Below are 71,643 nucleotides of genomic sequence, written 5' to 3' on the forward strand. Positions count from 1 at the left end.
CCAGACCCTGCTCCAGCTGCCAGACATCTTTCCTGCCTTGGAGAACCCAAACCAGGCCCCAGTGACCTGGATAATTCATGTCCTTGCTGTCCTGGTCACACAGCCCTGGCCTCTTGTTCCCATGTCAGGATCTGGGGTGGATCCTGTGGAACATCCTTTGGTGGAGGCTGTGGCTCCAGGTGGGCCAGGGGGATACCAGGGGAAACAGACCCTGCTGGGCATGAGCTGCTCTGGACTTTGGGGGTAAACTGTGAGGGGGGGCTGGGGCAGAGTGACCAACTCAGTGACCTCACACAGCCCTGCTGGGATGTCACAGCCTTCTCTGTGATGTCACAACCCATTACTATTGTCATACATATAGTTGTGTCTGATGTCACTACCAACTCTCTGATGTCATAGTCCGCTCTGTGATGTCAGACCTCTGCCCTGTGATGTCACAGAGACAGTCTATGATGCTGTAGTTGCTCGATGACCTCACATAACCCACTCTGTGATGTCGTAGCCCCCTCTGTGACCTCATGTTACCAGATGATAAATTGTCTCCACCAGGTGAGCACACACAATGCTGGTTCTCTAAAACCCCAGGCCTATGGAAACCACACAATGCCCATTGTGTGAGAAGGGGAACTGAAATTCACCAGCCTCAGTGTCCTGCCAGCTCAGCCAGGCTGACTGGAACATTGGGGTCCAGGAGCACCAGGGACCACCAGAGAGACCCCCAGGACGGGAGAATGCATGGGTAAAGGGGAGGGGAAATATGTTAATGAATTTGGGGAAATGATTATCATATGTGTGTTTAGTCCAGGACAATCAATGAATATGTATGCAAAATACAGAATATAAACAGGAGCTTTCCTGTACTCAGCATGCACAGCTTTGGGAGGAGCTATTCCCTGTGCATGCAGCCAAATAAAGAATGCTGCCTCTTAATGCTACATTGGGGTTATGGAGTTTTATTATTTTGCTAAATTTTTGGTAACAGTCCCACTCCCAAGGAAAGCTCTGTCTCCTTCTGTTCACAAAGAGAAGGGCTGGTGAGAGATATGGTGGTTGAAAGCTGCCAGAGGCAAAGTCACCGTGAAATAACAGAGTTTCCAATATTCTATGAAAGAAAGAGGGGCTGCAACAAAACTTCAACACTGGAATCTGGAGGGCAGATGTTGGCTTATTCAGGGTGCAGATTTGGAGAGTACCAAATCAGATACTGACTTTTTAAGGGAAACAGTCCTTAAAAACAAAGGTGTCCAGGAATGATGGTGTTGCCTTCTAGATCAAGGCAGGCGACCTGGTTCTGAGGTACAGCTCGACAGCTCTCTCTCTAGGGCCGTTCGGGCCAATGACATACGCAGACACCAATGTGGTGGACGGTCAAAAGGTGTTTATTACTTCTTCTCACGGGGTCTTATAGTCTTAGGGGTCTCTACGTCAAAAAAGGGGTTTGTCCTTCTTACCTATGGTTAGTAGGGAATGGAAAAGTACTGGGTAAGGGATGGAAAGTTACTGGCTTCTGTGGGGCAACATTCCTATTGTTAGTGGGACCACATTCCTATGTTAATTTCTTATCTATGAGTACCTGAGGGTCTTATCTATGGGGAACCGAGGGTCCTGGCTTTCCGTGACATCGCGAAATCTTCTGCCGCGCCTCTTCCCTAGCTACCACATCTCCCCCTCCCTTTTCACAAATGAATGAGGTAGTCGTGTACATAGATACTGAATTGAGGTATAAAGTAACTTGACAAGGGAAAGAGATTTTGGGAAACCTGAGTAAGCTTTTGCCAGACAAGTTTGGAAAATCTTGTGACTGGCAGTGTTCTTTGGTTGAATTCCCTGGTTGAATTCACAGCAATTGTCGTCGCCCTATGAACAGGATGTTGGCCCGTTCCAGGCGGCTCTGAACGAACGAGACCAACTTGTTCAGCAGGCATGGTCCGAAGGTGACTGTTAGAAACAGCATCGCCAATGGACCTATCAGGGCAGAAATCAGAGTGGTTAGCCAAGGTGATTGATTGAACCAGGACTCGTACCAGCTTTGTTGGGCTTCCCTGTCTTTCTGCCTCTGGGCCAGTCTGTTCCGGAGTTCTGCCATGGAGTCTCTCACGACTCCCGTGTGGTCTGCATAGAAACAGCACTCTTCTTTCAAGGCGGCACACAGGCCCCCTTGCTGCATGAACAGGAGGTCCAGGCCCCGCCTGTTCTGCAAGACCACTTCTGAGAGTGAGGAGACTGACTTCTCTAGATAGGAGATGGATTTCTCGATCCTCTGCAGGTCCTCATCAATCGTTGCCTGCAGTTGGGACAGTCCTTGGTGCTGTCTTGCTAGGACTGAGACACCCGTGGCCGTTCCTGCTGCTCCCAGGCCGAGCAGCATTGCGATAGTTATACCTGTCATTATTTCTCTTTTGTGGATCCGGCTGCGTCCCTCAAGAAGATGGTACATCTCTTCATCTGAGTGGTACAAGACCCTAGGAACAATCAGAACTTGGACACAGAAGTCGTTCGAGTCATTGAATTTGGGAAGGAACACACAAGGACTCACTCCGGATCGCTGGCAAACCCACATCCCTGATGCGGATGGGACTGCCCACTTATTGTTTTTCCTGTTCAGCCTGCCAATTTTGGTGCAGATGTTACCTCCCCGCTTAGCTAGGGTTGAATTGCCAAAGCATCTGCCTCGGCCTGTGACTTGACTCAGGGTGATTCCTTTGCGAGGGGTGTCCCATCTGCACTGGTGAGGGGCGTCGGCTGTGGAATAACTGAAGGGAGTGTCTAAAGCGACTCCTTCGTAAAAGGGGGGTTTGACATCGTAACAAAGCCAGCAGGATTCGGTTAGGTTAGGGTTGGATTCGTTCAGGGATACAAAGGTAGCTTCTAACATACGAAGGATTGGGTCTGCGTCTGACCCGGTTAAGCGACTCATCTGAAAGGTTTCCGCTTGACTGGTCGGGACATTGCTGACCCCTGTGGGTAAGGTTTTGGGGTAGGTTATGTTTCTCCCTTTCGGCACGCTTTTAATCACTTTGTTGGGTCCGACTGCTCGGGGTGCTGACGGCTGGAGCCTGATAATTTGCACGTTCACCCTCTCTTTTGACCCTTGAAGGACCACTGTCCACGTTCTGCCTGTGGCCCAGCTAGGGTGGTCTGGCTGCAAGACCGTCATGTTGTAATCAGTGCATGCCCGAAAGTTAGGGATTTTAATTTGGTTTCGATGGTGGTTTTCGCGAAAGAAGAAGGGTATTCTGCAGCCGATGGGTGCCCAGGTGAACTGTAAGAATTTGTCTGGCTCTTGTGGATCCCACCCAGGCCCCGACGGTCTGGCATCTGTGACTATGGTTTCGCAGCCCCAGTGCCCACAATATCCCCACCCTGGGTGATTGCAGTAGCTTTTCCCAGGGTTTGAAGCTGGGCACCAGTAGGATAGGTACGAGTGTTTGGCGTGTAGGGAATAGGGGTTTGCCCTTGGCTGTCCTGGAAACAGGTCGGTGATGCGGAGCACGAAGGATGGAGTGTTCGGTGTGGTGATTTCTCTGAGTGCTTTGCCACTACTAAGGTGTCGCATGACCCACCTGAAGGGCTGATGGGGGTAGTGATCTGGGCTGGCTTGCCCTCTGGCGACAAGCCCCAACAGCAAAATCACACAGAAACACCCTTGGTGCGTGGGTCTCACCCGTGCGGGTCTCTCGGGTGCTGCCTGACGGCTTGGTGGTCTGTCGCTTTCGTCTGGAACCGGAATGTACGCATCACGAGGGCGTCCCACGAGCAGGTCCTGTAAACAAAGACTCGCAATTCTCGTCAGTCTCATTCTGCTCGCTATGAAGGTCCGGTTTAATCGACTTAAGTGGACACCACCTGATTTTGCCGTCCTTTTTGACAGCTGCGTACCCTCTCCCCGTGAGCATCAGCCTCCAACCCCATCCCCACTCGCCTAGCTCGTTTCTGATTACCACCTGTGGGCCCTCTTCTAGCGTTCGAGTGGCCCAGTGTTTTTGGACGGGACTGTTTGTTTCGTCCCCCCTAGGGAATTGATTCAGTGCCAGCAAAGCAGTTGCCAGCATACATGCCTGATCTCCTGGGGGAATGGCATTGGCAAAGCCCTCTGCTTTTGCCAACACTTCTATCTTGGTTTTCAGGGTCTGGTTTGCTCTCTCAACTATGGCCTGCCCGGTACTGTTGTGTGGGATGCCTTGCACTAACGTGATGCCCCATTTCACAGCGAATTCCTGTACTTGTTTAGAGATGAAATTGGAGCCATTGTCCGTTTTGATCTGCTTGGGGATACTAAGCCAAGCCATGGCTGTCAGCCAGTGCTGAATTGTGTTTTTGGAGTTGGTTTTGGGGTGCTGTGTGGCTATGATCGTCCCGCTATAAGTGTCTACTGTCACTGCAAGCCATGCTCGGGGCTTCATCAGGTCGCACCAGGTGAAGTCCGACTGCCAGATTTCTGAGGGCTTGAGAACTCTCGGGTTGACCCCACAGGTCCATAGGGGTGACTTCTGGCAATGAGGGCAGGTGGCTACCACATGTTTCGCGTCCGCCGTCGGGATTCTGCATCTCTTTGCCAGTGCTTTGACTCCGATGTGGAGCGACTCGTGCAGTTGACGAGCTCTTTGCAAGGTCCAAACGCCTTTTGCTGCGGTGTCCGCTTTGTCGTTGCCGGTCTGGAAGTAACCTTTGACTGGGTCATGGCTGTTGATGTGGATGACTGACACGGTGCCCTGTCGCGAGGAAAGTGCTTCTTCCAGCATTAGGGCTGCTGCTGATGTCGACACTCCTGGTCCTGCCATGGCTAGGCAGAGCCTTGCCACGAATATAGAGTCCATTACGATGTTGAGGTGTTCGTCTTGGAAGAGTCCGCACGCCAAAACCACTGCTGCTGCCTCCAGCTGTTGCACTGACAGTGTGGGGTCACACGCTTTGACGCAGTGCCATTGCTCTCCTGCCTACCACACTGCTGCTGCGGTTGAAGTCGTGGAGGAAGCGTCTGTGAAGACCGTTGGTCCTGGCTGCGGTCTGTCCTTGACCTTCGGTGGCACGTCCATGTCGACTACGGTCAGCAGCTTTGTCTAGGGTGGCTTGGAGGAGTAGGAGATTTCTCCTCCGAAACCGGAGAGAGCAAGGGCCAGGTACTCTGATATTGTGGCTGACTCCGAGGTCGGCTGCTTGCGAAACGGAAGGTGGATGCTTGTCGGCTCTGTCCCTAGGTGTTTCAAGGCGAGTCTCCTGCCTTTCATGATGAGACTGGCGATGCATTCGATTCCTGGGGAAAATGCACGTGCGGGTCTTCCGAGGACCACCCATTGGATCGGTCGGGCCTTTTCAGCGAGTCCTTGAGCCAGTGCTCCCACTCCCCCCTTCGGTGTAAAGTGGACGTACAGGTCCAGTGGCATGGCTGGGTTCCATCTGGCAAGCGTGCCAGTGGACATCTGGTTTTCGATGAAGTCGAGGGAGCTCGTTGCTTGCGGCGTCAGCTCCTTGGGATCCCAGGGGTTCTTCCTTTTCAGGAGGTCGTATAGAGGGTCATTGACCTCGGGAGGAATCAGGACGACGTTGCGAAGCCACTGCAGCGATCCCACCAGGCGTTGCACGTCGTGGAGCGTCTCGACTTCTCGGTTGATCTTCATCTCGGGGGGTGTCACGTAGGAGCTTGTGATTCCTACTCCCAGGAAGGTCACACAGGGTCCTCTCTTGATCTTTGCGCTCGCGATCTCGAAGCCGTTGGCCTGAAGGGTCTCTGTGATTGTGGTCACCAGGTCATCTACTTGGCTTGTTGATGGTGCTGCAACCAGGATGTTGTCCATGTACTGGATGATGGTTGCGGTGGGATTGGAGTGTCTGACTGGCGTCAGTGCTTTGTCCACGGTGATCTGGCATATGGTCGGACTGTCGACTAGGCCTTGTGGAAGCACTCTCCATTGGAAGCGAAGGTTGGGCCGCTCGCCGTTCCGAAACGCCACGGAAAAGGCAAATCGTTCTCTGTCCTCAGGGTGCAGGGGTATTGAAAAGAAGCAGTCCTTGATGTCCAGTACTGCGCACGGCTGCCCTTCGGGGATGACTGAGTTCGCGGGTAGCAGTGTCTGGACTGGACCCATGGGTCGGATCGTCTTGTTGACCTCTCTCAGGTCGTGGACGAGACGATAGCCTTGTCCGGACCTCTTGGGGATCACGAATACAGGGGTGTTCCATGGGCTGGTGGAGGGTTCTATGTGACCCTTTTGCAATTCGCGGTCGACCAGTTCCAGCAAGGCTGCCATTCGAGGCTCTGTCAGGGGCCACTGCTCAACCCATACAGGGTCTGATGATTTCCAAGTCAATTTGATTGGCAGCGGGGGGTGCACGGCAGTGGCCCTCAGGATAAATTTGTAATCCGAAATCCTAGCAAGGAAAGAACATCCCTTCCCAACAGGGGTGGAGAATTTTGCAAAATGTAGGGGTAGATTGCTACTTTCTTTTCTGGTCCCTTTTTCGTGTGAAGTGTTATAGCCACCAGCTGGGCACTTTTCCATGCCCGGGACTGCCCCCCCACTCCATTCACTGGAGGGACTTCCTTGATTTGCCAATGTCCGGGCCAGTGTGCTTGGGGAATAATCGTGCAGTCTGATCCCGTGTCCGCCCAGAACTGAAACCCTATGACATGTGGATCTTGACTACCATAAAGGTGGCATGTCCCCCACACCATCAGGGGTTCCTTCCCTATTTTCATGACCAAGGCCACCCAGGGATCCCACTCTGGGACGTCCCCTGCTGTTCCTGTGACTCCGGCGCGGCTTGTGGCGGTGGGGGGTGAGAGGGTATTGAGGGCGGTGCTGCGCAACTCTGCCATTGTATTTCTGGAGGGGATGCAAAGTTGACTGCTCCCTGTGGGGGGATAGGGTATGAGGGTCCCCTGCCCCACTGGGGGTTGCTGTAGCTGGGCCGCTGCATGTTCCAGGTGGGAGGGGGCTGGATACGGCCTGGCTGCCCCCTCCCTCTCCCGTTTCCCTGAAACCTGGATCTGCATTCCTTAGCTAAATGCCCCTTCCTTCCGCACACCCAGCATGGCCCCCTACCTCCCCCTTGGCGTGGTGGAGCATCTGCTGATAGGCGCCTTGGCTGGGGGCAGTTTACTGCCAAGTGGCCTGCCTGGCCGCACTTAAGGCACGCCATCACACTGGTTATTGCGGTGTGAACTGCTGCTTGAATGGGAACTAGATGTTCCTCCTTTGCAACGTGTCTGATCATGGCAGCTATATTGGACCCCTGCGGCAGTGACCTTAAAATATCTTTGGTGGCTGAGTTACATTGCTGGCGTAGGCAGTCTGCCAGCATGGGACTATTTGCCTCTGGGGGTAACGCAGAGGAATCTAATGCGGCCTGAAGTTTGCCCACAAAATGAGTGAAACTCTCACTCTCACCCTGTTTTATGAGAGACCACGGGGATGGTTTAGCTACCACTTTAGAGGTGTCACGGATGGCTTCTCGAGCAGCACGGGTTGTTGTCATAACCTCATGGGCACGCAAGCCCTCAGCCTGCGCCTGAGGGGTGATCATGGTGGGGTCTGTGCCCATCAGCCTCTGTATGCTGGAACCGTGCAGTGGGTGGTCTGGCCCCGTTACCAAGGCTAGCTGTTTGAGGCAATTGTCCTCCCATTCTTGTTTAAAAACGATCATTCCCGCACCATCAAATATCATTCTACACGTCTGCTTAATATCAAAGGGAAGCATATCGTCCCCACCAAAAAGGCCGTCAATAAGAGTGCGAACCATGGCAGAATTAATTCCCTTATCCGCAATCGCTTTAACAATTGCCTGCACATCTTTTGGATTAACCGGTGAATAAATCCTTTGGTTTCCGCCTGCCCCCCCCACACGAACCGGGAACACCAGAGTGGCAGACGGAGCCCATTCCGCGCAAGCCAATTTTATTTTCCGCCAGTTTGTAAGCGGGATTCGGTTTTTCTCTGGTAACCCCTTCACCCATGCAGGAGCGCTGTGGCTAGTGACCTTACATGCCGCTGCTCTCTCTCTGTTTGAGCTAGAATCTGAGTCGGAATCCTCTGACCCTGTCTCGGGCTCCGAGCTCGAGTCCGAGTCCGAGCCGGAAGTCGAGTAAAGAAGCGCTTCCGGGCTGCTCTGCCTTTTCCTCGGGCTCCGACCCTGCCCCTTTCTGCGGGGGTCGGGCCGTTCCCTCCCCCTGGGGTCCCCCCGCCTCCTGCTGGGGGAGGTCCTTGCCCTACAAGGACTTAATTTGAATAAAGCGCTCTGATTGGTCTTACGCGCCTCGGCGAGGGCCGCCCCGTCTCCCCGCTCGCCCGCACATGCGTTGTTCAGCGGGCTGACTGCGTTTCCGCCCCCCGCCTCCTCCTTTCCACCCTGACCATGCGGTCCGGCGCCATTTTCAAACGCATATGGTGGGGGGGCGTTTCTATCGGTCCTTATGGGGTCCGACATTCTGGCCGCGTTCCGCGCCTCCTTCGCGAGCGCCTGCCAGAACGCCCGCGTGTGCTCCCCCCCCCCGATGGTGAGTCCGCTCCCTGAGGGGGATCCAGCGTTCGCGCCTCCGCGGGCCGGCCCGGGTCAAGCACCTCCGCGGTTTGTGTCGCCGCGCCCACCCCCAACTGCGGCACGGCTAATAAACAAGCTCGTGCAGCTTTCCAGGTTTCTTGCTCTTGTCGAGCTTTTTTCAGAGCCTGGACAACTCTGCCCCACGATTTTAGGGCTTTCCCTGAGCCCAAGGACATAGCGTCCTCCGCCAGGGCTTTTGTACAGTTATCCCACACGTCCGAATGTAGGACGTCCACGGGGCTTTCAATAGCCCCAAGATTAATCGATCTCGTCAATGCGAGAGTTAAATCCTTAAGTTTACATTCTATACCCCATTGCGCATGCATCTCTGTTACGACCTTCGCTGTGGCTTCCATCGTCCAAGCTGGTCCGGGAGGCGTCCCCCCCCAGCTGCGATCAGTCCCGCTGTCGCAGCCGCCGTCCTCGTTCCAGGAGTGTCCCCGTTGGCCGGGCGCAAGCCGCTGTCCTGGGTTCCGGCACCAAATGTTGCCTTCTAGATCAAGGCAGGCGACCTGGTTCTGAGGTACAGCTCGACAGCCCTCTCTCTAGGGCTGTTCGGGCCAATGACACACACAGACACCAATGTGGTGGACGGTCAAAAGGCGTTTATTACTTCTTCTCATGGGGTCTTATAGTCTTAGGGGTCTCTACGTCAAAAAAGGGGTTTGTCCTTCTTACCTATGGTTAGTAGGGAATGGAAAAGTACTGGGTAAGGGATGGAAAGTTACTGGCTTCTGTGGGGCAACATTCCTATTGTTAGTGGGACCACATTCCTATGTTAATTTCTTATCTATGAGTACCTGAGGGTCTTATCTATGGGGAACCGTGGGTCCTGGCTTTCCGTGACATCGCGAAATCTTCCGCCGCGCCTCTTCCCTAGCTACCACATGATGGACACACCTCAAGAAAGAAATCTTGAGGGAGAAGGAGCAGCCTGTGCCTCTGTGCTAAAGTTGAGCCAGCTAATTCTTGTCCTGGCTGGCCATGGAGCTTTTGTGGGAACTGAGGGAAAAAAGAGGGTGCATCATCTTTGGACAGAAGATCAAGCATTTCAGGAAGTGTTTAAGGATGTTGTTAGGTCATGCAGAAAGAAAAGTAGAGTGGTAAAAGGTTAATTAAAACCTAACACAGCCACTTCTGTGAAAAATACTAAAAAATGTTTTAAAATGAACCAAATAGCAAAAGGAGGGATAAGTAGAACATCTACTCTTTATTGGAGGCAGTGGGGAATACAATAAGTAAGATAAGGAAAAGCTGAGCTGCTTAAAACCTTCTTTGCCGCAATATTCAAGAATGAGTCAGGTTGTCCTCAGGACGAGTGTTCTCCTGAGCTGGTGGATGGGCACAGGGAGCAGAACAGCCCCCCTGTAATCCAGGAGGAAGAAGCTGGGGACCTGCTGAGCCACTCAGATGCTCACAGGTGTCTCTGGGAGCAGATGGGATCCATCCCAGGGGGATGAGGGAGCTGTGGATGAGCTCCCCAAGCTGCTCTCCATCATTTACCATCAATGCTGGCTCAGCAGGGAGGTCCCAGGGGACTGCAGGTGCCACTGTGAGCCCATCCCCAAGAAGGGCTGGAAGGAGGATCTGGGGAACTCCAGGCCTGTCAGCCTGACCTGAGTGCATAGCAAGGTTATGGAACAGGTCACCTTGAGTGCCATCCCAGGGCACCCACAGGATGGCTGAGGAATCAGAGCCAGCCAGCGCGGATTCCAATGTCTGCACTGATGATCTGCATGAGGGGACTGAGTCCAGCATCAGCAAATCTGCAGATGACACCAAGCTGGGTGTGAGTGGGGATCTGCTGGCGGGTAGGAGGGCTCTGCAGAGGGCCCTGGACAGGATGCATCCAGGACCCAAACCAGACAAGGTGAGGTTGAACAAGTCCAAGTTCTGGGTCTTGCACTTTGGCCACAACAACCCCTGCAGTGCTACAGGCTGGGGAAAGTGTGGCTGGAGAGCGGCCAGGCAGAACGGGACCTGGGGGAACTGATGGACAGCAGGCTGGACATGAGCCAGCAGTGTGCCCAGGTGGCCAAGAAGGCCAATGGCTCCTGGCCTGGATCAGGAATGGTGTGGCCAGCAGGACAGGGATTCTTCCCCTGTGCTGGGCACTGGTGAGGCCACACTTCGAGTGCTGTGTCCAGCTCTGGGCCCCATATTTCGGAAGGCCATGGAGGGGCTGAAGTGTGTCTAGAGAAAGGCAACAAGGCTGGGGAAGGGGTCAGGAACAGAAATCTGCCGAAAAGGACCTGAAGGAACTGGGGTTATATGATCTAGAGGAGGCTCGGGTCAGACAAGGTGGTGTTAGGATGCAGGTTGGATTGATGATATCAAAGATTTGTCACAACAAAGCTGAGTGGTTTCCCTGGTGTCCCCCAGCCCTTGCTGGCCCCAGGGGCTGATGGCATTTGTGCCCCCTCAGGTTCATGTCCCCACAGCAACAGCATTGGGGTGCTCCCCCTGCTGTGTGCAATGCAAACAGGGGCTGCTGAGCCAGTGCTGCCATGTCTGTGCCTGCAGGGATGGGGCACCAGTGTGAGCTGGGGGAGAGGCCAGGGCTGCAGAGGGGGGATGTTGTTGGCAGCTGCATGAGGACGCTCTGGGACGCTGCCCTGGGCTGTGCAGCACACTGGGGATGGATCAGCCCCTGCTCTGCTGCTCCTTCCCGTCTGTCCCAGAGCCCTTGCAGAGCCCCAGCCATGCTGTTTGCCCCCAGCCTGCCCACGGCCAGCCTGGGGCTGCTCATGGGGCTTTTCTGTGCTGAGCATTGGCCTGGGTGTGTTCTTGAGAGAGCCTGGGCAAGGAGCCTGGAGCCCCCAGGCCCTGGCCTGAGGCGTCAGCGCTGCCCCAGCAGTGCCCATGGCCTGTCCCTGCTGCAGCCCCAGCACTGCCACCCCCAGGGCTGTGCCCGGCCCCAAGAGCACTCAGGCCCTGCAGCAACACCAGGGCCACCAGGGCAGTGGGGCAGGGCCACAGCAGCAGCACTGGCAACACCAAGTGCTGCTGCTGCTGCGCACAGCTGCTGGGCCAGCACTGATCTGCCCCAACTCTGCACACAGACATTACTGCTGGAGCTCTAGAGAAGGAACAAAAGGGAGATCTCTGGTGAAAACTCTGCGGGGAGACCCTTTGATTCCTTTAAAGCCACCAAGGGGCCAGCTCCTCATTGACACAGTCTGAGGCCACAGTGAAGTTTGGAGAAACAAAATAAGAAATTGCACAAAAAATGGCCTTGATTTAGGCAGAATATTAAAAAATGACAACAGAATAAAAAACATAACCAATCCAACAAGAAGTATCAAAGATTACTTGAATTTCAAGAGATATGTAGAAATTTGCAACCAGTTTAATGTTTCCCAAATGGTGCACTCAGCAGTGTCCACACTGCAGCACTGAGCTCCTGATTCCTCAGGCTGTAGATCAGGGGGTTCAGGGCTGGAGGCACCACTGAGTACAGAACTGACACAGCCAGGTCCAGCAATGGGGAGGAGATGGAGGGGGGCTTCAGGTAGGCAAAAAAGCCAGTGCTGATGAACAGGGAGACCACAGCCAGGTGAGGGAGGAAGGTGGAAAAGGCTTTGTGCCGTCCCTGCTCAGAGGGGATCCTCAGCACAGCCCTGAAAATCTGCACATAGGAGAAAACAATGAACACAAAACAACCAAAACTTAAACAGACACCAAGCAACGAAATCCAAATATTTCAGAAGGTGGAGTGTGAGCAGGAGAGCTTGAGGATCTGGGGGATATCACAGAAGAACTGGCCCAGAGCATTGCCCTTGCACAGGGGCAGGGAAAATGTATTGGCTATATACAGCAGAGCAGTGAGAAAGGCACTGGCCCAGGCAGCTGCTGCCATGTGGGCACAAGCTCTGCTGCCCAGGAGGGTCCCGTAGTGCAGGGGTTTGCAGATGGACACGTAGCGGTCGTAGCACATGATGGTCAGGAGGGAAAATTCTGCTCCAATGAAGAAGAGAAAGAAAAAAACCTGTGCAGCACATCCTGCATAGGAGATGTCCCTAGTGTCCCACAGGGAATTGTGCATGGCTTTGGGGACAGTGGTGCAGATGGAGCCCAGGTCGCTGAGGGCCAGGTTGAGCAGGAAGAAGAACATGGGCGTGTGCAGGTGGTGGCCGCAGGCTATGGCGCTGATGATGAGGCCGTTGCCCAGGAGGGCAGCCAGGGAGATGCCCAGCAAGAGGCAGAAGTGCAGGAGCTGCAGCTGCCGCGTGTCTGCCAATGCCAGCAGGAGGAAGTGCCTGATGGAGCTGCTGTTGGACATTTGCTGTCTCCAGACATTGGAACCTTTTGAAGAAAGAATTACAGTGATAATTGAGGGGAGGTTTCTCCAGAAGATTCAAAGCCCTTTCTCATAGACCCTTTCTTGCCACTAAACACCTCCCCCTGTCCATATCTAGGAGATCTTCCTTCAGCTTTGTTGCTAGGGCCCTGATTGCTGCCGGCCAATGTTGTGTGAGGAGCTGGACCTTGGCCTGCAGGACACCTGGGAGTCACCCTTAACCCCCAGTCAGTGCAGGGGAACAGTGAGGGCAGGGGCCAGTCCTGGTGTTGGGACTTGGATAAAGAATGTTCCCCTATGGCAGAGGAGCTGCCTGGGTGAAGGGATGGGGGTAACAGAAGGCAGAATGAGAGATTCTGCTGCACCTGGGGAGAACAGAGAGTCCAGGAAGGCAGGAGGATTGTCTGAGGCCTAGTGCAGACTGAGGGGAGCTGCTCTGTCCCTCTCTCCTGTTCCAGCTGCCCTGCACTTACACCTTTGTGAGATCCACTCCCGTGTTACCCTGGACAGCCAGGAGACACTGCTGAGAGCAAAGGGATCCCTGGCTCACAAAGTTGCCTGAGGGCCACTGTCCTGCCCTGCTGCTGCCTGGCAGGGGCTGGGCAGGGCTGGGCAGGGAAAGGCTTTACCTCAGGCCCTTCTCTCTCCTTGCCTTTCCCAGGTGCTGCTGGCATTGCTGAGGGGCTCTCTGCCATGGCAGTTGCAGCTGCAGGGCCAGGCCCAGCCCTTGGGCTCCTCCTGTGCAGGCTGAACACAGCAATGGGGTGTCCCACCCTTTCCCAGAGTCAGGAAAGTGGGCTCATTGCCAGCCTCCCAGGCTGCCCTGCCCAGAGCTGCCCGGGCACAGGGAGCTGGGACACCCCATTGCTGTGCTCAGCCTGCACAGCAGGAGCCCAAGGGCTGGGCCTGGCCCTGCAGCTGCAACTGCCATGGCAGAGAGCCCCTCAGCAATGCCAGCAGCATCTGCGAAAGGCAAGGAGAGAGAGAGTGGGACCTGAGGAAAAGCCTTTCCCTGGCCAGCCCTGCCCAGCCCCTGCCAGGCAGCAGCAGGGCAGGACAGTGGCCCTCAGGCCCTGGTCAGCAGGGAATGGGCACATGGCCGCAGAGATGCCCTTCATCTCTGGGGCTGCTCTGCCCGCCCAGGAGGGACTGAGGGCCCTGAGCCCCCGGGCTGAGGGCTGTGCTGGCTGCGAGGGGACACAAGAGCTGTGCTGCTCAGGGCAGTGTGTGCCCTGCAGGGCAGGCCCGGCAGGTGCCACATCTGCCCTGCAGCAGGGCTTCCCTCAGCACTACCTCCCTCCCTCTCTGCCCACGGCTCTGCTGCTGGAGCTGTTCCAGCCCCAGCTGCTCCTGTGGCCCCGGGCTCCTTCCCTGCCAGAGCTGCCAGAGCCCAGCCCAGCCCCTAGGCCAACCCTGCCCTGCAGCTGCTGGGCCCTGCAGGGATTAAAGAACAGTTACCCCAGCCTGGGCATCATGGAAAGGTGATGCTGCATGGATCTGGAGGCTGGGCAGGTGCAGGCACTTGCTGAGGTGCCCAGGAATCCTCAGGGTGACAGTTTAAGTGCCTCAGCCCCTGCTCTACCCTGCACAGTTAATTTTCTATTGCCGCCAAGCTGAGCCAGGGAAAAATGAGAGCACAGATTCAGGAAAGCAGAGACACAAGCAGGAAACTCCTACCCTGAATCAGCTCATGACAAGTCCCCTCAGAAATGAGCTGGACATGAGCTGGAGTTCTGAGCAGCCCTGGCTGCAGCCCCAGCTTCACCCCCTGCAGCCGTCCCTGGCAGCAGGAGCCGTCCTGCCCTGTCCCTCTGACAGTGCCCAGGGGAGCCCTGCTCTGCAGCACATCCACCCCAAAGCAGAGACAGCAGCAGAGCCATCCTTACAGTCACATCAGTCCTGTCCTAGGTCAGCTTCAGGGGATGCCTCCAGGAGCACAGGGGACATTGCCCTGCATCCACACACTCACCATGCACAGGGCTGTAAAGATCTTTCCCCAAGTGAAGTCTCAGCTCAATGTCTTCCCAATCCTGATTGCCTTCAGCCTGTCTCTGCCTGGCTCCTGTCCCTGCCGGCAGAGCCCTCAGCCCTGCTGGGCTGGGAGAGGAGCTGGCCCTGGGAAGAGCTGTTCCTTTAAAGCTCAGCAGCACAGACACAGCACAAGGATTTAATGAGCCTCTGGGGATTTGGTGTTGTTTACATCAGACTCAGTCCCTGAGAGTGTCTTCAAAAAACTTCTCAACAACTCAAACTTAAAATGGAACTTCAAATTTCATTCAAGTTTTAATGGGTCCCGCTGAGGAACATGACTGAGAAAGTGTCTCCAGGTTCCAGTTAGAGCAGAACATTGGAGGCAGTGATGACACCTGGGGACAAACAAGGCAAAGGTGTCTGTGGTGCTGAGCAAAGCTGGATGTGTTTCAGGAATGCCAAGGGCCAAGGCCTGAGCCCCAGCCCCTGGCCAGGCAGATCCTGTCCCTCCCTCCTTGCTCAGGGCTCTTGCCAGGATGGGCACTGGCATGTGGGAATGTGCAATGGCAAGGGCAGGAGCATGGGGCGGCCCCTGCCAGGCTGCTGAGCAGGGACAAGGAGGCAATGAGGCCCCAGGTCTGCAAGGGTCACTTGTCTCCTGCTCCTGCCTCAGGCCCGGGCCCAGCAGCCAAGGCCAAAGTGCTGCTCAAGTTGGCTCTGGCAGGGCTGTCTTGCAGCTGCTGCACATGCCTGTGCCCTGTGCATCCCAGGCTGTGCTACGGAGTCCCTGCCCTGCGCCTCTGTCCCTGCAGGCTGTAAGGAGCAGGTCTGTACCTGGTACCCTGTACCAGGTACCCTGTACCTTTTGGACATATGCCTTGGCATATTGGAACGTTGTCCACATGGACATGGATGGCTACAGAACACTAAAACATAAATTCTCATCCCTTTTTTTCTGAAAATATAGGATCATAAGTCCTTATACTATCCATTGGTGCTTTTCATTATAATGAAACTGTCCTTTCTGAATAGAAGGGTGTCCTTCTTATTGTATAATATCTCATACAAAGGTTAAAATAATTAGGAATCATTTTAGGCATTGGCATTCATGACCATAGCACTCTAGGAAGCGGCCAAGTTAGAATCCATGTGTTTTTCAATACAACTATTGTTCTGGAAGATTGAAACATAACTGAAGAGCACAACTGGGAGGTGACTTTGTCCTGCAGCCTTATGGTTCTTCTTTATTAAGAAATTCATGTGTAGAATTATAACTAACCTGATGTCACTTGTATTTTTAGAGGGAAAAAAGGGGTGATGAAGGGTAACTAAGGCCTATCCATAAGACAATCTATAAATCTCCAGATTAATGAGCGCCAAAGGATAAGTTATCATGGTATATCACGTTAAAGGGTACCTTTATCAACACCATATGGATCACCACTTGTCTGGCCTTTGGACACTCAACTTTTCAGCTACCTCATACAGACATGTTCATACACACAGACCAGTGTGCAAAAAGGTTTCTCATCTGACTCCACCAGATCCCACTGGCTCTGCAGAGCAGTCAGAAAATACACAGAGAGTCTAATGAGGAAACAGGGTACTGTGGAACAGTGCAGGGACCAGGTGCAAGACAGGACCTTACAAGCACACTGACCAGCATCTGCCAGCATGACAGACACCACTTATTGTATTATTCCTCTATTTTCCGATGTCTATTTCTCTTCAAACCACCTTGATCCCTCCCTTTTCCTTCTTTGTTTCTTTCCCTAACATTCTATATTTCGTGTAGTGAAATTCAAAAATGCTGCTTCCTTGCACCCCAATATTAACCCTGTAACACTAGGCAGTAATACCAGGCCATTCTGCAAAGCCATCTGGAGAGCCACTCTGCTGACTCATGGTGATAAGTTTTCTTCCCAGACCATGAGGCTTAGGCTGCCTTGGAACATCTGGGAATGTTTTTATTTATTTATTTATACATGTCTTTTTAAATTTAATGTATTTTATTTCTTTATTTAGCATCTTTTACCATGGTCCACATGTTCCATATGGTATACCATATCCCCTGCTACAGAAGACTCCACCATCATTGCTCTTACTTTCAAAATGAAAACAATACTGAATAAACTTCTGTCCTTCAGTGGCACCAAACTACTGACAGAGTCTGATGTGAATCTCTGCTGGTCACCTTGTTCTAGTGATAGACAGGGGTGTTGGCCAAGTTATATCTCCCAAGGCCACAGCCATCTTTTGGTAATGTTGAACAGGTCTTGGACCACATAAGCCATGTTGTACAACTCATCCCCTGGCTGCCCCACCTGGCTGCCCCTTCCTTTGCTGACAGCAGGAGTCCAGGCTCTGGATCTTGGCTGAACACAGCAAGTTCCCATGTTTGGACAGGCTCAAAGGCTGCCCCAGGGGAGTGAAGGGCTTGGCACAGGGGCGAGCAGACAACGGACAAATGGGCACCAGGACAAATGGCCCCAGAGCTTCACTTGCAGTGGCAGCAGTGGCAGCATTGGCAGCGAAAGAAGTGCCTTTGTCGACTCCCTCTTGCTTTTCTTCTCCCTCTTCCGCAGTCCCGCACCCTCTCCCGCTCTCCATTTCTCGGTGCCCCCTCCTCTCCCAGTTTCTCTCTCCCCATACCTGGCCAGGCCATGCCCCCGGCCCACCCCTGGCCCTGGGCAGGGCTGACCGGTGCCCAGCCCTGGGTGTCCCGCCGTGGTCTCACCTCCGGCTGGCTCTGCCTGTGCTGGCAGTGGTGCTGCTGGGCGGGCATCAGTGCCTGGGGCTGGGGCGGCATCGCCTCCCTTTGGCTCCACCTGGCCCGAGCCCAGCCCCAGACCCGACCCCGGCCCCGGTCCCGGCCCCGGCCCTGGCGCAGGGCCCGGCCCTGGCTCCTCCCGGGGCTGGTGGAGGACACAGGTGGCACGGCTGCTCCTGCTGCCTCCGCTGCATCTTGCCTGGCTTGAGCTCCGCCGCTGTCCTGTTCCCAGGAGCGAATGCCTGGGCATGGCCGGCCTGTGGCACTTGAGGGGCGCTCGGGGGCCGTTGCTGGCTTCGGACCGAGTGCTGACAGCCGTGTCCTTCTGTCAAGGAAGGCACAGCAGGGTCTGAAGGAGCAGGACAGGCTGGGCTCGCTGCTGGGGCGCGGGGGCTTCGGCAGCATCTTCACAGCCACGCGGCTCTTGGATTGCAACCTGGTGAGCAGCAGGGCCGGCCGCAGCTGCAGGAGGAGGAGGAGGGTGGAGGATGGGTCTGGGCAGGGCGGGCGGCGAGCTGAGCCCGCTGCTACCCTTGGCTTGCAGGTGGCCATCAAAAGGGCGCCACAGAAGCGCGTCCAGCACTGGGGTGAGCTGGTGAGTTAGCAGGGCCAGTGGCAGAAGCTGGGCTGTGCCGGGCGGGGATGAGCCGAGGCCCGGCAGGGTGGGAGACGCCAGGACGCCCCGAGGGAGAACGGGCATGGGGCCAGAGCAGGGTGCAGAGCATCCCGGGCTGGCTGAGGTCTTCCCGAGCCCCAGCACGGCATCAGCCCCACTGACGGCATTGTGCTCCTTCCGCAGCCCAACAGCACCAGCGCCCCGCTGGAGATCGTGCTGCTGGCCAAGGTGTCCACTGGCTTCCCCGGTGTGGTCCAGCTGCTAAAGTGGCTCGAGCTCCCCAACACTATCGTGATGGTGCTGGAACGCCCAGAGCGCTCTCAGGATCTGCAGCATTTCATTGGGGCACGGGGGTTCCTGCCCAAGGAGGTAGCGCGGGAGCTTGTCTGCCAGGTGCTGGAGGCCATGCAGCACTGCACCAGCTGCGGGGTCTTGCACAGGGACATCAAACCAGAGAACAACCTGCTTGACCTGGCCACTGGGCAGGCCAAATTGATTGACTTTGGCTGTGGCACCCACCTGCAAGAGACAGCCTGCTCACTTTGCAGGTGAGCCCATGCAGGGGTGTGCTCCCTGTCCCAGCATCTCATGGCACTGAGCTCTCACAGTCCAAGCTGGGTGTGGCATCAGGGATTCTCTCTTTTGCTGCCCTTCATGGCACTGACATATCAGCCGAATTGCTTTTGAGCTGGGCTGAGCGGGGAGCCTGCTTCCAGCTGTGGTGGCAGTCTTTGCCCACCACTCTGCCCAGGACTGGGGCTTGGGCTGGGGCAGCCAGCCCAACTAAAACACCTGTGGGTGGGGGTAGCAGAGAGGGAGGGACAGAATCTGTGCCCCAACCGGTTTGGTGTGCAGGTGAGAAAGGGCTTGGACTGCTCCACTCACCTGGTTTGTCTTGGGTTCGGAATGTTTTTTGGGGCATTGAAGCCAGGGAGGATGAAGGCATTGCTACAAATGGTGTTCAATTTGTGTTAAATTGTGGCAGGGTTGGGAAATGTTGTTTTGGGGTGAGTTGATGGATGTTTGTTGTGGGTCCTGGGGAGGGGAGGTCCAGGGATTGTTGGGAGCGATAGTCAAAAAAGGGCGGGAGGTTATTGGACAGGGGACTTGACCAATCATTCGAGGCCCCGAGAAAATGGTCCAGAATGAATATCCATAAGGACCAATGAGAATGCTGGAAATTGACCAATCAAGGGGCAAATCCAAAACCCACCAATTCTGGACCTGAGAGGGGTTATAAAATGAGGGTTTTGTTTGGGTTGGGGTTCTTCTCCTTCTGAGGGATGTACTAAATGGGGGAGAACACAGAGTGTTTGGGACTCATTTTCTTTGGGTTGCAGCATGGGAGTTTGGGCTTATCTCAAACTCCCCATCCTCTTTAGCTTGTTTTAATAAATGAGAGCCTTTTTCCTTTTCAAAATCTGGCCTCATTCTAATTCATAACAGCATGGCGTTTCACCACCACTGAGTGGGTTTTCCCTTGTTATGCTCTGGACTTGCAAGTATTTCCACTACCCTCTTCCATCACCAGTGGCTTCTTTTCCAACCTCAAGTCTATACACAAGTCCTAGGTGCTGGTCAGAGGGCAGTGGGTCACACCCAGTGTGCCACTGGGGCAGCCCCCACACACCCAGGGGTACTGGGGCCAGGCTCTGGGAGCAGCAGCATCCCCCTGATGAACTCCATCTGTATTCCACAGGAACACGGTCATACAGCCCCCCAGAATGTACCCACTTTGGCTGGTACTATGGCAAGCCAGCTACCATCTGGTCCCTGGGCATCCTGCTGCACCAGATGGTCTGTGGGAAGCACCCTTTCAGCAGGGGCCAGAACATCCACTGAGACCATCAGCTCTCTCTGCCACAAGGGCTCTCTCAAGGTGGATCCTCATCTCTGGGCACAGGGGGAATCCCAGTGCTGGAAGACAGCAGTGGGCTCATGGGCATCCCACTGTGGCAGCTGCTGAGGAGGTGGCACATGTACTGCTCTCCTCCAAAACAGGGAATTGATGGGAAAGTTTGGGCCCAGCTCTGAGCACATCCAGCATGGCTTGGGCCCAGGAATAGCAAGACAAAGCCAACAAGAACCTTCTCCAACTGCCCGGTGGTTCTGGTTTCTCTGCCCAGAGTGCCAAGATCTGATCAGGCAGTGTTTATCCATTGTTTTGAGGAGAAAAGAAGAAACCTCACAACTTTATAAAAGTTGTAAAGCCCGGTATGCCTTTATTACGATGAGCGCCAGATGCAAGCCTCCCCAAAAGGCATCCGTACCCCCGAAGACCTCAGGTCTCCTTTTATCCCCCTTCCAAATGCATATGCATACAGTTTCACAATAAGTTCATACATATTCATTCCGCGTGACATTTATCACCAGTTCTTCTTTATCAAAGGAATTCCTAGGTGGGGGGCAAATTGACCTTGTGGTCGTTTCTGTTTTTCTTTCTCTGTCTCCTTGCTGTCTCCAGCATGTGACTTTTCCTTCAGCTTTGGCCTCACAGACTTTTCACCTCTCCTAGACACTTCACCTAATTCAGAATGGATCTCTACTCTGTCTCATTCCCCCCTTTCCTATGAAATAAGTAAATTCTTTTACTTAATGAAAACCCTCACGACAACAGTTGTCTTTTAATGCTCTACCATGTATGTTTGACAAAGAGGTTAGTACAGCTATTCGTTGTAGCATTCTCCAGTTCCAAATTAACAATGTAATAGATAATCCTAAGCTTATCCCAACTAATATTAGTAAAACTACAATGGGGTGGCACAACTTATTAAAGATTCCATTTGCAGTTGGTGACCACCCAAAGATCACATCCCACCAGTGGTGATCCATATTTTGTTTTATTCTTTGTAGAACTCTGGTTATCTCCTTTGTATCATGTTGGACAGTAATTAAGGTTTTCTTTCCACTTTCTTGGATTTCCTTCAAGATCTCCAATAGGTCTTGGTGCTTAATTAATTGTTTCACTAATGTAAGGTTCATCTCAATATGGGTAGGTGATAGTCTGTGATACATTGTGTAATTGGCTTTGACCAGCTGGTGGGATGTCACTGGAGCCAAGTATGAAAAATCACACCCGATAATCTTAACAAAATTACAAATACAGAAATTAGAATGATTTCTACTAGACAGAATAACATCATTGCTATCAATTTGTACAGCAGCACAGGCAGTTCTCAGACATACACACCCTTTTCCAGTATATACAAGCACAGTTTTCTGGTCAGTGACTGGATGAATTTCAAAGTGAAAAATACTCTGTTCAGTGTCTAGATACACATCTTGGGCAATAATAGTATTGCTTTCACAAATGAATCCCATCTGTTCTCTAGTAATGCAGGATTCTAAGTTTACTGTCTGCCACTTTTCATTCATCTTTCATGCCCACACTCTATGTTATGAAGGATAGAGTATTGTTTTTTCAAGGTTTAATCCTAGGGCAAGGAGGGGATGGATAACATAAACAGTGGCATTACGTATGGTAAGCACAAAGGCAGTTGCCACATTAGAAACAGGATCATAGGTGAAATTCACCGTAGTCTGCCAGGATTGAAACTTCCTTTCAATATCAATTGCATTATCCCACACAATCTTCCGAATTTCAGCTGGAAAATTACCTTCACCCCCTTCCTGTATGATCAGAGCTGCTGTTGCCTGCACCCATAACTGTGCTTGTATACAACTGAAAGCTAAAGACACATTATCTTAAACTGTACTAAGTGCTTCTACTATCAGCTTGTGGTCTTGGTCCCTGGCCTTTTCATACTTCCTTACTTTGGCAGTACTTTTGAAATCTGTCACTGGCTAGTTCCTAATGCCAATACAAATGACTGTAAAGACTGCTTCAATTTTGTTAGGCTACCTGCTGCAGTGGCCAGTTTATTCATCAGTATTTCTGAATCAATTCAATTTAAAACTCCTAATCCTGTCCCTAATATGCCAGTTAGATGTTTGTTATGGGGAATAGGAACTGCTTTCTGTCCATGACCATCCTGCCTGCCAGAGGGATGTGCTGGGCTCACACTGCAAATTCAGACACACTTCACAAGTGTATCTGACAGAGGTTTAGGTCATACTTGAGGCAGATGTTTGTTCTGAAATGCAGAGACCTCAAGGAATCTAACCTCTCCTTCCCCCTCCAAAGCACCTGATTTCCCAGATGTGTGGCAAGCAGGAATGTCTCTCCTGGTCTACAAAACTTCACCCACCTTGCCCCTAGCTAAGATCAAGCTGTGGACTGTGTTCAGGGCAGAAGATAACAGTATTTGTCCACCACCTGCAGTTCAGCAGCCTTTAGCAGCCATTGCCTGGGTATTCAGCCAACCTGCTTGGAAAATGACCTAAGGAAACTGATTTCTTGGTGTTCCTGGTTTTAGACACCAGGAGAGCTGGCTCCTTCCTTTCTTGTTCTGCTCCTGAGATATGCCTGTTTTTGTAACCATGTTGTCCAGCCCTCAAAGGAAGTTTTTAGGAAGGAGGAGCAGGCTGGTTGGATTTTTGAGATGTTAATTTGCATTATCAACTCCACACGTTTGAGAGACCATTCTGGATTGAATAATAGCTGTTGTTCACTCACATGCTTTACTACGTAGAGGCCTATTTCATACACTTTAGGTTCAAGTTTGGGTAGAGTCTGAACTAGTATGAGTTGTATAAGGCCCTGCTGTGGTAAAAGGCGCAGTGTCCACTTTGAATTCAAATGAAAATCTGATAGCAACTTGAGCTCAAAGGCAGGTCACTTCTACAGGCTGTATCTAGGTGAAATTACACCAACAGTCTGATTCACTTAGGTTATCACAGACTTGCTGGTGTTCATATACACCAGGGGAGGTTCAGACACTAATTACATCTGATCTCTCATAAGCTGTCCTATTGATGACCTGGCACTCTACTTTGATTTCTTCTCCTCTGATTCCTTGAAGTGTCCACAGTTCCTGTTACTGCCATTCTTGCTCCTCATATACCTGATTCTCGTGGATTACTACAGTAGATATGTTTAAATCTTTTATCTCAGAAGGTTTTCCCATGGATCCAGTATACTGATTAAACACCTGGGACCAAGGCCATTCAGCATTGCTTTGGATAGAGTTACTCTCTAGTTCTAAAACTTCAGTTACAAATACATACAAAACAATTCTGTAAACTAAAGTATGAACTACTCCCGACCGCAATGTACTCATTTTGCCCAAGTAAGTTTTAGTCTCAGTTCATTGTCTCCTGGTGTCACTCCTGAAGGGGCTTCTGGACCTTCTTCACCCGAGAGTGATGGATCCAGGCATTCTGCTCCTTGATTTTGATTGGAGTGAAGGTGGTGAGAAGTACTTGCAGTGGTCTGTCCCACTGTGGTTCCAAAGTCTTCTCTGTAAGAGACTTAACATATACATCATCCCCAGGCTATCTAACTCCCTGCTCCAAGTTCCAGCCACATGTTTCTCAATTTCTCTGAGCTGTTTGCTTAAAGCCACCATGTAGGTGGACATTCTGGATATTCCTTTTGTATTCTATATGGTCTTCTATAAGGCATTCCAAAAGGATTCAGCATTCCTTTAGCTCAAGGTTTAGTTCGAATTTGCAATAGTGCTAGTGGAAGAGCTTGGGCTAGGGTAGAATAACTTCTTGCCCCAGTCTTACAATCTGCTGCTTAATCAAATGATTCATTTTCCCTGCCTGGCTACTTGATTTGGGCAGTTTGAAGTGTGAAGTTCTTAATCTATGCCCAGGTGTCCACTAATCTGTTGCACTGCTTTGGAAATTAAATATGATTCTTTATCTGAGGACATCGTGGCTGGAACTCTGAAGCGTGGTATTATTTCTTGTAAAAATAATCTGGTCACATCTTGAGTTTTGACAGTTCTGGTGGGGAATATTTCTGGCCACCCTGAAAATGTATCTATTAATACCAGTAAATACTGATACCCCTCTTTCCTTGGGAGTTCTGAAAAGTCAATTTACCACTGCTGTATAGGCCCATGGCCTCTCCCAGTCTGACCGAGTTTTGGCCAGGGGGTGTTTTGGGGTTAGTCTGGAGGCAAGGATCACATTGTCAGCTTACCTGAGTGATAGTGGCATATAAATTCCTGACAATGATACAACGATTGTTTCAATCAGATGTGTGTTCTAGAAAGCCTGTGGAAATTACTACTTCAAAGTCAACACTTCATTTCAATGCACTCTGTATCACTGGCAGCCTTGGTCATTTTGAGAAAGGAGCCACACTCTATAAAAGGCTTCTAAGTAGTTAGGCCCTAGTGTGTTTTCTAGTGCCCTTCCTTCACTAGTAACCACGAAAATGGGAAGGGATTACTAGCTCTCTTTCAATGGTAGCCCACCCCTTGTAATTGTATGTTTCTTTTGATTAGTATTATTGTATTATGGCTTACATTCGAGGAAAATCTGTACCTTACCCTTTCCTGCTTTCTTTGCCTCTCCATCCGCCAACTCATTTCTTTCCTCCAATTTTAAGCTCACTCTCTGGTGTGCCTTAATATGCTTTTTCAGGTAGCTGAACTGCTTCCAGCAGCTGGATTGTCTCTTCTTTCCCTGTGAGGTCAGCAGTCCCCTCTCCTTCCAGATGGCTCCATGTGCATGTTATGACTCCAAATGCATACCTTGAGACTGTGTAGATGGTTATTCTCCTCCCTTTTGCCCTTTCCAGGGCACGGGTCAATGCATTTATCTCAGCCTTCTGCGCGGAGGTACCTGTTGGTAAGGGTCCAGACTCGATTACCTCTCTGCAGGTGGTCACTGCATACCCAGCAGGTCGCTTCCCATTGGCAACATAGCTGCTCCCGTCAGTGAACCAGGTCTCTGCATTGTCCAAAGGAGCGTCCTTTAAGTCTGGACGGCTGGAGTAGGTAGCTTCAATGGTCTCCAGGCAATCATGGTGTACTGCTTCTCCTTGATTTCCACTGAGAAAGGAAGCTGGGTTGACAATATTAGTCACCACTATCTCTACATCATCTTGCTCTGCCATGATAGCCTGGTATTTCAGAAACCTCTGTGGTGAGAGCCAATGGTCACCCTTTACTTCCAGCGCTGCGGACACTGTGTGGGACACTAGCACAGTCATTTTTGTCCCAGGGTAAACTTGCGTGCCTCTTGAATATTCAGCACAACTGCTGCTACAGCTCTGAGGCAACCTGGCCATCCTTTGGCTGTTGCATCTAGCTGCTTAGAGAAGTAAGCAACTACCCTCTGGTATGGACCCAAGTCCTGAGCCAATATTCCCTGGGCAATTCCTTGCATGGAAAAATAGAAAGAATGGTTTACTTACATCTGGAAGTTTCAAAGCTGGAGCATGCATGAGGGCACTCTCTAGCTGGTGAAAGGCCCGTGTGGCGTCTTTTGTCCACTGGAGATCTCTGTTTACATAGGCAATAAGAGCATAGAGGTGTCTGACGAACAGTCCATAATTATAAACCCACAGCTGGCACTACCCTGCCATGCCTAAGAAGGTTAGGAGTTCTTTCGTTGTCTGGGGTTTCAGGGTTTGGCATAGGGCTTCCCTGCCTTAAAGTCTGCTGCTCAGCACTCACTTCTTACCCCAGGTAGATTACCTTCTGTTTCACTACCTGTGCCTTTTTCTTTGAGACTCTGCGTCCTTGGAGTCCTAGGAAATTCAAAAGGCTTACCGTCCAGGCTTCTCTCGCTTCCCTCGTCCAAGTGGCTACTAGAAGATCGTCCACGTACTGCAACAGCCTCCTTTCCTCTTGTGGAGCTTCCCGGGACTTTGGGTCTTTGCAAGCTGTTCTCCAATCGGAGTGGGGAATCTTGAAGCCTTCAGGCACATGGACTATGTGAGCTTGTGTTTGAATGCAAAATTTTCTGGCTGGCTTCGTGGATGGGGAGGCAAAAGAAGGCATCTCTTAGGCCTAAAACAGTTAACCAGGTTAGGTCAGGTGTTAAACAAGTTAGTAAAGTCTATGGATTTGCTACCACAGGGTATAAATTCTGTGTTATCTTATTGACAGCCCTTAATCCAGTACTATCAGTTATTGGGCTGATTCCTTCTTTATCTTCCTTTTGAGGGTACCACTCAACTCTCACTGGTTGTGTTTTTTCCTTAAGCTTGATTACCATGGGGGGGCATCTTTCATTCTCCCTGGTACAGCAGAGGCCCATACACTTGAATACACTTATTTACTTATTCTAATATCTCCCTACTAATGTCTTTCTTAATTTCAGTGTCTGTTAATGTTAAGCCTAACCTTTTTATATAATTTGCCTTCAGAGTAACCTTTCTCATTTGAGAATGTTTAGCAAATTGAGCGAATTGTACAAACTTTAAAGGTTTGCAAAAGTATGCCTTCTCAGACTGGCCAGTTGTTCAGTTGTTCCCCACACTACAACATAAACATTCTTCACAGGTAGTAACGCTTTATTTAAAACTGAATATATGGCCCTTGTGTTGACTAAAATTCTTCTCTTTTGGGGAGGTCATCTTTACCCTTCCTCCCTTACCTTGGGAGGAGCTTTTAACAAATCATATGTACTCATTTTGCGAACTGTGATTGTTTTGCATTTCAGCATGATAATCCTTGCCTGATTTCATACATTGCTATCTTATGCTGTATGCTGAACACGTTTGATTTGCTTTCTCTTTGCCTTGTTTTCCTTTTCAAGGGCCAAGACCAGAGGGTGGTCTGATCTCACAGTCTCTTTGCCATTCTGGGTGATTTCTTAAAACAAAAAGACATTTCAGCATACAAAAACTCTATCCCATTTATCTTCCTATTTTAAAACAGTACTAACAGCAATGAAGTATTATAAATCTTTTTATTTTCTGAGCTGCTCTTACTGGCAACCTTCGCCCAGTGAGCCCCTCCTAAAAGGGGCTAATTTAGGAACCTCTTTGCTCTGGTCAGTTCTCATTATTTATTTCTCCTTGCCCTATCTCGCTTCAACTCAAACCTTTTTACAGACCTTCACAGTACTTTCTCAGTTTTCCTCCTATACACACACAGCTCCAGGTGGCAGGTATCAGATGTGATTCCCACATACAAGCTCTAAGACCTTAGGTTCTGAATCGCTTGATCAGAAACCTCTAATTTACACTCGGGGCATGTGCCCTGACACTTATTAGAACAGCAAAACAGCAATACCAGTGTTTCTCATAAACACCGCACTGCAATAATAACTGCACATCCACCTTTTGCCCACAGGCCATTCCTGTGTTCCCTGGGGAGACAGGGCAGCCAGAGCTGTCCCTGTGCCCAGGGGACAGCCACTGTCACCTCACACAGCATGCTAGCCTCTTGATGCACCAAAGGCTCCCCGAAATTGCCCTCAAAGGCAGGCTATTCTGTTTGTTACAGAGAACTTTAAATCCCTGCAGCAGATTGTTTCCAGTCCAGACTTACTGCAGTACCAACTGAAGTCTCATAAATCTCATAAGTCTCATTAACTAATTCGTCTCATTCATCTCTTCTATATAAACTCTGTTTTACAAAATATCAGTCTTTTCTAGTTCTCTTCTTGCACAATCTAATTAAGCACTGTGTCTACTTACACTTGTTTTACTGCTTTGCAAAAAGGCTGTGCTAGTCACAGCCGAAACTCTGATATGCCCACAGACACAGACACATGCACCCCTCCCCCTTTTATCTCAAATTCACTACAGCCAAGGCTTGAATTGCTGTGAGGGGGAGAATTCTTGGAATTCCTTTAATTCGCTTTATTGTAGTTAAGCATAAATCACCATACCAGAGTCCTTCTGTGTAAAATGCTACTCTTGTTGCAACAAAATCTTATAATCTTCACAGACACCACTATACAATCTGAGAATCAAATTACCACAATGCAGCGGAAGAAAATCACCACACAAAGTCACTGGGAAAGGGAATATCTCTCAAAGTGCTCACTTTTCTCAACACAACACAGCATACCATAATTCGGCATTTACTCACATCAGTTTTCCTGGACACAATCAGAATAACAGCACAGAGTCTAGAGATCAAGTACAAACATCCAGGGCAAAGGAACTCTCTGAGCTCATACTCACGGTTAAAATGTACCAAATCTGCACAAATCACTACATTTAAACACAATAAATACCATCACTGACGTTCCTCCTGTCGCTTCTCCGTGGGGCACTTCTCTCCCTGCCCCCACAGCCTGCTGCAGCCTCAGGCCACACTCAGCTGCTTCAAACACGGGTAATACTCATTCCCCTCACACTGTAGAGCACTGTAGATCTACTCTCTTTCATACACCATACACTTATACACTTGCACAATTACAAACACAGTGCACTGACCACACAATGCATTAACCATACAGCAACACAGTGTCTGGACACCACACACATACACACACACAAACAAAACACACATGGGTTCAGCAGTTCTGCTCTATCAGAACAATGAACCCCCAACACACACACACATGTGTTCACCCGACCCACCCCCAGGATCACTAGTGGTCTGCTCTATCAGAACGATGAACCCCGTCTCTAATACAGCTGCTCCATCAGCATAACCCAGACATCTCTGAGTGATTTACTCCCTAGCTCTCCTTTCCCTCCCGTGGGGGCCCCTCAGTACATACCGCATCTTCCTGCACAGGCCAGCAGGTCGTTGTCTGTCCTCGCAGGTGGCAAGTTGAGATGAGCGGAGCCCCACTAGGAAAAAATCTTAGGGCACGCCTTGGAGGTCCATCTATCCCCCCTGCCCCTGCGGGGACAGAGAAACCCCTTGTCTGGCTCGCCATAATGTTTTGCAGAGAAAAGAAGAAACCTCAAAACTTTATAAAAGTTGTAAAGCTCAGTATGTTTATTTACGGCGCCGGACACATGCGGAGAAAACTCTTCTCAAAAGGCATGCATACCTCTGAGAACTTCAGGTCTCTTTTCATCCCCCTCTCAAATACATATGCATACAGTTTCACAATAGATTCATACATATTCATTTTTATGGGTTTCTTCTGACTTTTACCACTAGTTCCTTTTTATCAGAAAGAATTCTGAGGTCAGGATGACTTGCCCTTACAGCAGTCCCTGTCTCTCTCTATAATCTGTCTTCTCCCCTTTATCTCTGTCCTTCACTGAAGTAACTTCACTGAGCTTAGGCCTGGCAGCCTGGCTAAATAACTACAATTTCTAACCACAGACTCGACTCAAAAATGTACATTTCACCTAAATTAAAATGGATTTCTATCTTGTAAAATTTTCACTTTGCTTCACCGTGACAGGCTCTGTTTTCACAGGCATGGCCGGGCGGCACCTGAGGGGGCAGCAGCAAGAGCTCCAGCTGATCTGCAGTGGTGAGTGAGTGAGGGCAGCGGGCTGACTGCGGGGGCTGGCGGGGGCAGCTGCAAGCCCTGCCCCGGCTGCGGAGGGCTCTGCTCCCCTGAGATTTCAGGGCCACATGTGGCATTCATGGCCAGCACCTTCAGACTGATCCCCTTGCTCCCTGCTCCCTGCGGGCCATGGCAAGAGATGGCCAGGATGGCCCTGGCAGGGGGCTCTCCTCGTCTTTCTGCACATGTGGGATCTGACCTTGCCTCTGTTCCTCTCTCTTGCAGCCCTTGAAGAAATGGCATATGACAGCAGTCCTGCAATCAGAGATGCTGCAGTTGCATTTTGTTTAATTCTCCGGGCTGTACAGAGAGCTCCCTATTCCCCGTGGCGCAGGCTGCGAGATCGATTCCGCAGTGCATGGAGGAAACGGCCTCGTCTGTGCAGCACTGCCTTGCTGTTCTGCTGCAGCTCCCTGGAGAGATGATCTGAAAGACTGTCTGCTGGGGTCATTTGAGCCAGCAGAAATTTTCTTTTTCTTCTTCAAGATTTTTGTATTTCTATTTTCATTGTTTTTGAGTATGTAAATATAGAATGTCTTTCAATACACAGAGTCCCAGGATCTTTCTTTTCCTGCACAGGGTCTAGAAGGCAAAGGGGAAGAGGGGGAAAAGGGTGCTTGTACTCAGCCAGCTGCCCAGGTGTGCAGTGTTGCAGAGAAAATGGCCAGAAGCTCCTTGGCCTTTGGTGGTTCTGCTGAAGCCTTTGTGCTGCCCACAGAGCGACTGGACAGGGGCCGGAGCTGTGGGGATCCCTGCCAGAGCGGTGCCTGGAGATGGCCACAAGCCCTGTGCTGGACAGGAAGGGCCATCCGTGTCCTCCTGCCCGTCTGCTGCTGGCTGCAGTGCTGAGGGCTCCCCGGCGCCTCTGGATGGGGCTCCTCTGCAGCTGCTCTGGGGCTGCGGCGCTGCTGCCGGGAAGCTTGGCCAGGCTGGGGGAGACCCTGAGAGGCTGAGGCACTGCTAAGCCTTGAGCAATTGGCTGGCAGAGGCCATAAGCAGCCCCCTGGCAGCCGCCTTGATCCCGACAGCCGGCTGCTCTGGCGCTTACAGGTGGGTCGCCCGTTGGAGGGACCCCCTGGAATCAGGCCTGGAACCCTGGTCCTGGCCTTTCAGGGCTGTGAGGCCAGCTGTTGTGGGGCTGGGCATGTGCCCTCCCTGTGCTCCAGACTGCAGCCTCCCACCCCTCAGCCTTAGGCATTGAGCTCCACTGCCTGATATCCAAATCTTGTTCCTCTTGCTGTGGGGGAGGCCGAGCTCTGTGGCTTTAGGCCCCATTGAGCCAGAAGAGCAGCAGCTTTGAGCCCACAGGGGCCACAGAAAGGCCCTCTTGGACCACGAGCGTTCCTGTCCTTCCCAGGCCAGGGACACATGAGAGTGCAGCGGGCACCTTCAGGGTGCCACGCTGGCTTTGCACTGGGCCACCTCCCTGTGCTGTGCACGGCTGGCTCTTTGCTTTGCTGCTTTCGGCCTTGTGTCGTCGTACTCCTCTGGCTGCCTGCAGCCAGGGGCAGCCCAATCAGGAGGCTGAAAGGCCCCGTCTCCAACATCTCAACGGGGGAAATGGAGCTCTCCCAGCCCTCAGCCCACACTGTAAGCAGAGCAGAGCCTTTTCCCCAGCCCCGTTGGCTTTCTGCCTGCTTCTGGCCCCTGGCCACCATGACCCACTGCACTCGCTCTGAGTCACCTACAGCATGCCTGGTGCCTCTTGATTTGCTGACCCTGGGATGTGAGGCTCACTGAGGGAAAGGTGGCTGTCCCAATGCTGAGGGCACACGTGGCTCACTGAGCAGACTTGAGGCTTCCCCAGCAGCTTGCAGGTCCCTTAGGCGTCATGTTACAGTGCTTGTGCTCCTGCCTCTTCCTGTCCCTCTTCTCACCCTCACCCAACCTGCACCCTCTGACCTACCTTCAATAAATCCTGTTGCATCAGACATGGTGTCAAGAGCCCTCCCTCGGCTGCCGGTCGAGCGCACATTACAACCTCCGGGCCTGGGAGCAAGGTGGGCTGGGGGAGCTGCTCTCTCAGACCATGAGGGAACGGCTCTCGACAGCACCTGCCCATGGACCTTCCCTGCACCAAATAAAATCATCTCCAAGTTTAGCTAGTAAGCTAGTAAGGTATAACTCATTCATTGCCTGGAAATCTGGCACTAGTCTCTAAGTTCCATTAGGTTTCTTTATTGCTAATCTAGCAGTATTAAATTTTGACTCCCATTCTTCCAATAGTCCTGATGTCAGGAATTTATTGATTGTTGGCTCTTTTCCTTTCCTAGCTTCTAATCTTCAAGGGTATTGCTTTCTGACTACTGGCCTATCTCTTCTCTGTAGCTCAATTTTCACAGGGTCTGCTCGTTTTGATTTTCCTGGGCTATGAGTATCCCATACTCTTGGGTACACCTGATTCAATACTTGCTCTAAATAGTTCTTCTTGTTTGTTGGTCTTGTGTCAATTGTCAGTCCTACTGCTAAAACTGCTCATTTGTCTTCAGGTACCTTCCATTTAAGTTTTCTTTTTCTAAACAGAACTGTTGCTTCCAAATTTTCAAGCAAATGCCTGCCTAGGACAGATTTGGCTTAGTTGGGTAAATAAAGAAACTGATGTATTCCCATTTTCTTCTTGATTTTACATTGAAGTGGTTTCAGGAAGAAAACTTTTTCTGGCTGGCCTACAGTGTCTCCTATTTCTTGAGATAGTTTTCACTTTTGGGTATCAGGGCTTGATTCAAGAGTGAAAATATGTCTCCACAATTTCTTAAAAATTCAACTTCTTTATCATTCTTTAGCTGTATTTTAACCGGTGGCCTGCTAGGGTAAGAATTGCCAGTCTCAGTCATTTCTTATCATCCAGAGTGGCTGCAAGAGTTTTGTGTACTTTGTCTGCTAACTCTGGGCACTGGAGTTATTTCCAGTGTCCTGATTTCTTACAAGATGCATTGATTTGGCCCCAGATTGGTCTGTGGCTGCTTTGAACCTCCTCTGCCTCTGATATTGTTGCCCCTGCCTCTGCTTCATCCAGAGGCATGCCACGTCCTCTCCCTGGTGCCGATCCAGAGCTGTCACCATGGCTGCAGGGAGCTCTTTTCCTTTTTCTCTCTCTTGATTATCATCCACTTTCTATGCTTTTCTCATTCATGCCTTTAAGTCTCTCTTGACAGGCTCTTTCAGCTTCTCAAGTTTCTGCCTGACATCTGGGCTAGATTGCCCTGACATCAGGGAAACCCACTGCTGCTTTGCTATATCCGACCAGGGATGCAGGGCTGTGCCTTTACGTGCAGCTGCTCAGAGCCTGTCCACAATGTCAGTGGGTGACTCGTGCTGTCCCTGTGTAACGTTATCTCTTACTGACCAAGTCATTGCTTTTGGAAGGGCATTTTTTAATTCCAATGTGACTAGTTCCTGGTATCTGGTTAAGAGGGCACAGCTGCCTGCATCGTTCGCGTCCCACAAAGGGCTTACAATAGGACACAGCTGGTCCACTGTACCTTGCAAGGCTCCACTAGCAATTTGTGCCTGCACACGTGCTCTGGCTACCTTGATCACCAACTCTTCTGCTGGTTTTGTTAGCTCTGTCAACATGAAATCAGTATCACCTCACTCTGGCTCTTGATTCTTGACTATGAACTCCAGTCTTTTTGCTACTTTGCTAGGGTTTTCTCTATCCATTGTAACGTTTTCCCACCAATTGTTCAGGTCACTAGTAGAAAAGCAGATGTTCACCCCCATGGCTTCTCCTTGGGGGACTCAAGACTTGCCTTAAGGGGGTGACTAAAGGCAAAGCTTTCTTGGTTTTATTCCTTGGCTTGCTTGTCACTGGGGGTCTCTGAAATTGTCCCCTCACCTGGGGACAATTATTCATCTCATCCTCACTGCCATTTGGCTTTCATTCAGGGGCCGGAGTGGTTGCCTGAGGGGGAGTGTACCTGAGCTGGCCTGGACTAACTCGGCTCTAAGTCTTGGACACATAGAACACAATCTTCCTGGTGCATTGGAGCCAATTTCAAACATCTCTGCCCTATGCTGAATGCTGAACGACATCTCTTTCTTTTCTGCTTCTTATCTGTTTGCAAAGTAAGGACTAAAGGTCCTGTGGGGCCAAATCAAAGCCACATTCTTTCTGACACAGCTTTATTCTTCAGGGTAAAAAAACATGTCTGCATATATCACAGGATCTCATTTTTTCTCTTGTCTTAAAAATAACATCAACTGTAACAGTGAATGGTAAAGTTCCATTAGGGGGTGACTTCTCACCACTTTCTAATGGATACCAAGCCTACCACTGAGAAGAGTATTTCATCTAATTACCTTTCCTTGAAAAATTACCCTCTGGGATTCCTCCCAAATCTTTCTCATCTTCTAAATTAATTCTATTGGACTTTTTTTAATACCATCTTTACTTCTTGTGCTATTCATTCTTCATGCTATCTAAATTTCCAAACTTATCAGGATGTATTAGTACTTCTCTTTTCCTTCTCTTTATACCCTGTAGACTACCCTTAACCCACACGGGTTGTCTCTGAGTCACCCTGCACCAATATTTTGTTTTACATTCCTAGCAAGCAGTGAAAACAAAAGGATTCCACATGTTATAAATAGGTATGATTCGTGCCGATAAAATTGAAACAGTAATCAATATTGATACAGTAATATTATTAAATAATTAAGCAGTTAGAGTTTAATGCCAAAAAGGAAAGGGATGGGAGGGCTTTCAACCCCCCTCTCCCTGCTGATGTTCAAGGACAGGAGGAAAAAGCAAATTATAAGTTACTAAAAATTAACAAAAAGAAGGGAAAATCTGGTTGGGTTCCAGGAAAATGCCAGTTATAAGTGATTTATTGCTTTGATGCTTAAATGCAGTAATATGTTCGTTTTGGCTTACATTGTACTGGCTTGGTGCTCATGTGTAACCCAAAGGTGAATTAAAGGACATAGGTGAAGAGTAGAGGCCTTCATCAGTCACGACCTCCAACGACTTGTGTGACCACCAAAAGAAGTGGTGGCGCAGGCATGGTAAAGGTGGTGATGAGGGCGGAGGTAGAAGTGTGATGAATCGAAAATGGGAGGAGATGGCATTGACACATGGCATATAGGGGGGAGTCTTCACTTGGCAAGCTCGTACGTGAGGTGGCAAGGGTCCAAGAGCCCTGCACTCCATACCCCGTGGTTATCTTTTTCTCATGCACTATTATTGGAACCGAATTATCCCTTATTTTTAATCAAATTATATTGTTAATATTTCAAGTCTATCCAATTTTATATATTTTCTAAACTATTAAATTAAAATTGCTGCTAGTTCTAATATTGTTTGGTTTTTTGATGATGGGATAATTGGGCAAACATAACAATATGGAAAAACACACCTGGGAGCCTCCCTCACGACTGCTTACCACACAGCTCATCTTTGAGATGGGTGCTTCACCTTTTATACCTCTGGGGGTTGCATCAGCCAACCCTGGCCCCTCCCAAAGTCTGTCAGTCAACTCTCCTTTGCCGTTTATTGGTGGAGATTGCTTTCCTGCAACTTGATTGGTGGGTCAGGTGTTGTCATGCTGTGCCCTCCAGTAGCAACGAGCTTTTTCATTCTCAACTGCCCTGTAGGAGGGGCACATGTACACGCCTTCCTTTTACCTGTCCTAAATAAACCAGGCTGTCCGGTGGCAACAATACAGAGGATGGGGAAAGGGGACTGTGAGGAGAACAGAGGGCATCAAAACAATAAACTACAATAACATAACTATACATCAATAAAGCTTCTCTTAATATTCACACAATATTCATTCCTTAATTGTTAGAGCCAGTCATCTCACTATTCATCTATAAGAATTTTTATTTTTATTTTTACATTTTCCTATTAAAGGACTGTTATTCCTACTCCCATATCTTTACCTGAGAGACCCTTAATTCCAAAATTTTAATAATTCAGAGGGAAGTGGTTTATATTTTCCATTTCCAGAGAAGCTCCTTCCTTCCTTTACAGACACCTGTCTTTCAAACCAAGACAGAGCCCCAAAAATGCTGCAAATCCCACAAAGATCTGTACAACCTGACCGAGACCATCCTTCCTGAGCCAAACAGGGCAGACCTGAACAAACAAAAAACCATTTCTCCTGGTTTAATGAAAAGGTGTGTTTTGGGTCCCATAAGAGGAACAGAGATGCTGTCCCCCCTGGTACTGGGGGAGGGAATGAGGAGCTTCTGGGGGTACTGGGAGCACTGGGAGCACTGTAACGGGGAGCTCTGGGCACCCCACATGGGACCCCACACTCGTGGCCACCCCTCCATGGCATGATGGGAACCCACGGGAGCTGTGGGGTGGACACACAGTTGGAGGGGCCCTCAGGCAGGAACCTCCAGTGCCCCCAGTGCCCCCAGTGTCACAGCATGTTCTCGTAGATGTCACTGGAGTCCTGCTGTTGCCTGTGGGGTCCTGGCAGCTCTGCATTGGTCACCTGGGGGTTGTGGCACAGGGGCGCACTGCAAGAGACACCGGGTGGGGGAAGCTGGATGGGAGGTGACACCCCTAGGGGGCCATGTCCCTGTCCCCCCACCTGTACTCACCCCCTGCCTTCTTGTTTCGCACGACCTGGCTGTACAGCACCTCCTCTGCCTCTGGAGGGGCCGAGGGCCCTGGGGAGCCCCTGCAAGGATAAGAGGGTGTCTGTGGGGGTGTGGGGGGTCGTTATGAACATAAAATGGGGTTCAGGCCTGGACCCCCCACTCACCTTTCCTGCTGTTTCCTGATGGCTGCAAGGGAAAGGGGGCAGGGGTGACTGTGGAGTCCTCAGGGCCCCTGACACCCTTGAGATCTCTGACTGCCCCCGGGAGCCTCGTGCATCCCTGAAGCCCCTAATGAGCCTTGAATCACCCACTGAATCCACTGAGATCCCAAACTCCTCCAAACCCCTGACAGAGCCCCCAACCTCCCTGCACGACCCTGCAGGACCTCCCCAAATTCCCCAGGACCCCCAGGTGAGATCACTAGGGATTCAGCTTCACCCAAGTCAGGAGCTGTTGGTGCTGCCCTCTGGACCTCAAACTCTGTGGGGGTTTCACCCCAATCCCTGGGACCCCCATTCCCCCTCATTGTCACCCACCCAGGTGGTGCCACCAGTGCCAGCCCCTGATGACAGCCAGGAGCAGAAGTAGGAACAGGAGGGACCCGCAGACCCCTGCGGTCACTGCTGGGGACAGAGAGAGACACATCAGGATCACCCAGAACCCCGGGGGTCCTGCACCCCCCCATGTGACCCCAAGTGACCCTACCTGTGCCCTGTTCCTGTGTTGTCACCTCCAGGGCCAGCTCAGGGCAGAGTGCCTGGTGCCTGTCCTGTCCCAGCTGGTTGGTGGCCATTCGGGTAGGTGCCCGAATGTCCCACATCGACAGCCCTGAGCTCCAGGAGGGGACCTTGGGCCACCTCCTGCCCATTGTGCAGCCAGGTGAAGGTGACAGGGGCTGAGCCCACCTGCACTGAGCAGCGCAGGGTCACAGTGTCTCCTGAGTGCACCAAGTGTGACAGGGGACTGAGGGTGATGGTGGCATTGGCCACAGGCACTGTGGGGACACAGACAGGGCTGGCACCTGGTGAGGTGGATGAGAGTGCCATGGTGGGGTCACCCCCAGTTGAGGGTCCCGCTCATAAAGGACAGTGACATTCAGGGGGACACTCTCAGCCATGCTCTCCCCGCACTGGCAGTGGCCGCTGCCATTCTCCCCAGTGTGGTGCAGCTCCAGGTGGGGCCAGTGCCAAGCGGTGTCCTCGAGGCCTCCTGGGTACCAGGAAATGGACAGGTGACCTGTCCCTGTGGCCACCGTGCACAAGGCTGTGCTGACAGGGACACCCCTGAGGGCAGAACCCCTGCGGGAGGGGGAGACACCAGGGGACATTGAGGGACTTGGGGGGAGGTCAGGGAGGGGCAGGGAGAGACCAGTGAGGGAAAGGAGGTGCAGAGTTGGGGCTGGGGGGGCTTGGATAGGTACCCCAAGGAAGGATGGGAGGTTTAATGAGGGGACACGTGGAGGGGGAGATGGGAGGACCCCAGTGCGGATATGGAGACCCAGAGAGGGTATTGTGGGACTTGGAGACTGCGGGGAAACAGCAGAGAGGGGTGGGGTTGACTTGGAGATGGATGAATGGACCCAGTGAGGGATGGGGGGAATGGGGCAGTAATGGAGGTACCCAGGCAGGGGACCCAAGGAGGCCGTGGGGGCTCCCCATGCCCATCTCTGCACTCACTGGGCACGGTGACACGGAGCAGGGCACTGCTGTTCTGCACAGCCCCCGCCTCGGAGTGCACCTGGCAGCTGTAATTCCCTGAGTGGGAGACCCCCATGGTGGGCATCAGCAGCTGCAGGGACCCCTGCGGGCCCCCCACCACCTGCCTGCCCTGGTAGAACACGTGCAGGAGCGGGGCTCAGGGCCGCAGGGGGCTGGGGGTGCTGAGGCAGCTGAGAGTCAGGGGGGACCCCTCAATGGGCTCGTGTTGGAATCCATAAGGTTAGAGGATTTTTAGAAAATGGTAAAAAAAAGGATGTAGGCCTTAGATTTGAGTTCTGTTAGCATAGCAGAAAACTTTCCCATGAAAGCAGAAAAGTTTCCCATGCAAGCAGAAAAGTTTCCCAAGCAGTAGACGTGACAAACAACAATAGGCCTCTGTAGAATTGGCTTTAGGATGGCAACAAGGTTATTTAATGTATATCTTTAGAGGTTAGAATGAATAGAACTTTGTTCTCTGTCTCTTCTGAATCAGTCTTTGTTTTAACTATCATTGCTTGTGTTTTATGAGATTGGATAGAATGCTTGTCAATATGTGTTTTCTGTGTGTGATTGGCTGAAATCTAGACTGAGATGACTTTATGTATTTCTGTATCAGCCCTACCGGAGGAGACTTTTTTGGTGTGGATCAGTGAGCTGTCATGTCTCCATTTTGTATTTTGAGACTGATGTGCTAGAAATAAAAGCAAAAATCTCTTCACTGGTGTGATTACACTGTTGTCCATATTTGGACGTTTTGCCGTGGCATAGTGGGTTCCTTTTTTAAGACGTGGGTTCCTGACACAATTGGACTTATATCTACCCTTCCCCTGCAGGCTCGGAGGGACCGTCCAGCACTGGCACCATGAAAAGCTCTGGAAAGGAGAGGAGAGGGAGATTTGTGAGCCCGAGTCACTAGGAAGGGGCTGTGGGGGGGTTGAAGTGGCAGCTGTGGGGTGCTCACCATGCACTGTCACTGTCACTGATTCCGACTTCTCCCATCCCCATGATACCCTGGATTTCACCATGCTCCCACAGATGTAGCGGCCGCTGTGTTGCAGCTGCAGAGGGGACAGGAACAGCTTGGTCCCATCGCAGAGCTCCTGCAGTTTCTTCTCCTCATGGTAAAAGTACACTGAGCTGACTGGGTTGTCCCGCCAGCGCTGGCAGCACAGTGTCACCATGTCCCCCTCCAGCAGCGCCCACACCAGCACCTGCAGCACCAATGGGGCTGTGGGACACGGGGGTCCTGTTATACCAAGGGGACCTGGCCAGTCCGAATGCCATCACAATGCCCATATTGGCTCACATGCAGCACACCAGGGATCCCCAAATCCACAAACAGGGTCTGCCAGCACTGGGATGCTCTGGGATGTCCCCAGAGAAGGGGACAGGCTTTGGTCACACAGGAGGTGACCCATGGAGCGGAGCCCACCCAGAGCCCCGGGGTCACTGCTGGTGCCAGGATGGGGACACCCAAATCTTCCTCACCATCTAAGACTCTCACAGGGGGGCTGAGCCCACTGCTGGGTCTCTCACGCGTGTAGGTGCCACTCTCGGTGACAGTGAGGTTGTTGTGTCCCTCCTGCCTCCAGTGCTGCCCATCCTTGTACCAGGTGGTGACACTAGTGGTCCCCAAGCCCTGGCAGGAAAGTGTCACCCGGTCCCACAGCGCCACTGGCATCCAGGGGGGCTCCACGAGGAGCTGGGTGGTCTGGGCACCTGCGGGTGGCAGCGGAGACCAGGCTGCCAGGGCCAGCGTGGGGCTGGGGACAGCAGGGTGGGGCCATGGCATCCCCCAAGGACTCACCAGCGAGGCCAAGGGTCTGGGCTGGAAGGGAGAAGGGACAGGGCTCAGTGAGTGTGGCACCATGGGGACAGTTGTGCACAGGGGAATGGTTCATAGGCGCTGCCCCTGAACTGTCCTCCTGGGGAAATTGGTGTGGCACCAATTGATGTCTCGATGGGGACACTGTGCTAGCACAGGTCTCCCCCGCCAGCACCATGGCCTCGGTCTCCATGGCCCATCCACATTGTGCTTGTCTTCTTCTCCCTGTCCCTGCATCCCTGCATCCCTGCATCCCTGCATCCCTGTGTCCCTGTCCCCACAGCTGCCCCAGCCCCAGGATGCCTCTCCCCACATTCCTATCCCTCCAGCCCTGTTCACCCTCTCCTGTCCCCACGGCCACCCCATGACCCCGGTCACCTCATGCTCTGGCTCTTCTGGCACTGGGAACCTCAGGGAGCCCTACAGCTCCCCTGTGCCCCCTCCCCACCACTCTCTGCCTCACCAGCGCCCATCCCCAGGGTACTACCAGCCCGGCCCGTGCCCGGGGCACTCACCCCACAGGAGTAGCGCCACCTTCCCGGCCATCCCGGTGTCCCCAGCCATGTGCACTGGCTGTCACTCGCTGATGTGGCCACCACTTCCCTGGCTGGCGGCTCTTTGGATGAAAGGGAAGGAAGCAAGGTCACGTCCATCCCCATGTGTAGGTAGCCCTTGGTGGGGACAAGGTGGCCACAAGCTGGGGCCGGCTGTGGGCAGGGTGGAGACATGCTGGGGACAAGGCTGTCTCTGGGTTGGTGGGACATGGGCATCCCAGGAGCAGGGGGGCTAAGGGGGTTTGGGGAGCCAGGGATGAGTGTCCAGGGGAGAGGGGAGTCCTGGGAAAGGGGGTCCAGGGAATGGGTCCATGGGGAATTGGGGTCGTGAGGAGGGGGAGTCACAGTGGATGGGGGTGCCATGGGAATGGGGGTCCCCAGGGCTGGGGGGACTCAGGGATGGGAGTCTCAGGGGAAGGTGGGCTCCAGGTATTTGGTGTCATGGTTTTGGTTTGCTAATTTGAGATATTTTGGTTAATGTAATAATTAGTGTGGTGGGTTTAGTGTTGGTTTATTATTAGTGCATTTATTAGAATGTATTTATTTCTTTTTTGTTTTGAGATGAGACTAGGAGAAAGGTAAAGTACATTTAAAATAGTATATGAGAAAATTTTTAAATTGTAATAAATTGTAATGGTAATAAATCCCTCATCAGGGGATTTTTGTGCCAGGGATGGGGTGCAGAGGGAATGGGGGGACCTGGGAGAATTAAAGTCCCAGGGGAATGGGGATTTCAGGGGATGGAATGAATGGGAGAGGGCTCCTTGGGAATGGGGTTCTGGCCCATGGAGATCCTGGGTGATGGCGGCACCAGGATGGGGGTCCCAGGGAAGGGGAGACAGAAGGAATGGGGGTCCCATGGTCAGCTTCCCAGGGGAATGAGTTTGCCAGGGTTGGACAGTGACGGGATGGGCATGTGGGTCACAGCTCCTTCCCTGGCTGCCTCAGATTTTGGGAAGACTCCGGGGCTAGAGCTGCCTGCTGGGTTGCCCGTGATTTGGGGGGGCAACAAGAGGGGATTCAGAGGAGCTCTGGGTCTGTGCACCGCCAACCTCGAGGGGAATTTTCCATTGTTCATTTCCATTTCCTTCCTTTTATCCCTTAAATTCCCAAACCCCCAGTTCATGCCTTGATGATCCTGGGGAGCTCCTGAGCAGGGAATGTGTTGAGGAAAGCCAAGAGTGGGGAAAGCAGGGGTGAGGGGTCTGCAGGGAGGGCTGGGGAGGCTGTGGGGGATGGAGGTGTCCAGCTGTGCCCCACCAACACTTTCTCTCTCCTGCACAGAAGGAAGAGGCCGTTTGTGCTGAGTGTCACGGGGGAGGGCAGATTCTGTCCTGGGGGAGCACATCCAGGGGGCTCCTGTCTGTCCTGGGGGGATCCTGTCCCATGGGGGACACATGCTGGACAAGGGGCTCCTGCCCTGGGGCATGGCATCTCCTGGTGTTTCCAGACTTCTCCAGTCTTGTTCATCCCCTGCAGGATCTGAGCCAGCAAGAGCAGCTGGGGAATGGAGCTCCAGGCAGGAAGGAGCTCCCAAATTCCTGCTCCTTGAAGCCAGTGGCCATCCAAGGGTGGGGCCCAGCCATGGCCCAGCCCCACTGCACAGGGATGGCCATTGCCCAGCCCTGCTCTGGCCAGCCCCAGGTGGCAGCCAGGACCTGAGGGTCCCCCCTGCCCCCTTGGCTTTGATTCTGGAAGCTTTAGAGCTACTGCAAAGGTGAGAATTCTGTGGGGGAAAAGGCCTGCCTGTGGTTTGCTCAGCTCTTCAAGAAGCAGAAAACCACAAAGGGAGCCCAAGCAGTGTCTCTGTGAGGGCTTTTAATGGTTTTCAGAGCAGGGCTGGCTGGAAACCCACCCTGCAGGGGCAGTTGAGAGGGAACCAGCCTGGAAATGCAACAATTGATCATTTTGTCCCTTTGCGAAGGGATTGAGAAAACAAAACTGCTGCAAAGACAAAAACAAACTGCTCAACAACCTGTCCTCGACCCTCCTTCTTGAACAAAACCTACAGCCCTTTGGAACATCATGGAAAGAATGTTTGTGTTCTGGATGTGTGCAACAGAAGAGAGGGAAAAGTGTGGAAATATTGAGCAGGGACTGGACAAGAGGGGCTGGGGAACCGGGGTGTCACAGCAGGAGCAGGGATTGCCCAGGAAGGGGAATTCAGGGCAGGCTGGAATGGATTTACCAGGGAATGAGACCCTGAGACACACACAGGCATTTCCACAGATTCCTGTGCACTGTCACAAGAATGGACAGAGCTTCTCCCCTTCCTCCATGGGAAGTCAATCAAGTTTCAGGGTGGGAATGAGAAAAATGGGGAGAGTTCCTAAATATGGCCCAACAAAAGGCTTCCTTCAGGGCTGGGTTGCTGCCCAGCAGGCAGGGAACAATCCCATGGAACTGTTGGACACTCAGGGAGATTACACACTCTGTGTTATCCACAAGCAAATGCTGCTCTGGGATACAGCAGGGGGCTGCTAAAGGGAACCAAAAAGTCTCATCTCTTTGGTATTTGTTTCTAGTTTTATTGTGAGGGGCTTTTTGGGAAAGCAATGGATTCTATAAACCAGAGCATTTTATACCTTGCCAGTTTGTATTTTTGCTGAGTTTGTACTTTATTGGAAAAATAATGGTGTGGTGTTGCATTCTTTTTTTATTTTGCAGGTTATTGTTTGATTTGTTGTTTGGTAGTTTTTTTTGGGCTTTTTCCCCCTTGCTTTTGGAGTGACACAGACTCCAGACTAGTCTTTGTTATTCAATTGAGCCAGGTGTCCCTTTATCTCTTTGCTTCTTATCTACTTTTCTGCCAAGTTTCAAACCCTTTCCTCCCACATCCAGTTGTTAACCCCTCCTGTCCCAAGCAGTTTTCCTCCCTTGTATCCTTTGCCCTTGTGTTCCACCCCCAGTTCTCCTGATTAGTTGAACATTGTATCCTCCCTTGAGACCTGCCCCCGCTTCATAAGCTGTTGCTTGCCCCCAGCTCATTGCCTGGGATCCCGAGACTCAGGGAGTGTAACATCAAGTAAAGAAACCCAGTGCCACCCTAGGCCCATGCTGCTGCTGTGGCCTTTTTGTTCTGTGTTGCGCCTCTGCTGGTAGCTGGGATCCTGCGGAGCCCTGAAAGGGGGACCATCACCCCCCTCCACTGTCACCATCTAGCCAGGACATGCGACAGTGTGGGAAAGATTTTTGCTTTTGTTCTATTGCTTTGGCCTCAACCATTTGGGCATCAAATGTTGCCTGGGATGGCTGAGCCAGGAAATTTGGGGAGACCTGACCCAGGGGTGTGTGGGGCAGGGATCCAGAGACTCCCAGGAAAGCTCTGGGGTGCCCCAGTCTGGGGACTGTGCTGGGCTCTGGGTCATCCCAAAATCTGAGGCATCCCATGAAGGAGCTCTGACCCCTGTGCCCACCCAGCCACTGCCCAATCCCTGCCCCCCCATTCCCCTGGCACCCCAACCATGGGACCCCCCACTGCCTTGGTCTTGGTCCTCCCTGGGGACCCCCATCCCAGGACCACCATTGCCCAGCACCACCATTGCCTTGATCCCATCCCATGGGCTGCTTCTTCCCCCAGAACCCCTATTCCCGAGGGTCCCCTTTTTCCCTCTACACCCCCAACTCCGGCACCCACATGCCATGACCCCAAATCCCTGGGGACCATGTTCCCACAGCACCCCCATCCCTTAATCCCCCCAGGCATGGAGACCTCAATTCCCCTGGACCCCCATTCTCATGGACACCCATCCCTGGTTCCCCACATCCCCTGAGCCCCCCACTCCTGGCAACACCATCCCTCACCATGTCCCCAGACTATCCCACCATGTCCCCAGCCTGTGCCCAGCTTGTGGCCACTCTGCCCCACCAAGGGCCACCTACATGTGGGGACGGACATGACCTGGCTTACTTCCCCTTCATCCAAAGAGCTGCCAGCCAGGGGAGCTGTGGCCACAGCAGCGAGTGACAGCCAGTGCACATGGCTGAGGACACCAGGATGGCCGGGAAGGTGGCGCTGCTCCTGTGGGGTGAGTGCCCCAGACATGGGCCTGACACCCCAGCAATAGGGAGGGGAGGGGAACAGGGGGTCTGTGGGGTCCCCTGAGGTCCCCAATGCCAGCAGAGCCAGTTCATGTTACCCACAGTGGACCTTGGTGGGACTGTGACTGATGTAGGGTAGCTTTGGGGACAGGAAGAGGGGCAAGAATTTGGGGATGGTGATGTGGGGACAGGAATGTGGGGACTGGCACCTTTGGGCTCAGGGAGTTCTGGGGATAAGGGGGGCCACAAGGGAACTGGGATGCAGGGAAAATAATTGTGAGGATGTGGCCATGGGGATGGGATCATGGGGATGGGATCATGAGCTGGTGGGGGTGACTTGAGCCAGCATGGGCTGTGTCTGTGGTGTCCTTGTGCCCGGGGTGTCCACAGTGTCCCCATGTTCTGCCTCAGCCAAGGGTGGCCTCCGTGTCCCTGTTCCCAAGGTGTCTGTGCCACAGGGCAGACGTGGTGCATGGGTGGCTGTGACACAGACATGTCCCCCTGCCTCTCCAAATCTTTTGGGGACCACCCAGAAACACTTTCCCACAAGAACTGCGGGCCCCACAGGGACAGTTTGGGGACAGCCGCCACACCCTGTTTCCCTTGTGTCTCTGTCCCTGCAGTGCCACCCCACCCAGCCCTGTCTCTTCTCCCTTCCAGCCCAGACCCTCGGCCTCGCTGGTGAGTCCTCGGGATGCCATGGCCCCACCCTACTGTCCCCAGCCCCACGCTGGCCCTGGCAGGCTGGTGTCCCCTGTCACCCACAGGTGCCCAGACCACCCAGCCCCCCTGGGTGCAGCCCCCCCTGTCAGAGTCTTAGATGGTGAGGGGGGATCTTAAATCATCTCGGTGGCCCTTGATAGGTCTGGGAGGGCTCCACTCTGTGGGTGGCCTCACACCCCTCGTGTGGTGCCCTGCACACAGGAACATCCCAGTTCATCCCAGTGTACCCACATGTCCCCAGTGCCGTGGGGACCCTTCTCAGACCTGTTTCAAGCCCCTCAGTGAGACTGGACCCTCCTATCCCACAGACCAGCTGGTGCTGCAGGTGCCAGCACAGGCACTGCTGGAGGGGGACACAGTGACACTGCACTGCCGGTAGGACAACCATCTCACCAGGGTGCGATTTTACTAGGACAAGAAGGATCTTGGGGGGTCCCTGAGGGGAACTGAGCTGTTCCTGTCCCCCCTGCAGCTGCACCACAGCGGTCACTACAGCTGCAGGGGCTTTGTGAGGTCCTGTATTTCATGATCAGCAGCAGTGACAGTGACAGTGCACAGTGAGCACCCCCTAGGTTGGAATTCCGATCTCCTGACACCTCCTAAGACTATTCCCAGCAGGCTCAGAGTGACAATTCTCACCTCCCCTCTCCTTCCCTGAGCTCTTCATGGCACCGATTCTGGAGGGTTCCCCCAAGACCATCCAGGGATCCCCCCTGACTCTCAGCTGCCTCAGCACCCCCAGCCCCCTGTGGCCCTGAGCCCCTCTCCTGCACCTGTTCTACCGGGATGGGCAGGTGGTGGGGGTCCCTCAGGGATCCCTGCAGCTGCTGGTGCCTGTCGTGGGGGTCTCTCACTCAAGGAATTACAGCTGCCAGGTGCACTCCGAGGGGGGAGACCGCGTGGAAGAGCAGCACCTGGCTCCGCATCACAGTGCACAGTGAGTGTGGGGATGGGCACGGGGAGCCCCCCACAGTCTGCTTGGGTACCCCATCACTGTCTGGGGACCTCCATCTGTGCCAAGAGACTCCATCCCTCACCGGGTCCCTTCACCCCTCCCTAGGTCACCTCACCCCTCTTTGTAGGCCCATCACATTTTCCAGGTCTCACCATCCTCTCCTTTGGGTCCCTGTACCCTCGCCAGTGTCAGCCCCCTCCTTCACCAGGTGTCCCCTCCCTGAACCCCTCATCCTTCCTTGGAGTCCGTTTCAAGCCCTCACCAATCTCTTCGCCCCCTCTCCCTCACAGGGATCCCTTTCCCACTCCCTGACTCCCCGGGTCCCTCACTGTCCCCCCCCTCCCAGGGGTCCCACCCTCAGGGGTGTCCCTGTCAGCGCAGCCCCCAAGGGTACAGGTGGCACTAGGGGACAGGGGCACCTGGTGCTGAGCTGTGTGGTGGCCACGGGGACAGGTCCCCTGTCCTTCTCCTGGCACCAGGAGGGCTTGAAGACACTGCTAGGCACTGGCCCCTGCCTGGAGCTGTGCCACGTTGGGGACAATGACAGCGGCCAGTACCGAGGCCAGGTCAGCGACGGGAACAGCGTGGCTGATAGTGACCCCCTGAATGTCACCGTCATGGGTGAGCAGGAACCTCAGGCTGAGGGTGATCCCAACCACAGCAACCCCATCCCACCTTGTCATTTGCCAGCCCTGTCTCTGTCCCCACAGTGCCCATGGCCAATGCCACCATCACCCTCAGTCCCCTGTCACACCAGGTGTGTGTAGGTGACAACATGACCCTGTGCTGCTCGGTACAGGTTGGCTCAGCCCCTGTCACCTTCACCTGGCTGCACAACGGGCAGGAGGTGGCCCAGGGTCCCCTCCTGGAGCTCAGGGACATCGATGTGGGACATTCGGGCACCTACCAGTGCGTGGCCACCAACCAGCTGGGACAGGATGGGCACCACGTGTTCCGTGCACTCAGCCCTGAGCTGGCACTGATGGTGACACCTGACTCATCCTGGGAGGAATCAGGAATCACAGGTGGGGTCACACAGGGTCGCTGGGGGTTCAGGACCCCCAGAGATTAGGGTGACCCGGATGTGTCCCCGTCTGTCCCCAGCAGTGTCTGTGAATGTCGGCAGGACCCTCCTGTTCCTGCTCCTGCTCCTGGCTGTCATCGGGGGCTGTCACTGGTGGCACCGCAGGGGTGAGTGACAATGGGGGGGGAGGGGGGTCCTGGAGTGAGGAGAAGCCCCCAGGGTGGGGACAGAGATCGACAGCCCCCAGGGCCCGTGAACTGGGGGACACTGAGCCCACAGTGACCTTGGCTGGGGGTCCTGGGGGATGTGGGGGGAATTTGGAGGGTTTTGCTTGGGCTCCATGGCCTTCCCTGGGTGGCTTTAAGGAACATTGGGGGGGCACAGGGAGCTCCTGGAGGGTTTGGTGAGGTCCTGGAGGGATGTGCAGGGATGTTGGGGGATCTTTCTGGGGTCGTGGTGCAGTTTGGGGGGTGCCCCTCCCTGTCAGGCTTGGGGTTCTGGGGACTCAGAGGGTTGGGGGCACCAGGGGGGTTGAGGGCACTGCAGTGGTGCAGAAGCTCCAAGGGGTTCAGGGGTGATCAGAGTGTCCGGGGGGAATCAGGGGTTCATTGGAAATCGGGACTGCAGTGGGGATTTGTGGGTCCCATGGGTGGTTGGAGCTGCTGAGTTCCAAGAAAAGTTCAGGGGCCCCGGTGTCCCCATGGTCACCCCCTCCTCTTTTCCTTGCAGCTGCCAGGAAGCTCCAGAACAGGTGAGTGGGGAGCTCGGGCTGCGACTCCCCTTTCCCCCTCCCCAGACACCACCCCAGGGGGAGGGGGCTCTGCTCAACACCCACATCATGGGCACCAAGTGGGCAGAGGTTGAGTACAGGGGGGGAGAGGGACACATCATCTGTTGCCTTCTGGAGCAAGGCAGGCGACCTGGTTCTGAGGATCAGCACGGCGGCCCACTCTCCAGGGCCGTTCGGGCCAATGACACACGCAGACACCAATATGGTGGACGGTCAAAAGGCGTTTATTACTTCTTCTCGTGGGGTCTTAGAGTCTAAGGGGTCTCTACGTCAAAAGGGGGTTTGTTCTTCTTATCTATGGTTAGTAGGGAATGGAAAAGTACTGGGTAAGGAATGGAAAGTTACTGGCATTTGGTTAAGAGAGGCTACATTCCTATGTTAATTTCTTATCTATGAGTAACAGAGGGTCTTATCTACAGGGAACAGAGGGTCCTGCCTTTCCATAACATCGCGACATCTTCCGCAGCGCCTTTCCCTATCTCCCACAATCACCCACGAGTGTCACCCCCCACCCAGGTCCCCACAACCGGCGTCACTCTCAGGGCCCCCACGGGTGTCCCCTAGCCGTGCCCCACCTAGGGATCCACAAGTGACCAACAAGGAGCTGTCAGGACCCAACGAGGGACAGCAGGACCCCTGTGACTACGATGACGTGCTGTGACACTGGCGGCACTGGTAGGCATCGATTCCCCTCAGGGGTCTCTTCTTCTTCTTCTTCTTCACAGCACCCCACAGGGCTCCTCATTCCCCCTCCCAGTGCTGGGGAAGCACATGACGTTTTTCCCTCTTTTTGTACCCAAAATGCAGTTTTTTGGTCAAACTGTGTGAGAAACAAGGCTCACTCTTTAAAGTTTGTACGTGTTCAATAAGGGATAAAAGGGTCAGTAAACAGCGTGCTGGGTGTTTGGCAGCTGCCAGAGGCACACGGATAACTAGAACAATTCTTCATACATACATTTTCATTGTATCGGTGAAATAAATACTCAGGAGGGTTTGTATAACATATTCAAACATTCTTTCTAGTTCAGGTGGTCTGGGAATTCTTTTGCTTGGTTTGACCCTTGATTCATTTTCATAAAGTAAACACCATACTGCAGATTAAATTTATATATTTTATGTCCTCACAAGGTCCCCTGTTCTGTGGTGTGACAGTCAGAAGCGTCAGTGGTAAATTCCTCTTTGCATTTTTTTTTTATGTTTTTTCACTTGCTACTTTTTAATGTGTTCTTCTCATACAGATCAGATAGTCCACCAGTACATTATATCAACATTAGCTATTTCACAAAATTATCTGAGTTATTCTCACCATTGTAATTTAGTTACACAAATAAAGGCATTAGCTACTTCTGAAACAGTTAATGTTGTAATACACAGCACATTGTCTCTATCTTGATCTTTTGGGACAGCCTAAACTATAATATATTTATGACACTAAAAAATATATTCTACACAGACAGGGTAAAAAGGCTGACAAATTGTAGTGTATCAAAAGCAGTTAAAAACTGATTACAAAATGTATTATATCAAAATAATTTGGTAAATCAATATAATAGTGAAAGCCAATGAATACATAGTTATTCATAACAGGGGGAAGGTGTATGGAAGGGTTTGACTTATCCTGCTCTGATTTTTGTCAGCAATAAATTCAATTCATATCTCTAAATCATAAGCAGTTTTACCTGTGACAGGATTTGATGAGTGATCTCTCCTGGACCTTGTCTCAACCCAGGAACCCTTTGCTCAGTTTTCTCTCCCCATCCAGGTGTGGAGGGCAGTGAGAGAGCGGCTGTGGTGGGTGCAGGGCATCCGGCCACTGTCTATGCACAGCAAGGCAGGGAGGAGGAGGAGGGTCCAGGTCAGGTTGTTGAGCAGATTGTTGTGGGATTTGCAGTAGTGTTCAGGCTCTCTCAGTCCCTTGGGCAAAGGGACAGAATGATCAATTGCTGCATTTCTGGACTGGTCCCCTCACAGCTGCCCCTGCAGGTGGTTTCGAGCCAGCCTGCTATGAAAAACCATCAAAGGCCCTCACAGAGCCACTGCTTGGGCTCCCTTTGTGGTTTGTACTTCCTGCAGAGCTGAGCAAACCACAGACAGGCCTTTTTCCACCCACAGAATTTTCACTTCTCCATCAGCTCTAAGGCTGCCAGAATCAAAGCCAAGGGGGCAGGGGGGACCCTCAGGTCCTGACTGCCACCTGGGGCTGGCCAGAGCAGAGCTGGACAATGGCCATTCCTGTGCAGTGGGGCTGGGCCAAGGCTGGGCCCCACCCTTGGATGGCCACTGGCTTCAAGGAGCAGGAGTTTGGGAGTTCCTTCCTGGCTGGCTCTCCATTCCCCAGCTGCTCTTGCCGGCTCAGATCCTGCAGGGCGGAGCAAGAATAGAGAACTCTGGACTCCTCCAGAGCTGCCATGCCCCAGAACAGGACCCCCTTGTCCAGCATGTGTCCCCCCTGGGGCAGGATCCCACCCGGACAGGAGCCCCCTGGATCTGCCCCACCAGGAGAGAACCAACCCCCTCATGTGAGAAATGTGTCAAACCGCCTCTTCCATCTTCTGCAAGAGAGAGAAAGTGAAAGTGTTGGGAGGTAAAAGCTGGACACGCACATCCCCCACAGCCTCCTCAGCCCTCCTTGCAGACCCCTCAGCCCTGCTTCCCCCACTTTGAGGTTCCCCCAAGCTGTTCCTTGCTCTGGTGTCCCCCAGGACCATAAAGGCACGAACTGGGGGCTTGTGAAATTGAGGGGTAAAATGATGGAAATGGAATAAAGAGAGGGAAAATTCATTGGAGGCTGGGGGCACAGACTCAGAGCTGCTCAGGATCTGTCTGGGGTGACCCCCAGGCCACCAGCACCTCATGGGGGCTGTGCTGGCTGTGGTTCACCCCAAAATCTGAGGCAGCCAGGGAAGGAGCTTGGACCCACGGGCTCACCCAGCCACTGCCCATTCCTGGAACTCCATTCCCCTGGGAACCCAACCATGGGGCCCCCATTCCTTTTGTCCCACCCTCTCTTCAACCCCCATCCCAGTACTGACATTCCCCAGGATCTCCATGGCTCAGGACCCCATTCCTAAGGAACCCCCTTCCGTTCATTCCATCCCTTGAAATCCTCCTACGACCCACCATTCCCCCATCCCATGAACTCAAATCCCTCAGTCTGCCCAGCTATGGGGATGCCCATTCCCATGGCACCCCCATCGCCGGACATTTCCCCTACTCACCACCCCCATTCCCCAGTGACCCCCTTCCTGCCTCCCCAAACCCACCAAGCCACCATCTCCTGGGAACCTCAGGTTCCACTGTGTCCCACCCACCCATATCCCCACCCTGCCCCCACCAAGGGCCACCCACGCATGAGGTCAAGACCTGACCTCGCTTCCCCACCCTGTCCCCAGCTTGTAGTTACCCTGCTCCCACCAAGGGCCACCTACATGTGGGGAGGGATGTGACCTCGCTTCCTTCTCCTTCATCTGAAGAGCCGCCAGCCAGGGGAGCGGTGGCCACAGCAGTGAGTGACAGCCAGTGCACATGGCTGGGGACACCAGGATGGCCGGGAAGATGGCACTGCTCCTGTGGGGTGAGTGCCCCGGGCACAGGCCTGACACCCCTGGGATGGGGAGGGGAGAGGGCACAGGGGGACTGTGGGGTCTCCTGATGTCCCCAATGCCAGCAGTGCCAGTCCATGTTACCCACAGTGGACCTTGGTGGGACTGGGGATGTAGAGTGGCTTTGGGGAAAGGAGCAGGGGGGACATTAATTTGGGGATGGGGATGTGGGGACAGGAATGTGGGGACTGGTACCTTTGGGCTCCCATAGCTCTGGGCATAGGGACAAGGGAACTGGGATGCAGGGACAGAAGGGGACAAGAACGGTGAGGATGTGGCAATGGGGATGGGATCATGGGGATGGGATCGTGAGCTGGTGGGGGTGACCTGTGCCAGCATGGGCTGTGTGTGTGGTGTCCTCCTGCCTGCGATGTCCACAGTTTCCCCATGTTCTGGCTCAGCCCAGGGTAGCCACAGTGTCCCTGTTCCCAAGGTGTCTGTACCACAGGGATGTGGTGCACGGGTGGCTGTGACACAGACATGTTCCCCTGCCGCTCCAAATCTTTTTGGGACCATCCACACACACTTTCCCACAAGAACTGCTGTCCCCACAGGGACAGTTTGGGGACAGCCACCACACCCCGTTTACCCTGGTGCCGCCGTCCCTGCAGTGCCACACCTCCACTGAGCCCTGTGCCTTTTCCTGTGGGAACTCAGCACATCACTCCTTATGTCCAGAGTTGCCGAGGTAACCCTTGGGGGACTCGGAAATCCTGGAATGTTGCCAGAAGTGCTTGGTGGTTGGATTTTGACCCTGCACGAGATGTGCCACCTATATGAGGAAAAGGGGATCACTTGGGGATAAGTGGTGAAGGAATTGGTTTTTTACAGGGTGAAAACACAGATTTTGGGATCTTGGTACAGGGGGGTTCTTAGGAGGCAAGATGGAGGTATTAGGGCGTGCCCTGTCCTTCTCCTCTTCTTCTTGTCATCCATCTTTGATGGTGATGCTGGACCTTTGGGATTGGTTCACATTAAATCTTGTTAATAAGAGCAAAAGTTATTGGAAGGTAAAGGTAAATATCTTATACGTAGTTTTTAGTATAAAAATAGACAACCGCCAAGAGGGAGGTCAGTGTGCCCATGGCTGTCTTGCTGGGCAAATGTGGGAACTCCACACAACATTCCTGATGTGCAGAGTCACCGAGACAACCCTTGGGGGGGGCTCGGAGGTCCTGGAACGTTGCCAGAAGTGTTTGGTGGTTAGACTTTGATCCTGCACGGGAAACAACACCTGTATGAGGATGAGAGGATCACACGGGGATAAATGGTGAAGAGATAGATAATTATAGTGTGAAACACAGGTTTTAGAATCTTGGTACAGGGGGGTTCTAGGGGGACAAGATGGAGGAATTAGGGTGTGTCCTGTCCTTCTTATTCTTCTTCTTCTTGTCCATCTTCGGTGGTGATGGTGGCACTTTGAGATTGGTTCTTACTGAATGTGCACTTGTCAATAAGGGTGAAAGGTATTGGGAAGAAAAGGTAAATATCTTATATGTAGTTTTTGGTATAAAGATAAGTGACCGCCCTGAGGGCAATCAGTGTGCTCATGGCTGACTTGCTGTGCGGACCTCTCTTGGGCCGGGAGAAAATATTGTAGATAAGAATTAATAAACAACACTGAAGACCGAGAAACCTGAAGACTCCTTTCATCCTTTGGAGCGCGGGCTGCCCCAAGGCCATCCTGAGCCTTTCCAGGCCATTAGAACAGCCGAGACACGGGACAACTGGTGTCTGCTGCATGGGCTACTCCCACCAAAGGGGGGGTATCAGCCCTGAAGAGCCGAGACTGAAGAGCCGAGAGGGCAGCTCCAGACTTGGACGAATTCCCAGGAGAGCACTGATAACTCCTTGGGAGGGAAGCCACAAAACGGCCAAGAGAGTCTGAAAAAAACAGCAGTCACTGAGAATTACACGTCTCAGCTTCTGCCGAAGAAGGTTCATAGCAGAACAGCCTGGATCGGAACCAGAAAAGGCGCCTCTGGATCCATCTCCTGTGACCTGCTGGACGGAGATCGGGAGCCTTCAGACTGCTCTGACAACAGAGATTCGGTGAGAAGGTCAAAATTAAGAACATGGGGGGCACACTCTCCCAAGAACAGATGGGAATTTTGTCCGCCTTACAAGGCGTGGCAGAGACATGCACAGTTGGGATTTCAAAGAAGGAGCTGAAAGATCTTTTATTGTGGGTGAGACTTAATTATCCATTTTCAGAGACACGTCTGTTGTTTGAAGTAGGGTTTTGGCAAAAATTAATAGGCACCTCTATCTCCTAGCCACGAAAAAAGACAAGACAGCCTTAAAATTGCTGTCTCCGGCAAGAATTATGTTAGAAGGCATCTCAGTGCAGTCAAAACGACTGGAAAGGCAACAAGCGGTTGCGGGTCCCTCAGGAGCAATGGGAGGAGAGCAAGGCTCTAGGCAGAGATTGCCTCTGGCCCCAGCTAGCCAGGGGGAAAAAGCTCTAGAGTAACGGGAGCAGGGAATAATGTCATTGCCTCCAGTTCCACCACCCAGAAAGCACAAGAGATCCCTAAAACGCCCTGAAACCCCAGAGAGTACAGGGACTTCAGGCTCCAAATCAGAAGCGGCGGGGTCAGAAGGGGGGGTCCAAAGGGGAGAGAAGGTGTTGGGGGAAGCGCTTTCTCGCGGCAGGCACGGCAGCGCAGCGGCGGCAGAGCAGGCTGGCGCGGCGGCGGCGGTGCAGGCTGAGGGAGGGGGCGCAAGTGAGGAGGTGATGGGAGACACGGGTTCTGGTGTGGCTTTCATGAGCACAACGCCGGGAGCGGTGGCTGCTTCAGCCGGCACAGTGGCCAAGACGCGCGCGAAGGGCAAGGCTCGTGGAACCTCTGGGGAGGGGTCTCAAACCGATGCGGGAGCGTCAGACATGGGCAGCGAGTTGGGAGAGGCTGCACAGCCCCAAACGGCCACCATAGAGAGACGCAGGAGACGTGCGGTTGTGACGTCAGACCCGGAAGTTGGGATGCGGAGATCGGCTCGTATCGCTGAGTGTGCCTGGGTGCCAGCAGGGGCGGGCTGTGCGCACCGGTGGGAGGAGTGGATACAGCGTCAGAGGAGGAGGAGAGAGAGTCAGGGACAGATCAAAGGGAAGAAATTTCAGAGGCGGAATGGGAGGGAGAGAGTGACGTCAGCTCGGGAGAGACGGGGGGCGGTTCTGAAAGCACGCATGCGCAGAAAGCAGAGCGTGGGCGGAGGCGGGTTCAGTCCCCTGTGACGTCTTGGGCAAGGAGGGGCCGTGCTCGGGGTTCCACATCCCAGGGCTCCACCCCTTCTCCAGTCCCGGTGCCTTCAGTCCAAACCCTTGGGGTCCAAGCCTCTTCCCTCCAAGGGAGACGTTCTTGTACTCAAGCTCCATTTTCAGCTGAATTAAAAGCCATGCAGACTTGGTCTCAGACGAGATCGGAGGCACGGCAGTTGGCCGACTGAGGGGCAGTTGAATTCATGCCATCATCCAAGCTACCCAGTCCGGTTACAGTGCCACCTCTTGGGGGGATGACCGAAGTGCACGACATGCCAGATCTGTTTGGTGGAGCCACAGCGCTATCTCGTGGCGAGACTGCAACAATGCAGCGATTTTTTCCAACAACATATAAAAAGAAGACAACATCTAAGAAGACAATGACAACGCAACAAATGGATTATCCTTCAACTTCAGGATTTTGCGAGGATGAGGAAAATTCAGATGAAGCCCAGCAACAAGGAGAAGACATCATACGGATTACAGCATCGGAAGGTGTTCCAGCATGGATGCTGTCAGCAGCGGAAGCAGCAAAAAGCTTCTTGCGTTTTTTTGATACAGCAAAAAAGAGATATCAACAGGATTCTCAAGTTTCCTTTTCAGATTTAGGAGTGAGGCTGAAAACCTCAAGGCAAAGAATGAGGTACAACGAATCACTGATGACCTCCACAATCCCATTGTTCATGCAAATACCAATGGAGTCACCAGAGGGGGAATTTCAACAGCCGGTGAAGACAATGGATTGGAAGCGCATCAGAAAAGCGTTGGCAAAAGACAAGCATTTATTTCCGGGTTCAGGAGATTTGACAATGCCGGTGACATATGATGCCCAGGACAGAATCCAAAATGGGAAAGGATGGGTCACGAAACACTCAAAGACTTAGGGAAGGCGGCTCAAACTTTTGGGCTGGATTCACAATATTTCAAACAACTATTAAGAGGGACATTCACCACGTACGACCTTATGCCATATGATATTCGAAGCATTGTGGCAATGATTCTCACACACAGAGTCTCGTCTGGGAAAAAAGATGGAGAAAGTATCTTTCAAAGTTGCGAAATAGATATCAAGGTGGGCCAAACGTGAATCTCACAGAAGCGCAGTTAGCAGGAGATCGTCCGGATGACAACCCAGGGGAACAAGCAGTGCGGCTTCCACGAAGAGTGTTAAATGACATCAAAGAAGCAGAGCGAATGGCAATCATGCAGATTACGCCAACAGGAGCTCCAGATGTTCCATTCTCTTGCATCAGGCAAGGTCCCGCAGAACCATTCATGTCGTTCATCGGTCGACTCACACAAGCCGTAGATCAACAGGTGACGATTGAAGAAGTGAAGAGTCCTCTCTTGGAGAGTTTAGCTTTTGGCAATGCTAACCCGGATTGTCAACAGATCATTAGTGCCATGCCAGGACGGCGATCCTTGGCAGAGATGGTGGAGGCATGCAGCAAGGTGGGGACACCTCAGCATGTCGCATAGATTGTGAAGAACTAAGAGAGGAATGGGAAGAACAGATAAGGGGACACTCAGAGAGAAAATCAGAAGACAAGGCATTGGAAAAGTTGCTGGAAGAAATACTTCATCAACAGAACGAGAGCACCAACAAAGTTCTTGCAACAATGCAGAAGAAGAGCAATCCCCCAGGAGGACAGTGTTACAAATGCGGGAAGTTTGGACACATGAGGAAGAATTGTCCACAGACACATACACCAGTGCCAGCACAAAAAGCGGAAAGGCCAATTTGTGCACGGGGCGGAAGAGGAAGACACTCTGTGAAAGAATGTTATTCTCAAACAGACATGGAAGGAAATCCTTTACCCTGTTGGGAAAACGGGAGAAGGACCGCGTCCATAAATCGCCAGCGCGCGCAGACACAAGTGCTGGCGGTGACACAAGAGCAGACAGGACAATCATCAGTGAGCGACAAGCAGATGCCCTCAGCAAAACCCTCAGTCAATTCCATAGCGACCCAGACCTCCTCCCACCAGGGGCACAGTGTGCATTGGCAGCTTCAAAACTAGTATGCTTTCTAGACGAAAATCATGCAGAGATACCAACGGGTATCCGCGGAAATTCATACAAAAAACAAGATTTCTTAATAGTTGGACAAGACAAATGCAGCATCCTTGGACTCATTGTTTATCCGACAGTTGTTTCTGCAGACAAGAATACAGAATTGACGGTTCTGGCAAGAGCGCTTCGTCCACCATTGACTGTACCGGAAAATACTGTGGTTGCAAGAGCTTTCACCTTGCCGCCACACACCGTTGGAGAAGTCATGTCAATCTTCGATGAAGAAGGATTCCCTATGAAAGAACATGTTGAAGTACATACTACATGGGTGAAGCACATAGGTCGAGATCGACCGACACTCACATGCCAATTGACATGTGGAGACAGGACGATAGCAATCAGAGGCATGCTCGACACAGGGGCGGATGTCACAGTAATATTGTACATCTTTTGGCCATGCAATTGGAGCTTGGTCGCGCCCTTGGGTTCTCTCTCAGGCATAGGGGGAGCATCTCTGTGTCTGCAGAGTGAGAATTCCGTCGTTGTTACGGGACCAGGAGACAAGAGGGCGATCATTCGTCCTTTTGTCGTCCAAAAGCCGATCACAGTCTGGGGTCGAGACCTTTTGGCACAATGGGGCGCAAAGATCAAAGTGGATTTTTAGTAGGGGTCACTGCGGCACTCGCCACATTGAAGTTGACATGGAAAACAGACGATCCAGTTTGGATGGATCAGTGGCCCCTTGAGCGGAAAAAGTTGAGTGCTTTGAAAAACCTGGTCCAAGAACAATTGCAGAAGGGACTCATCAAGCCAACAGACAGCCCTTGGAACTCTCCAGTGTTTGTCATCAAGAAAAAGCTATCAGGCAAATGGAGGTTGTTACATGATCTCAGGGAGATCAATGAAGTCATAGAAGACATGGGACTACTTCAGCTGGGACTTCCATCTGTCTCAATGATTCCCAGAGATTGGCCGCTTGTGGTCATTGACCTCAAGGATTGTTTCTTCAGTATTCAGCTCCATCCAGATGATGCTCCAAGATTTGCCTTTTCAGTTCCGAGTATGAACAAGGAAACACCTCTGCAGTGGTACCATTGGGTGGTCCTTCCACAATGACTCAAAAATTCTCTGACCATCTGTCAATGGTATGTGGCACGAGCTTTGGCACCAGTGCGGAAGAAATTTCTGAAGGTGAAGATCATTCATTACATGGATGATTTGCTCATTGCAGCATCAACACAACAGGAGCTGCAAGAAGCTCCTGACTGTGTGATCACAGAGGTGCAAAAGGCAGGTCTGGAAATCAGCATTTCAAAGATTCAAGACGTTGTGCCTTGGAAATATCTAGGGTGGAAGATTTCAGAGAAAACAATAAAACCTCAGAAAATGGAGGTCAGCACAAAGATCAGCAATTTGCATGATTTACAACAGCTTTTGGGAGAGATCAACTGAATGAGGCCGGTTTTGGGAATCACAAACAGCGACATTCCAGCGTTGCTCGATCTTTTGAGCGGAGACGCAGACATTCGATCTCCCAGGACACTCATGCAAGAAGCGAAGAAAGAGTTGGAGAAAGTCACAGACGCTATACAGAAAAGGCAGGCATGTCGATTTGTTCCAACGTTGCCTTTTCAGTTGGCAGTGCTGGGGAAGAAAACACAGTTCCATGGTTTGATCTTCCAATGGGATGAATCACAAAAAGACTCTTTGATAATCATAGAGTAGCTTTTTCTACCATACAGGCCTTCAAAGACAATTCTCACAGATTTAGAGATGGCAGCACAAATCATCATAAAGGCGAGAACGAGGTTGCTGACAATGGCAGGACGGGAATTCTCAGTCATCAGATTACCTCTGAAGCAAGACTATTTCGATTGGGCAATGCAACAATCGAAAGACTTATTAATCGCGTTGTTAGCTTTTCTGGGAATTTGCACAATCCACTTTCCACAGCATAGAATAGTGCAATCACAAATATGTTACAGAGCGAAACCAAGAATAAGTGAAGAACCTTTGGACGGGATCATAGTGTTCACTGATGGCTCAGGGAAGACACACAAGTCGGTGATCACGTGGAGAAACTCAAAGACAGGGGATTGGGAATCAGATATAAAGATGGTTCAGGGCTCTCCACAAATTGTGGAGTTGGCAGCCGTTGTCCGAGCATTTCAGTTGTTCAAACAACTTCTCAATCTGGTCACAGATTCCGCATATGTTGCGGGTGTGGTCAAACGATTGGAGGGTTTGCTCTTGAAAGAAGTCAGTAATGAGGTTTTATACTCATATCTGACGAGCTTGAAAACACTGCTAGAGAGCAGGGAAAGAGAATATTTTATCACGCACATTAGAGCGCACACAACACTTCCGGGGTTTTTAGCGGAAGGGAATGCTCGGGCTAACAGGTTGACAATGTCCATTTCGCAAACAGTGCCAGACATTTTTGAGCAGGCAAGATTAAGTCATGCGTTCTTTCAGCAGAATGCACAGGCGCTGATGGAATCCTTTCGTCTCAAAAAGAGTCAGGCGAGGGAGATAATTAGTGCTTGTCCAGACTGTCAGCTTGTGCAGCCACCTTCTTTACAGGAGCAGTCAATCCGCGGGTACTGCAGAGTCTTCAATTGTGGCAAGCTGATGTCACAAAGTATCCATCCTTTGGGACGCTCAAAAATGTTCATGTTTCAGTAGATACATTCTCAGGTGCAGTCTTTGCTTCAGCACATGCAGGGGAAACAGCAGACCATGCTTGTCAACGTTTTCTGCAAGCATTCGCATCATTAGGTGGTCCTCAGGAGATAAAAACAGACAATGGTCCAACGTATACAGGCAGGGTTCTTGACAGATTCCTGAAAAGATGGGATGTCAAACATACGTTTGGTATTATTCCACATTCACCCACAGGTCAGGCAATCATTGAAAGAACACATCACACCCTGAAATCCCTTCTGGACAGACAAAGAAGGGGCGAGTCAGAGGCAACAGCTCACATGAAATTAAATAAGGCATTGTATGTGTTGAATTTCCTAAATAGTTCATCCTCAGAACCTAATCCACCAATCGTGAGGCATTTTCTAAACAGCACACAGGCAAAGCTAAGGGAAAATCCTTTAGTTTTGATCAGAAACCCAGAGACAGGACAAATAGTGTCCTTTCAAACTAATCACTTGGGGCAAGGGTTTCGCTTGTGTTTCCACAGATCGAGGTCTGAAGTGGGTGTCAGTACGACACGTGAAGCCATTCCGAACGCGAGAACAGGAGAACGCTGATCCGAGAAACAAAGAGACGAGTACTCAGACAGAAGTCGAGACTCAGACTGCAAAAGACGACTCAGAAGAGAAATAAAAAGAACTAAAGACTTTGGGGATTTTTCCTTTGGGGTCTTGAGTGAAAACATAACAATGATTTCGCACGAAAGTGAAGTCATGAGCTTCACGATGGTCATGTGCATCATTCTTTCATTCATTGCAATAAGCAATGGGGCAAATTTACCTATTAATCAACCAAAACAAAATGTATGGGAGACTTTAGCTCAAGCAGCGAATTTGGATAGTATTTGTCTGACATATTCGAGGCCAGGAAGACCATTTTCAGCATGCATGGTTGGATTGCCAGTGGACGAATGGCCAATTCCAGGGCACTCTGCAGTTAACATCTCGCAGGTCATTAAAGATACTGTGAAGGAGTGGTGTGCTTGGACACATCTTCTTCCTGTGGCTTCTACAGAACCTCAGGAATTGGAGATTTTTGGGTCCATGACAATGGAACTCTGCATGCAGTTCAAAACTTCAAATGTCACAAAGGCAAAAACTATCCATTTGACTCCCAATCATGAATTCTATAAAAATGCATCAGCGTGGTGCAAATACACAGAGAAAACTGCCAGAGGATCAATCCAAGTCCTAGTGCAATTGCCACGGGGTTTGTTTCTAATTTGTGGGGACAGAATTTGGCACGGCATTCCTGCTAATGCCACGGGAGGTCCATGCAGCATTGGGAAAATTTCAATGTTGTCGCCAGATGTGAACACGCTAAGAGAGAAAAAGCACAAAGAAGAAAGATCAATACAACATTATGCGGCAGATTGCAATGACGAAATATTTACTTGGGACAAGGCAGCGAGAGTTGCTACAGCAATCTTCTCACCTCAAGCAGCATCGGGGGTGGCCTTGACTCAAATCCACCTCATGGGTTGTTGGTTGAGCAAACATGCTCAATCTGTGTCTGTTGCATTGAGTGTCATGTTAAAAGACATCAGTGGTGCAAGACAGGCAACTCTTCAAAACAGAGCGGCAATCGATTATCTATTGCTCGCTCATGGACATGGGTGCGAAGAAATTGAAGGGATGTGCTGCATGAATGTCTCAGACCATTCAAGGTCAATTCATGAAAGTATTCAGAAAATAAAAGACAGCATAAATAAACTTGGCGAGATCACAGGATTGTGGATCGATGATCTGGTAGGATTTTTTGATATCTCTCCCATATGGAGAGGAATTTTAAAGATAGCATTCTATGTCTTAATAATTCTCTTAGTCCTCATACTTGTTATTCCTTGCATATTTGTATGTCTAAGGCGTGTCATGAGTCAGGTAGAAAAAGAAGTGTTTTTAGTGCAAACAGAAGGGGGAGAGTGGGAACTCCGCACAACATTCCTCATGTGCAGAGTCACTGAGACAACCCTTGGGGGGCTTGGAGGTCCTGGAACGTTGCCAGAAGTGTTTGGTGGTTAGACTTTGATCCTGCACAGGAAACAACATCTGTATGAGGATGGGAGGATCACACGGAGATAAATGGTGAAGAGATAGATAATTATAGTGTGAAACACAGGTTTTAGAATCTTGGTACAGGGGGGTTGTAGGGGGACAAGATGGAGGATTTAGGGCGTGTCCTGTCCTTCTTATTCTTCTTCTTCTTCTTGCCCATCTTCGGTGGTGATAGTGGCGCTTTGAGATTGGTTCTTACTTAATGTGCACTTGTCAATAAGGGTGAAGGGTATTGGGGAGAAAAGGTAAATATCTTATACGTAGTTTTTGGTATAAAGATAAGCGACCGCCCCAAGGGCAGTCAGTGTGCTCATGGCTGACTTGCTGTGCGGACCTCTGTCGGGCCGGGAGAAAATATTGCAGATAAGAATTAATAAACAACACTGAAGACCGAAAAATCTGAAGACTCCTTTCATCCTTTGGAGCGCGGGCTGCCTCAAGGCCATCCTAAGCCTCACCAGGCAGAGACAACAGGCTGAGAACGGAGATTTTCCCATCCAGCCCAGACCCTCGGCCTTGCTGGTGAGTCCTCGTGGGATGCCATGGCCCCACCCCACTGTGCCCAGCCCCACGCTGCTCCTGGCAGGCTGGTGTCCCCTGTCACCCACAGGTGCCCAGACCACCCAGCTCCTGGCAGTGCTGTTGGACTGGGTGACACTGACCTGCCAGGGCTCAGAGGCCACTGGTGCCAGCACCTGGTACAAGGACGGGCAGCGCTGGTGGCAGGAGGGACCTGACCACTTCACTGTCACTGAGAGTGACACCTACACGTTGACAGACGCGGAACAAGGCGCAGCCCCCTGTGTCAGTTGTAGATGGTGCGGGGGGATCTTAAATTATGAGGGTGGCCCATGGGAGAACTCAGGGTGGGCTCCACTCTGTAGGTGGCCTCACATCCCTCATGTGGCAAGAGCCTGTGTCCTGCACACTGGGACATCCCAGTGCACCCCAGAGCACCCCAGTGCACCCAGATGTCCCCAGTGCTATGGGCACCCACCTAAGAGTAGTCTCATGAGTGAGATGTGACTTTCCTGTCCCTCAGACCCGCTGGTGCTGCAGGTGCCATCGTAGGCACTGCTGGAGGGGGACACCTTGAAACTGTGCTGCCGGTGCTGGTAGGACAACCATCTCACCAGGGTGCGATTTTACCGGGACAAGAAGGATCTCTGGTGGTCCTTCAGGAGGACCGAGCTGTTCCTGTCCCACCTGCAGCTGCACCACAGTGGCCACTACCAATGTGAGGGCTTGGTGGGGTCCTGGCAGTCAGGGTCAGCAGCAGTGACAGTGACAGTGCATGGTGAGCACCCCCACAGCTGGAACTCAAATCTCCGGACACCCCCAAAGCCACTTCCCAATGTACTCAGAGTCACAGTCCTCACCTCCCCTCTCCTTCCCTGAGCTCTCCTTGATGTCGGTGCTAGAGGGTCTCCCCAAACCAACCCAGGGGTCCCCTCTGACTCTCAGCTGCCTCAGCACCCCATGCCCCCTGCAGCCCCGAGCCCCGCTCCTGCACATGTTCTACTGGGATGGGCAGGTGTTGGGGGGCCCGCAGGGGTCTCCACATCTGCTGGTGCCCACCGTGGGGGTCTCCCACTCAGGGAATTACAGCTGCCAGGTGCAATCCAAGGCAGGGGTGTGTGGAAGAGCAGTGCCCATCTCTGCATCATGGTGCCCAGTGAGTGCAGGGATGGGCACATGGAGCACCAGGAGACCCCCTGGGATCCCTGGTTGGGCACCTCCAGGTCCCCCTGAAACCTTGCTTGGGTCCCCCCACATCTGCCATATGTTCCCTCACCCCTCCCTGATGTGACCCCATCCCCCACATCCCCCATCACACTCATCCCCCGCGTCCCTATTCCCCCACACTGGCTGCCAGCCCCTCCCTGTGGTCTCAGCCCTGTCTCTGTCCGCGCAGTGCCCGTGGCCAATGCCACCATCATCCCTGGTCTCCTGTCACACCATGTGCGTGCAGGTGACAACGTGACCCTGCGCTGCTCAGGGCAGGTGGGCACAGCCCCTATCACCTTCACCTGGCTGCACAATGGGCAGGAGGTGGCCCGGGGTCCCCTTCTTGAGCTCAGGGACATCGATGTGGGACATTGAGGCACCTACCAGTGCGTGGCCACCAACCAGCTGGGAGAGGATGGGCACCACGTGTTCTGGGCACTCAGCCCTGAGCTGGCCCTGGAGGTGACACCGTGGGGACACAGGGACACAGGTGTGGTCACTCAGGGTCACCAGGAAGTGCAGGATCCCTGGGGTGATGGGGGACCCTGATGTGTCCCCCTCTGTTTCTTGCAGTGGCCGCAGGGGTCGGTGGGGCCCTTTTGTTCTGGCTCCTGCTCGTGGGTATCATTGTGGCCTGGCACCGGTGGCACTGTGTGGGTGGGTGACAATGGGGGGACAGGGGTCCCAGGGACCTGCAGAGGCCCCCAGAGCTGGGGAGTGATAAGGAAGCACCCACAGCCCCAGAACTGTGACCTTGTCTTGTGGTCCTGTAGGGTTTGGGGAGGTGCTGAAGAGTCCTGCAGGAATGTTGGGGGTACTTTCAGGTTCCCCTTGGGGTGTTTGTGGGGTCTCTGTCCCTGCTGGGCTTTGGGTTCTTGAGGCTGAGTTGGTCATGGACACTGGGGAGGTTCATGAATTCTGCGGGACCCCAGAGATTATTGGGGGTGCTGAGGGGAATTGAGGGTCCCGTGGGGGTTCAAGAATCCTGAGAGGGGTCTGGGCCCTGGGACCCCACAGTTACCTCTCCTTTCTTTTCTCTGCAGCTGCCAGGAAGAACCAGGAAAAGTGAATGCGGGCCTCAAACCACATTCTCCCCTTTTACCCCAACCCCCAAGACCTCCCATTCCCTCCCCCACATCCCCTTAATTCCCTCAGGGCCCCCCCAGAGCCCCCAGCCCCCATAGAGGAGAGGGAGGTGCTGTGCACTCATATCGTGGTCACCAAGAGGGCAGGGGGTGAGTACGGGGGGGACACACACAGAGGGACACATCACCCATGAGTATCACCCCACCCGTATCCCACAGCCCGTGTCTCTCGCAGCGTCCCCCCGTGCCGTCAACCTCCAGGATCCCCAGGTGACCTACGTGGAGCTGCAGGGACCCCAGGGGCGACCGCAGAACCCGGTGGCATCTATGAGAATGTGCTGTGGCACTGGGGGGAACTGGGGGTCACTGGGAGTCCTCACCCATGGGCACCCACTCGTGTGTGTGCTGCAACCAAAAAACTGCCCCTCTCCCATCCCATGGAGGGACAAAGATCCCAAAGGGCTGAGAGAAGAACAACTTCCTGAAACAGCAACGAGAGAGAATAAAACCAACAGCAACAGCAACAAGATTCAGTGACTGAATTGTCACACAAGGAAAAATTTCCAGGGAAAGCCACCAAAAAGGAACAAACCACAGACATTTCCCCCACCACGTTTCCTCCACCAGAGACACCTGGCAGGGCCCTGGTCAAAGAAGCCTTCAGGAGGCTCTGGATTCTCTTGTCCCCTGTCCTGAACAACTCCCCTGCCAGGTTCCCCACACCAGGATGTCACAAAGGCCCTGTGGGCATTCCAGAACCTCCCCCTTTTCCAGGGCATTCGGGATCAGGCTATGGCACCGGGTGAGGTGTTCGAGACAGGGAAAGTTTGATGTCTGGAGGCATTTTGGAACAGCTGTGAGTGACAGGGGTAGGTGAGGCCCTGCTTTTGGTGAGATAGGGCCTTGTCTGTCCATCAGTCTGACAGCTGTGGCACACTGGGGACAGTGTCATGATCAAGCAAAGCCAGCTCCTCAGTGGCCAGGTGACCAGAAGTGCCACTTGGGGAGAGCGCCCTTGGTGGCCCAACTGGCTTAAAAGACAGAGCATGTGGTGGCCAAGTCCCTGAATGCGTCTTCTCTTGGGGTGTCTGTCCCATCCATGCTCGAACCCAGGAGCTGGCAACTCATTCAAATGAGAAATATCTGCCAAGGAATGTAGGAACCTAGCTGGAATAAGAAGACCCATCCCTACAGCTCTTTTTTAATTTCAAAGATTATGGGGATACCAGGCAAAAGTGTAGGAAAAGGATTAACAACTCCTTACTGGGAAATTTATAAACCAGAACAGAACAAACAGCACAAACCCAGAACTTTCCCTCCGGCGCAGCGCTGTTGGATTTTGTGGTAGTTATAACCGCGCCAGCAGGGGCGCTGAAGGGAGCACTCCCAGCCAGCAGGGGGCGCTGCAGGGAACACTCTCGGCCAGCAGGGGGCGCTGCAGGGAACACTCTCGGCCAGCAGGGGGCGCCCTGATCTAGCTCCATCCCCTCAGGGGCCATGGTAGCCTCGGATGGGAGGCAGGAGGGAGGAAATCGCTCCTTTTGCAAACTCACAGGCACCAATCAGTCCCGGCACCACCACCGGCAGCGGGCAGAAGCCTCCAAGGCAGCAGGTGGGATCCCAGTGCCCACTGGCAGCATATCAGTATCCCGGGGCCAGGCACATGCTCTGCGCAACACCCGTGACTGCTCTCCATGATCCCGAATGGAAGGAAGGCAGCCCCTGACCCCAGGCAGGTCTCAGGTCCACAGCAGCACCTCTGCTGGCTTTACACCACAATTCCTGCAAACCCTCAGCCTTTCACTCAGGTGAGGAGGGCAGGGACAGAGCAGCTTCGGGGATACCTGGAATCCACACAGGGTCACTCCCCACAGCCCCACCATGGCCGGGGACAGAGCCCCTGCTCGGTATTTCCACACTTTTCCCTCGTATCTGGCGGACACATCCCAAACCCAAACATTATTTCCATGATGTTCCAGAAGGCTGCAGGTTTTGTTCAAGAAGGAGGGTCCAGGTCAGGTTATTGAGAAGAATGTTGTGGGACGTGCAGTAGTTTTGTGGTTCTCTCTGTCTCTTACAAAGAGGAACAAATGATCAATTGCTCCATTTCTGGACTGGTATCCCCACAACTGCCATTGCAGTGGGGATTTCCAGCCAGCCCTGCTCTGAAAACCATCAAAGGCTCGCAGAGTAACTGCTTGGGCTGCCTTTTTAGTTTTGTGCTTCTTGTAGGGCTGAGCAAACCACAGGCAGGCCTTTTTCCCCCACAGAATTCTCACCTCTACAGCAGCTCCACAGACACAGAGTTCCTCAGAATCTGCCTGGGGTGACTCCCAGGCCACAGGAACCTTGTGGGAGCTGTGCTGGGCTCTGGGTCACCCCAAAATATGAGACACCCAGGGAAGGTGATGAGATCCACAGGCCCATCCAGCTACTGCCTATCCCTAGGATCTCCATTCCTCTGGAAATCAAACCATGGGACCCCCATTCCTTGTGTCCCACCTTTCCTGGGACCCCCATCCCAGTACTGACATTCCCTAGGATCTCCATGGCCCAGTACCCTATTCCCAACTAACCCTCTCCTGTTAATTCTATCCCCTGAAAGCCCCCTTTCCCCAGAACCTTGATTCTCCCAGGACCCCCATTCTTACGGGACCCCCCATTGCCCCAGCATCCCCATCCCATGACGTCAAAACCCTGGAGACCACGTTCTCCTGGGACTCCCATCCCTCAGTCCTCCCAGCCCTGGGCACCCCCATTCACAGTGACTCCCCCTCCTCAGCACCCCCATTTCCAGGGACCACATTCCCCTGGACACCCTTACCCAGGTCCCCAAACCCTCTGAGCCCCCCGCTCCTGAGAACCCCATATTGCACCTTGTCCCATCCAGCCTTGTCGCCAGACTGTTCCCAGCCTTCCCACAGCCTGTCCCCACAGCCACATCCCCATGACCCTGTCCTTGTGGCCACCCTGCCCCCACCAAGGGGCACCAACACATGAAGACAAGACGTGACCTCGCTTCCTTCCCCTTGATCCAAAAAGCCACCAGTGAGGGGACAGCCACCCCCGGCAGTGAGTGACAGCCAGTGCACATGGCTGGGGACACCGGGATGGCTGGGAAGGTGGCACTGCTCCTGTGGGGTGAGTGCCCCGGGCACAGGCCTGATACCTGGAGATAGGGAGGGGAGGGGGCACAGGGGGACTGTGGGGTCCCCTGAAGTCCCCAGTGGCAGCAGTGCCAGTCCATGTTACCCACAGTGGACCTTGGTGGGACTGGGGATGTAGGTGGCTTTGGGAACAGGAGTAGGGGCAGGAATTTGGGGATGGGGATGTGGGGACAGGAATGTGGGGACGGGCACCTTTGGGTTCAGGCAGCTTTGGGCATAGAGACAAGGGAACTGGGATGCAGGGACAGAAGGGGACAAGAAGACTAAGGATGTGGCCATGGGGATGGGATCATGAGCTGGTGGGGGTGACCTGGGCCAGCATGGGCTGTGTCCGTGGTGTCCTCGTGCCTGGGATGTCCACAGTGCCCCCATGTTCTGCATCAGCCCAGAGTGGCCTCAGTGTCCCCGTTCCTAAGGTGTCTGTGTCACACAAATATGGTGCACAGGTGGCTGTGACACAGACATGTTCCCCTGCCTCTCCAAATCTTTTTGGGACCATCCATACACACCTTCCCACAAGAAATGCTGTCCCCACAGGGACAGTTTGGGGACAGCCACCACACCCTGTTTACCCTGGTGCCACCGTCCCTGCAGTGCCACATCCCCACTGAGCCCTTGTCTCTTCCAGCCCAGACCTTTGGTCTCACTGGTGAGTCCTGGGGGGATGCCATGGCCCCACTCCACTGTACCCAGCCCCACACTGGCCCTGGCAGGCTGGTGTCCCCTGTCACCCGCAGGTACCCAGACCACCCAGCTCCTGGCAGTGCTGTTGGACTGGGTGACACCACTTGGTAGAAGAATGGGAGGCGCTGGGGGCAGGAGGGACCTGACCACTTCACTGTCACTGAGAGTGACACCTACATGTGTGAAAGATGCGGAACAGGGCGCAGCCCCGCAGTGTCAGTTGTAGATGGTGAGGAGGTATCTTAAATTATGAGGGTGGCCCATGGGAGAACTCAGGGTGGGCTCCACTCCGTAGGTGGCCTCACATCCCTCATGTGGCAAGAGCCTGTGTCCTGCACACTGGGACATCCCAGTGCACCCCAGAGCACCCCAGTGCACCCAGATGTCCCCAGTACTATGGGCACCCACCTAAGAATAGTCTCATGAGTGAGATGTGACTTTCCTGTCCCACAGACCCGCTGGTGCTGCTGCAGGTGCCATCGTAGGCACTGCTGGAGGGGGACACCTTGAAACTGCGTTGCCAGTGCTGGTAGGACAACTATCTCACCAGGGTGCGATTTTACCGGGACAAGAAGGATCTCAGGGGGTGCCTCAGGAGGACCGAGCTGTTCCTGTCCCCACTGCAGCTGCACCACAGCGGCCGCTACCGATGTGAGGGCTTGGTGGGGTCCTGGCAGTCAGGGTCAGCAGCAGTGACAGTGACAGTGCACGGTGAGCACCTCCTCGCCTGGAACTCAAATCTCCTGATACCCCCAAAGCCACTTCCCAGTGTACTCAGAGTCACAGTCCTCACCTCCCCTCTCCTTCCCAGAGCTCTTCTCGGTGCTGGTGCTGGAGGGTCCCCCAGAGCTCACTGTGGGGTCCTCCCTGACTCTCAGCTTCTCAGCACCCCCAGCCCCCTGCGGCCCCAAGCTCCCCTCCTGCACGTGTTCTACCGGGATGGGCAGGTGGTGGGGGGCCCGCAGGGGTCCTCGCATCTGCTGGTGCTGGTCACAGACATTTCTTCACAGAAATCCTTTCTTTCGGATTTCTGCGCCAAAAAAAAAGAAAAAAAAATAAATTTAAAATTAAATAAAAAAGATTGAAAATAGTGGGCAGCAGCTATGAAGCATTGAAGGGCCAGAAAAGGACATTCCAGAAATTGTTTAAAAATCGTGTTATGACTGTCAATGGTTTTTTGATAACTATTGATGGGATTCTTTTTGCAGCAAGTTGTTTTCAGGACCACAAAGGACTCTCAGATATTCCAAGGGAAACAACTTCAGCTCTTGGCTGTTCATGAAACTCAGCTGCATGGATTTGAATTTTCCTTGCATTGTTTCTTTCAATTTTCTTATATTGTAGGATTGGTTTAGTGATTTATTAGTATTCTATATTTTATAGGTGAAGAAATTTCCTGTTCATTCCACATCAGCATTTTTCTTTTATTTTATACAATTTAGAAAGGTGAGATGTCGCAGACATTTATTCACAGAAATCCTTTCTTTTGGATTTCTGCGTCTTCTGGAGGGTAGATGCCTCAGAAGAAAAGGTAAACAATTATTATCAGATGCTGTGGAATGTAACAGGGGTTTCTTGATTGACTCATGCTTCTTGTTTATAATTAAGGGCCAATTTCAAAGTGCAAGCCAGGGGACTGAGTCCTTGGGCACAACTTTGTTGTAGATTCTTTCTATCTATTCTTGGCCTAGCTTAGCAGCTCTGCAAACCTCTCTCTATATTCTATTTAGCATAGTCATAATGTATTATATATGATATTTAAATAAATCAAGCCTTCTGATCAAGAAACAAGATTCACCGTCTATCTCTCACCAGCAGCGACCCACTCAGGCGCCGTAATAGGTGCCCACCGTGTGGGTCTCCCATTCAGGGAATTACAGCTGCCAGGTGCACTCTGATGGGGGGACCGTGTGGAATAGCAGCGCCCGGCTCCATGTCACGGTGTGGAGTGAGTGCAGGGATGGCCACAGGAAGCCCCCACAGATGCCTCTGGTCCCCCACACTGCCTGGCATCCCCCAGCCCTCCCTGACACCTGCTCCAGGGTATCCAGCCTTTCCCAGATCCCTCCCTGGCTCCCATCATCCTTTCTCGGGTCCCTCACTGGGTCTCCCAGTGCCTACATGGCTACCTCCATCCTTCCCTGGTTCATTTTCTGTGTCTTGCCATCAATGCCCCAGGTCCCTCCCAAGGTCCCCCCATTCCTGGTTCATGTTTCCCTCCATCTCATATTGTGTTCCTTCACCCCTGTCTGGGTCCCTACACCACTCTCTGAGGTCTTCACACATTTGCCAGGTCACACCATCCCCTCCCTGCATCACCATACCTTTCCTGGTGTTTCCCACCTCCCTCTCCAGGTGTTCCCTCCCTTAACCCACACATCATCCCTCGGGATTCCCTTCTAAGACCCACCACCCCAATCTCTGCAACCTCTGACCCTCACTGGGGTCCTCCTGCCCCTCCCTGAACCCCCTGTGTCCCTGATTGTCGCCTGGTGTCCCCCTCTCCTGCAGGGGTCCCACCCGCAGGGGTGTCCCTGTGAGTGCAGCCCCCCAGGGGACAGGTGGCACTCAAGGACCGACAGGTGCTGAGCTGTGCAGTGGCTGTGGGGACAGGTCCCCTGCCCTTCTCCTGGTACCAGGATGGCTTGGGGGCACTGCCAGGCACTGGCCCCCACCTGGAGCTGCAACACATTGCGGACATTGACAGCGACCAGTACCAGTGCCGGGTGAGTGATGGCGACAGCGTGACTGTGAGTGATCCCCTGAATGTCACCGTCCTGGGTGAGCGGGACCCTCAGGATGGGGGTGACCTCACCCACAGCATCCCCATCGCACCTCACCATGTGCCAGCCCTGTCTCTGTCCCCACAGTGCCCGTGGCCAATGCCACCATGACCTGCGGTCCCCTGTCACACCAGGGGCGTGCAGGTGACAACGTGACCCTGTGCTGCTCATGGCAAGTGGGCTCAGCACTTGTCACCTTCACCTGGCTGCACAACGGGCACAAGGTGGTCTGGGGTCCCCTCCTGGAGCTCATGGACATCGATGGGGGACATTCGGGCACCTACCAGTGCGTGGCCACCAACCAGCTGGGACAGGACAGGGACCGCATGTTCTGGGCACTCAGCCCTCAGCTGGTCCTGGAGGTGACACTTTGCTCACCCTGGGTCACAGATGGGGTTCAAGGTGGGGTCACACAGGGAGTGCAGGACCCCTGGGGTGATGGATGATCCTGATGTGTCCCCCTCTGTTTCTTGCAGTGGCCGCAGGGGTCGATGGGGCCCTTTTGTTCTGGCTCCTGCTCATGGGTGTCATTGTGGCCTGGCACTGGTGGCATCGTGTGGGTGGGTGACAATGGGGGATGGGGGGTCCCAGTGAGCTGTAGAGGTTCAGAAAAATGGGGAACCATAGGGAATGACCCAAAGACCTTCAATTGTGATTTGGCTGGGAGTTCTGCAGAGTTTGGATAGTAGTTGGAGGGTCCTGAAGGGATATTGGGGGTTCTTTCAGTGGCCCTGTGAGTGTTTGGAGGGTCTCTGTTCCTGCTGGGCTTTGGGTTCTTGAGGGTGATTTGTTTGGGGCCACTGGGGAAGTTCATGATTTCTGAGGCGATTCAGGGATGCTTAGGGGTCCTGTGAGAAATTGAGGGTCTCATCGGTGTTCAGGAATCCTCAGAGGGATCAGGGCCCTGG

The 71,643-nt window shown here is 52.6% G+C and overlaps 1 pseudogene; it reads left to right on the top strand.

Moving 5' to 3' along the window:
- The first annotated feature begins 16,202 nt into the window (after positions 1–16,202).
- Positions 16,203–35,124, top strand: LOC134433366 (serine/threonine-protein kinase pim-1-like; annotated as a pseudogene).
- Positions 35,125–71,643: the final 36,519 nt, after the last annotated feature.

Source organism: Melospiza melodia, unplaced genomic scaffold (assembly GCF_035770615.1).
Source record: "Melospiza melodia melodia isolate bMelMel2 unplaced genomic scaffold, bMelMel2.pri scaffold_18, whole genome shotgun sequence".
Classification (NCBI taxonomy): Eukaryota; Metazoa; Chordata; class Aves; order Passeriformes; family Passerellidae; genus Melospiza; species Melospiza melodia.